This window comes from Haematobia irritans, chromosome 3 (genome assembly GCF_050003625.1).
Source record: "Haematobia irritans isolate KBUSLIRL chromosome 3, ASM5000362v1, whole genome shotgun sequence".
Taxonomy (NCBI): Eukaryota; Metazoa; Arthropoda; class Insecta; order Diptera; family Muscidae; genus Haematobia; species Haematobia irritans.
In genome coordinates, this window is record NC_134399.1 from 32,515,065 (window position 1) to 32,587,153 (window position 72,089).

Here is a 72,089-nt window from a genome sequence, read left to right on the forward strand (position 1 = left end):
ATATAAAAATTTCAATTTTTTTAGGTTTTGGGTGGATTTTTCAATTTTTTGAGGGTGGTCACGAATTATCGTCCTTTTCGCTCTAGGACGCATATTTAAGGAGATATGGCCAAAATAAGTTTTTCATATAAAAATTTCAATTTTTTTAGGTATTGGGTGGATTTTTCAATTTTTTGAGGGTGATCACGAATTATCGTCCTTTTCGCTCTAGGACGCATATTTAAGGAGATATGGCCAAAAGAAGTTCTTCATATAAAAATTTCAATTTTTTTAGGTTTTGGGTGGATTTTTCAATTTTTTGAGGGTGGTCACGAATTATCGTCCTTTTCGCTCTAGGACGCATATTTAAGGAGATATGGCCAAAACAAGTTTTTCATATAAAAATTTCAATTTTTTTTAGGTTTTGGGTGGATTTTTCAATTTTTTGAGGGTGGTCACGAATTATCGTCCGTTTCGCTCTAGGACGCTTAGTTCAGGAGATATGGCCAAAAGAAGTTTTTCATATAAACATTTCAATTTTTTTAGGTTTTGGGTGGAGTTTTCAATTTTTTGAGGGTGGTCACGAATTATCGTCCTTTTCGCTCTAGGACGCATATTTAAGGAGATATGGCCAAAAGAAGTTTTTCATATAAAAATTTCAATTTTTTTAGGTTTTGGGTGGATTTTTCAATTTTTTGAGGGTGGTCACGAATTATTGTCCTTTTCGCTCTAGGAAGCTTAGTTCAGAAGATATGGCCAAAAGAAGGTTTTCATATAAAAATTTCAATTTTTTTAGGTTTTGGGTGGATTTTTCAATTTTTTGATGGTGGTCACGAATTATCGTCCTTTTCGCTCTAGGACGCATATTTAAGGAGATATGGCCAAAAGAAGTTTTTCATATAAAAATTTCAATTTTTTTAGGTTTTGGGTGGATTTTTCAATTTTTTGAGGGTGGTCACGAATTATCGTCCTTTTCGCTCTAGGACGCATATTTAAGGAGATATGGCCAAAACAAGTTTTTCATATAAAAATTTCAATTTTTTTAGGTTTTGGGTGGATTTTTTAATTTTTTGAGGATGGTCACGAATTATCATCCTTTTCGCTCTAGGACGCATATTTAAGGAGATATGGCCAAAAGAAGTTTTTCATATAAAAATTTCAATTTTTTTAGGTTTTGGGTGGATTTTTCAATTTTTTGAGGGTGGACGAATTATCGTCCTTTTCGCTCTAGGACGCATATTTAAGGAAATATGGCCAAAACAAATTTTTCATATAAAAATTTAAATTTTTTTAGGTTTTGGGTGAATTTTTCAATTTTTTGACGGTGGTCACGAATTATCGTCCTTTTCGCTCTAGGACGCATATTTAAGGAGATATGGCCAAAAGAAGTTTTTCATATAAAAATTTCAATTTTTTTAGGTTTTGGGTGGATTTTTCAATTTTTTGAGGGTGGTCACGAATTATCGTCCTTTTCGCTCTAGGACGCATATTTAAGGAGATATGGCCAAAACAAGTTTTTCATATAAAAATTTCAAATTTTTTTAGGTTTTGGGTGGATTTTTAAATTTTTTGACGGTGGTCACGAATTATCGTCCTTTTCGCTCTAGGACGCATATTTAAGGAGATATGGCAAAAAGAAGTTTTTCATATAAAAATTTCAATTTTTTTAGGTTTTGGGTGGATTTTTCAATTTTTTGAGGGTGGTCACGAATTATCGTCCTTTTCGCTCTAGGACGCATATTTAAGGAGATATGGCCAAAACAAGTTTTTCATATAAAAATTTCAATTTTTTTAGGTTTTGGGTGGATTTTTCAATTTTTTGAGGGTGGTCACGAATTATCGTCCTTTTCGCTCTAGGACGCATATTTAAGGAGATATGGCCAAAAGAAGTTTTTCATATAAAAATTTCAATTTTTTTAGGTTTTGGGTGGATTTTTCAATTTTTTGATGGTGGTCACGAATTATCGTCCTTTTCGCTCTAGGACGCTTAGTTTAGGAGATATGGCCAAAAGAAGTTTTTCATATAAAAATTTCAATTTTTATTAGGTTTTGGGTGGATTTTTCAATTGTTTGAGGGTGGTCACGAATTATTGTCCTTTTCGCTCTAGGACGCTTAGTTCAGGAGATATGGCCAAAAGAAGTTTTTCATATAAAAATTTTAATTTTTTTAGGTTTTGGGTGGATTTTTCAATTTTTTGATGGTGGTCACGAATTATCGTCCTTTTCGCTCTAGGACGCATATTTAAGGAGATATGGCCAAAAGAAGTTTTTCATATAAAAATTTCAATTTTTTTAGGTTTTGGGTGGATTTTTCAATTTTTTGAGGGTGGTCACGAATTATCGTCCTTTTCGCTCTAGGACGCATATTTAAGGAGATATGGCCAAAACAAGTTTTTCATATAAAAATTTCAATTTTTTTAGGTTTTGGGTGGATTTTTCAATTTTTTGACGGTGGTCACGAATTATCGTCCTTTTCGCTCTAGGACGCATATTTAAGGAGATATGACCAAAACAAGTTTTTCATATAAAAATTTCAATTTTTTAGTTTTTGGGTGGATTTTTCAATTTTTTGAGGGTGGTCACGAATTATCGTCCTTTTCGCTCTTGGACGCATATTTAAGGAGATATGGCCAAAAGAAGTTTTTCATATAAAAATTTCAATTTTTTTAGGTTTTGGGTGGATTTTTCAATTTTTTGAGAGTGGTCACGAATTATCGTCCTTTTCGCTCTAGGACGCTTAGTTCAGGAGATATGGCCAAACGAAGTTTTTCATATAAAAATTTCAATTTTTTTAGGTTTTGGGTGGATTTTTCAATTTTTTGATGGTGGTCACGAATTATCGTCCTTTTCGCTCTAGGACGCATATTTAAGGAGATATGGCCAAAAGAAGTTTGTCATATAAAAATTTCAATTTTTTTAGGTTTTGGGTGGATTTTTCAATTTTTTGAGAGTGGTCACGAATTATCGTCCTTTTCGCTCTAGGACGCTTAGTTCAGGAGATATGGCCAAACGAAGTTTTTCATATAAAAATTTCAATTTTTTTAGGTTTTGGGTGGATTTTTCAATTTTTTGAGGGTGGACGAATTATCGTCCTTTTCGCTCTAGGACGCATATTTAAGGAAATATGGCCAAAACAAATTTTTCATATAAAAATTTAAATTTTTTTAGGTTTTGGGTGAATTTTTCAATTTTTTGACGGTGGTCACGAATTATCGTCCTTTTCGCTCTAGGACGCATATTTAAGGAGATATGGCCAAAAGAAGTTTTTCATATAAAAATTTCAATTTTTTTAGGTTTTGGGTGGATTTTTCAATTTTTTGAGGGTGGTCACGAATTATCGTCCTTTTCGCTCTAGGACGCATATTTAAGGAGATATGGCCAAAAGAAGTTTTTCATATAAAAATTTCAATTTTTTTAGGTTTTGGGTGGATTTTTCAATTTTTTGAGGGTGGTCACGAATTATCATCCTTTTCGCTCTAGGACGCATATTTAAGGAGATATGGCCAAAACAAGTTTTTCATATAAAAATTTCAATTTTTTTAGGTTTTGGGTGGATTTTTCAATTTTTTGACGGTGGTCACGAATTAACGTCCTTTTCGCTCTAGGACGCATATTTAAGGAGATATGGCCAAAACAAGTTTTTCATATAAAAATTTCAATTTTTTTAGGTTTTGGGTGGATTTTTCAATTTTTTGAGGGTGGTCACGAATTATCGTCCTTTTCGCTCTAGGACGCATATTTAAGGAGATATGGCCAAAAGAAGTTTTTCATATAAAAATTTCAATTTTTTTTAGGTTTTGGGTGGATTTTTCAATTTTTTGAGGGTGGTCACGAATTATCGTCCTTTTCGCTCTAGGACGCATATTTAAGGAGATATGGCCAAAACAAGTTTTTCATATAAAAATTTCAATTTTTTTAGGTTTTGGGTGGATTTTTCAATTTTTTGACGGTGGTCACGAATTATCGTCCTTTTCGCTCTAGGACGCATATTTAAGGAGATATGGCCAAAAGAAGTTTTTCATATAAAAATTTCAATTTTTTTAGGTGTTGGGTGGATTTTTCAATTTTTTGACGGTGATCACGAATTATCGTCCTTTTCGCTCTAGGACGCATATTTAAGGAGATATGGCCAAAAGAAGTTCTTCATATAAAAATTTCAATTTTTTAGGTTTTGGGTGGATTTTTCAATTTTTTGAGGGTGGTCACGAATTATCGTCCTTTTCGCTCTAGGACGCATATTTAAGGAGATATGGCCAAAAGAAGTTTTTCATATAAAAATTTCAATTTTTTTAGGTTTTGGGTGGATTTTTCAATTTTTTGAGGGTGGTCACGAATTATCGTCCTTTTCGCTGTAGGAGATATGGCCAAAACAAGTTTTAAGGAGATATGGCCACAACAAGTTTTTCATATAAAAATTTCAATTTTTTTAGGTTTTGGGTGGATTTTTCAATTTTTTGAGGGTGGTCACGAATTATCGTCCTTTTCGCTCTAGGACGCATATTTAAGGAGATATGGCCAAAATAAGTTTTTCATATAAAAATTTCAATTTTTTTAGGTATTGGGTGGATTTTTCAATTTTTTGAGGGTGATCACGAATTATCGTCCTTTTCGCTCTAGGACGCATATTTAAGGAGATATGGCCAAAAGAAGTTCTTCATATAAAAATTTCAATTTTTTTAGGTTTTGGGTGGATTTTTCAATTTTTTGAGGGTGGTCACGAATTATCGTCCTTTTCGCTCTAGGACGCATATTTAAGGAGATATGGCCAAAACAAGTTTTTCATATAAAAATTTCAATTTTTTTTAGGTTTTGGGTGGATTTTTCAATTTTTTGAGGGTGGTCACGAATTATCGTCCGTTTCGCTCTAGGACGCTTAGTTCAGGAGATATGGCCAAAAGAAGTTTTTCATATAAACATTTCAATTTTTTTAGGTTTTGGGTGGAGTTTTCAATTTTTTGAGGGTGGTCACGAATTATCGTCCTTTTCGCTCTAGGACGCATATTTAAGGAGATATGGCCAAAAGAAGTTTTTCATATAAAAATTTCAATTTTTTTAGGTTTTGGGTGGATTTTTCAATTTTTTGAGGGTGGTCACGAATTATTGTCCTTTTCGCTCTAGGAAGCTTAGTTCAGAAGATATGGCCAAAAGAAGGTTTTCATATAAAAATTTCAATTTTTTTAGGTTTTGGGTGGATTTTTCAATTTTTTGATGGTGGTCACGAATTATCGTCCTTTTCGCTCTAGGACGCATATTTAAGGAGATATGGCCAAAAGAAGTTTTTCATATAAAAATTTCAATTTTTTTAGGTTTTGGGTGGATTTTTCAATTTTTTGAGGGTGGTCACGAATTATCGTCCTTTTCGCTCTAGGACGCATATTTAAGGAGATATGGCCAAAACAAGTTTTTCATATAAAAATTTCAATTTTTTTAGGTTTTGGGTGGATTTTTTAATTTTTTGAGGATGGTCACGAATTATCATCCTTTTCGCTCTAGGACGCATATTTAAGGAGATATGGCCAAAAGAAGTTTTTCATATAAAAATTTCAATTTTTTTAGGTTTTGGGTGGATTTTTCAATTTTTTGAGGGTGGACGAATTATCGTCCTTTTCGCTCTAGGACGCATATTTAAGGAAATATGGCCAAAACAAATTTTTCATATAAAAATTTAAATTTTTTTAGGTTTTGGGTGAATTTTTCAATTTTTTGACGGTGGTCACGAATTATCGTCCTTTTCGCTCTAGGACGCATATTTAAGGAGATATGGCCAAAAGAAGTTTTTCATATAAAAATTTCAATTTTTTTAGGTTTTGGGTGGATTTTTCAATTTTTTGAGGGTGGTCACGAATTATCGTCCTTTTCGCTCTAGGACGCATATTTAAGGAGATATGGCCAAAACAAGTTTTTCATATAAAAATTTCAAATTTTTTTAGGTTTTGGGTGGATTTTTAAATTTTTTGACGGTGGTCACGAATTATCGTCCTTTTCGCTCTAGGACGCATATTTAAGGAGATATGGCAAAAAGAAGTTTTTCATATAAAAATTTCAATTTTTTTAGGTTTTGGGTGGATTTTTCAATTTTTTGAGGGTGGTCACGAATTATCGTCCTTTTCGCTCTAGGACGCATATTTAAGGAGATATGGCCAAAACAAGTTTTTCATATAAAAATTTCAATTTTTTTAGGTTTTGGGTGGATTTTTCAATTTTTTGAGGGTGGTCACGAATTATCGTCCTTTTCGCTCTAGGACGCATATTTAAGGAGATATGGCCAAAAGAAGTTTTTCATATAAAAATTTCAATTTTTTTAGGTTTTGGGTGGATTTTTCAATTTTTTGATGGTGGTCACGAATTATCGTCCTTTTCGCTCTAGGACGCTTAGTTTAGGAGATATGGCCAAAAGAAGTTTTTCATATAAAAATTTCAATTTTTATTAGGTTTTGGGTGGATTTTTCAATTGTTTGAGGGTGGTCACGAATTATTGTCCTTTTCGCTCTAGGACGCTTAGTTCAGGAGATATGGCCAAAAGAAGTTTTTCATATAAAAATTTTAATTTTTTTAGGTTTTGGGTGGATTTTTCAATTTTTTGATGGTGGTCACGAATTATCGTCCTTTTCGCTCTAGGACGCATATTTAAGGAGATATGGCCAAAAGAAGTTTTTCATATAAAAATTTCAATTTTTTTAGGTTTTGGGTGGATTTTTCAATTTTTTGAGGGTGGTCACGAATTATCGTCCTTTTCGCTCTAGGACGCATATTTAAGGAGATATGGCCAAAACAAGTTTTTCATATAAAAATTTCAATTTTTTTAGGTTTTGGGTGGATTTTTCAATTTTTTGACGGTGGTCACGAATTATCGTCCTTTTCGCTCTAGGACGCATATTTAAGGAGATATGACCAAAACAAGTTTTTCATATAAAAATTTCAATTTTTTAGTTTTTGGGTGGATTTTTCAATTTTTTGAGGGTGGTCACGAATTATCGTCCTTTTCGCTCTTGGACGCATATTTAAGGAGATATGGCCAAAAGAAGTTTTTCATATAAAAATTTCAATTTTTTTAGGTTTTGGGTGGATTTTTCAATTTTTTGAGAGTGGTCACGAATTATCGTCCTTTTCGCTCTAGGACGCTTAGTTCAGGAGATATGGCCAAACGAAGTTTTTCATATAAAAATTTCAATTTTTTTAGGTTTTGGGTGGATTTTTCAATTTTTTGATGGTGGTCACGAATTATCGTCCTTTTCGCTCTAGGACGCATATTTAAGGAGATATGGCCAAAAGAAGTTTGTCATATAAAAATTTCAATTTTTTTAGGTTTTGGGTGGATTTTTCAATTTTTTGAGAGTGGTCACGAATTATCGTCCTTTTCGCTCTAGGACGCTTAGTTCAGGAGATATGGCCAAACGAAGTTTTTCATATAAAAATTTCAATTTTTTTAGGTTTTGGGTGGATTTTTCAATTTTTTGATGGTGGTCACGAATTATCGTCCTTTTCGCTCTAGGACGCATATTTAAGGAGATATGGCCAAAACAAGTTTTTCATATAAAAATTTCAATTTTTTTAGGTTTTGGGTGGATTTTTCAATTTTTTGAGGATGGTCACGAATTATCGTCCTTTTCGCTCTAGGACGCATATTTAAGGAGATATGGCCAAAAGAAGTTTTTCATATAAAAATTTCAATTTTTTTAGGCTTTGGGTGGATTTTTCAATTTTTTGAGGGTGGTCACGAATTATTGTCCTTTTCGCTCTAGGACGCTTAGTTTAGGAGATATGGCCAAAAGAAGTTTTTCATATAAAAATTTCATTTTTTTTAGGTTTTGGGTTGATTTTTCAATTTTTTGATGGCGGTCACGAATTATCGTCCTTTTCGGTCTAGGACGCATATTTAAGGAGATATGGCCAAAAGAAGTTTTTCATATAAACATTTAAATTTTTTTAGGTTTTGGGTGGATTTTTCAATTGTTTGAGGGTGGTCACGAATTATTGTCCTTTTCGCTCTAGGACGCTTAGTTCAGGAGATATGGCCAAAAGAAGTTTTTCATATAAAAATTTCAATTTTTTTAGGTTTTGGGTGGATTTTTCAATTTTTTGAGGGTGGTCACGAATTATCGTCCTTTTCGCTCTAGGACGCATTTTTAAGGAGATATGGCCAAAACAAGTTTTTCATATAAAAATTTCAATTTTTTTAGGTTTTGGGTGGATTTTTCAATTTTTTGACGGTGGTCACGAATTATCGTCCTTTTCGCTCTAGGACGCATATTTAAGGAGATATGGCCAAAACAAGTTTTTCATATAAACATTTAAATTTTTTTAGGTTTTGGGTGGATTTTTCAATTTTTTGATGGTGGTCACGAATTATCGTCCTTTTCGCTCTAGGACGCATATTTAAGGAGATATGGCCAAAAGAAGTTTTTCATATAAAAATTTCAATTTTTTTAGGTTTTGGGTGGATTTTTCAATTTTTTGAGGGTGGTCACGAATTATCGTCCTTTTCGCTCTAGGACGCATTTTTAAGGAGATATGGCCAAAACAAGTTTTTCATATAAAAATTTCAATTTTTTTAGGTTTTGGGTGGATTTTTCAATTTTTTGACGGTGGTCACGAATTATCGTCCTTTTCGCTCTAGGACGCATATTTAAGGAGATATGGCCAAAAGAAGTTTTTCATATAAAAATTTCAATTTTTTTAGGTTTTGGGTGGATTTTTCAATTTTTTGAGGGTCCTTTTCGCTCTAGGACGCATATTTAAGGAGATATGGCCAAAAGAAGTTTTTCATATAAAAATTTCAATTTTTTTAGGTTTTGGGTGGATTTTTCAATTTTTTGAGGGTGGTCACGAATTATCGTCCTTTTCGCTCTAGGACGCATATTTAAGGAGATATGGCCAAAAGAAGTTTTTCATATAAAAATTTCAATTTTTTTAGGTTTTGGGTGGATTTTTCAATTTTTTGAGGGTGGTCACGAATTATCGTCCTTTTCGCTCTAGGACGCATATTTAAGGAGATATGGCCAAAAGAAATTTTTCATATAAAAATTTCAATTTTTTTAGGCTTTGGGTGGATTTTTCAATTTTTTGAGGGTGGTCACGAATTATTGTCCTTTTCGCTCTAGGACGCTTAGTTTAGGAGATATGGCCAAAAGAAGTTTTTCATATAAAAATTTCATTTTTTTTAGGTTTTGGGTTGATTTTTCAATTTTTTGATGGCGGTCACGAATTATCGTCCTTTTCGGTCTAGGACGCATATTTAAGGAGATATGGCCAAAAGAAGTTTTTCATATAAACATTTAAATTTTTTTAGGTTTTGGGTGGATTTTTCAATTGTTTGAGGGTGGTCACGAATTATTGTCCTTTTCGCTCTAGGACGCTTAGTTCAGGAGATATGGCCAAAAGAAGTTTTTCATATAAAAATTTCAATTTTTTTAGGTTTTGGGTGGATTTTTCAATTTTTTGATGGTGGTCACGAATTATCGTCCTTTTCGCTCTAGGACGCATATTTAAGGAGATATGGCCAAAAGAAGTTTTTCATATAAAAATTTCAATTTTTTTAGGTATTGGGTGGATTTTTCAATTTTTTGAGGGTGATCACGAATTATCGTCCTTTTCGCTCTAGGACGCATATTTAAGGAGATATGGCCAAAAGAAGTTCTTCATATAAAAATTTCAATTTTTTTAGGTTTTGGGTGGATTTTTCAATTTTTTGAGGGTGGTCACGAATTATCGTCCTTTTCGCTCTAGGACGCATATTTAAGGAGATATGGCCAAAACAAGTTTTTCATATAAAAATTTCAATTTTTTTAGGTTTTGGGTGGATTTTTCAATTTTTTGAGGGTGGTCACGAATTATCGTCCTTTTCGCTCTAGGACGCTTAGTTCAGGAGATATGGCCAAAAGAAGTTTTTCATATAAAAATTTCAATTTTTTTAGGTTTTGGGTGGATTTTTCAATTTTTTGATGGTGGTCACGAATTATCGTCCTTTTCGCTCTAGGACGCATATTTAAGGAGATATGGCCAAAAGAAGTTTTTCATATAAAAATTTCAATTTTTTTAGGTTTTGGGTGGATTTTTCAATTTTTTGAGGGTGGTCACGAATTATCGTCCTTTTCGCTCTAGAACGCATATTTAAGGAGATATGGCCAAAACAAGTTTTTCATATAAAAATTTCAATTTTTTTAGGTTTTGGGTGGATTTTTCAATTTTTTGACGGTGGCCACGAATTATCGTCCTTTTCGCTCTAGGACGCATATTTAAGGAGATATGGCCAAAACAAGTTTTTCATATAAAAATTTCAATTTTTTTAGGTTTTGGGTGGATTTTTCAATTTTTTGAGGGTCCTTTTCGCTCTAGGACGCATATTTAAGGAGATATGGCCAAAAGAAGTTTTTCATATAAAAATTTCAATTTTTTTAGGTTTTGGGTGGATTTTTCAATTTTTTGAGGGTGGTCACGAATTATCGTCCTTTTCGCTCTAGGACGCATATTTAAGGAGATATGGCCAAAAGAAGTTTTTCATATAAAAATTTCAATTTTTTTAGGTTTTGGGTGGATTTTTCAATTTTTTGAGGGTGGTCACGAATTATCGTCCTTTTCGCTCTAGGACGCATATTTAAGGAGATATGGCCAAAACAAGTTTTTCATATAAAAATTTCAATTTTTTTAGGTTTTGGGTGGATTTTTCAATTTTTTGAGGGTGGTCACGAATTATCGTCCTTTTCGCTCTAGGACGCATATTTAAGGAGATATGTCCAAAAGAAGTTTTTCATATAAAAATTTCAATTTTTTTAGGTATTGGGTGGATTTTTCAATTTTTTGATGGTGATCACGAATTATCGTCCTTTTCGCTCTAGGACGCATATTTAAGGAGATATGGCCAAAAAAAGTTCTTCATATAAAAATTTCAATTTTTTTAGGTTTTGGGTGGATTTTTCAATTTTTTGAGGGTGGTCACGAATTATCGTCCTTTTCGCTCTAGGACGCATATTTAAGAAGATATGGCCAAAACAAGTTTTTCATATAAAAATTTCAATTTTTTTAGGTTTTGGGTGGATTTTTCAATTTTTTGAGGGTGGTCACGAATTATCGTCCTTTTCGCTCTAGGACGCTTAGTTCAGGAGATATGGCCAAAAGAAGTTTTTCATATAAAAATGTCAATTTTTTTAGGTTTTGGGTGGATTTTTCAATTTTTTGATGGTGGTCACGAATTATCGTCCTTTTCGATCTAGGACGCATATTTAAGGAGATATGGCCAAAAGAAGTTTTTCATATAAACATTTCAATTTTTTTAGGTTTTGGGTGGATTTTTCAATTTTTTGAGGGTGGTCACGAATTATCGTCCTTTTCGCTCTAGGACGCATATTTAAGGAGATATGGCCAAAAGAAGTTTTTCATATAAAAATTTCAATTTTTTTAGGTTTTGGGTGGATTTTTCAATTTTTTGAGGGTGGTCACGAATTATCGTCCTTTTCGCTCTAGGACGCTTAGTTCAGGAGATATGGCCAAAAGAAGTTTTTCATATAAAAATTTCAATTTTTTTAGGTTTTGGGTGGATTTTTCAATTTTTTGATGGTGGTCACGAATTATCGTCCTTTTCGCTCTAGGACGCATATTTAAGGAGATATGGCCAAAAGAAGTTTTTCATATAAAAATTTCAATTTTTTTAGGTTTTGGGTGGATTTTTCAATTTTTTGAGGGTGGTCACGAATTATCGTCCTTTTCGCTCTAGAACGCATATTTAAGGAGATATGGCCAAAACAAGTTTTTCATATAAAAATTTCAATTTTTTTAGGTTTTGGGTGGATTTTTCAATTTTTTGACGGTGGCCACGAATTATCGTCCTTTTCGCTCTAGGACGCATATTTAAGGAGATATGGCCAAAAGAAGTTTTTCATATAAAAATTTCAATTTTTTTAGGTTTTGGGTGGATTTTTCAATTTTTTGAGGGTGGTCACGAATTATCGTCCTTTTCGCTCTAGGACGCTTAGTTCAGGAGATATGGCCAAAAGAAGTTTTTCATATAAAAATTTCAATTTTTTTAGGTTTTGGGTGGATTTTTCAATTTTTTGACGGTGGTCACGAATTATCGTCCTTTTCGATCTAGGACGCATATTTAAGGAGATATGGCCAAAAGAAGTTTTTCATATAAACATTTCAATTTTTTTAGGTTTTGGGTGGATTTTTCAATTTTTTGAGGGTGGTCACGAATTATCGTCCTTTTCGCTCTAGGACGCATATTTAAGGAGATATGGCCAAAAGAAGTTTTTCATATAAAAATTTCAATTTTTTTAGGTTTTGGGTGGATTTTTCAATTTTTTGAGGGTGATCACGAATTATTGTCCTTTTCGCTCTAGGACGCTTAGTTCAGAAGATATGGCCAAAAGAAGGTTTTCATATAAAAATTTCAATTTTTTTAGGTTTTGGGTGGATTTTTCAATTTTTTGATGGTGGTCACGAATTATCGTCCTTTTCGCTCTAGGACGCATATTTAAGGAGATATGGCCAAAAGAAGTTTTTCATATAAAAATTTAAATTTTTTTAGGTTTTGGGTGGATTTTTCAATTTTTTGAGGGTGGTCACGAATTATCGTCCTTTTCGCTCTAGGACGCATATTTAAGGAGATATGGCCAAAAGAAGTTTTTCATATAAAAATTTAAATTTTTTTAGGTTTTGGGTGGATTTTTCAATTTTTTGAGGATGGTCACGAATTATCGTCCTTTTCGCTCTAGGACGCATATTTAAGGAGATATGGCCAAAAGAAGTTTTTCATATAAAAATTTAAATTTTTTTAGGTTTTGGGTGGATTTTTCAATTTTTTGAGGGTGGTCACGAATTATTGTCCTTTTCGCTCTAGGATGCTTAGTTCAGGAGATATGGCCAAAAGAAGTTTTTCATATAAAAATTTCATTTTTTTAGGTTTTGGGTTGATTTTTCAATTTTTTGATGGCGGTCACGAATTATCGTCCTTTTCGGTCTAGGACGCATATTTAAGGAGATATGGCCAAAAGAAGTTTTTCATATAAAAATTTCAATTTTTTAGGTTTTGGGTGGATTTTTCAATTTTTTGAGGGTGGTCACGAATTATCGTCCTTTTCGCTCTAGGACGCATATTTAAGGAGATATGGCCAAAACAAGTTTTTCATATAAAAATTTCAATTTTTTTAGGTTTTGGGTGGATTTTTCAATTTTTTGAGGGTGGTCACGAATTATCGTCCTTTTCGCTCTAGGACGCATATTTAAGGAGATATGGCCAAAAGAAGTTTTTCATATAAAAATTTCAATTTTTTTAGGTTTTGGGTGGATTTTTCATTTTTTTGATGGTGGTCACGAATTATCGTCCTTTTCGCTCTATGACGCTTAGTTCAGGAGATATGGCCAAAAGAAGTTTTTCATATAAAAATTTCAATTTTTTTAGGTTTTGGGTGGATTTTTCAATTTTTTGAGGGTGGACGAATTATCGTCCTTTTCGCTCTAGGACGCATATTTAAGGAAATATGGCCAAAACAAATTTTTCATATAAAAATTTAAATTTTTTTAGGTTTTGGGTGAATTTTTCAATTTTTTGATGGTGGTCACGAATTATCGTCCTTTTCGCTCTAGGACGCATATTTAAGGAGATATGGCCAAAAGAAGTTTTTCATATAAAAATTTCAATTTTTTTAGGTTTTGGGTGGATTTTTCAATTTTTTGAGGGTGGTCACGAATTATCGTCCTTTTCGCTCTAGGACGCATATTTAAGGAGATATGGCCAAAACAAGTTTTTCATATAAAAATTTAAATTTTTTTAGGTTTTGGGTGGATTTTTCAATTTTTTGACGGTGGTCACGAATTATCGTCCATTTCGCTCTAGGACGCATATTTAAGGAGATATGGCCAAAAGAAGTTCTTCATATAAAAATTTCAATTTTTTAGGTTTTGGGTGGATTTTTCAATTTTTTGAGGGTGGTCACGAATTATCGTCCTTTTCGCTCTAGGACGCATATTTAAGAAGATATGGCCAAAACAAGTTTTTCATATAAAAATTTCAATTTTTTTAGGTTTTGGGCAGGGATCCGGAGCGGTCCATTTTTTTCGCTCCGCTCCGCTCCCGCTCCGGAGAAAAAAAAACCGCTCCGCTCCTCGCTCCGCTCCGAGAAAAAAAAAATCGCTCCGCTCCGCTCCACGCTCCGCTCCGCTCCTCTTCGAGAAAATTATAGTACAAACATTGTATTATTTGTTCAATTGAGTTTTATTTTATTTAGAAAAATCGGGCGGTACATATATGGGAGCTATAGCTAAATCTGAACCGATTTCGATGATTTTTTGCACATAGAGTTAGTGCTATAGAAGATTACATTTCGCCAACTTTGAGTAAGATCGGTTAATAAATAAGGGTTTTATGACCTAATTTGACAAAATCGGGCGATACATATATATGGGACCTATATCTAAATCTGAACCGATTTCGATGAAATTTTCAGACTTAAAGGGTGATACAGAAGATTATTTTGTGCTAAATTTGACGACGATCGGTTAGTAAAAAAAGTGCAACGTGACCCCATTCGTCGAAATCGGGCAATACATATATATGGGAGCTATATCTAAATTTGATCCGATTTCTTCCAAATTCAATAACGTTCGTCCTTGTGCCCAAAAAAACTCCCTGTACCAAATTTCATCAAAATCGGTTAATAATTGCGACCGAAATCCTGTGAACAACAAATACATGGACAGACGGACGGATGGACGGACGGACGCCAAGAGCTAGATCGACTCAGGAGGTGATTCTGAGTCGATCGGTATATATTTTATTGGGTCTAAAATCAATATTTCTTGTAGGCACATTTTTTGGCAGATCAAACTTATTATACCCTAACCACTATGTGGTTTAGGGTATAATGACTTTAAAACAATGTGCTGAAATATTTTATTAATTTTGAAGATTTTTTCAGAAATATTAAATCCATTTTGACTTCATTAAAACGAAATTTGCATTCATGTTAGGATACACATTTTTATGTCGAATCATTTAGCTATAAGGACAAACAGACTTCATTGAAAAGTTTAGAGACTTTTAGACAAGGAAAAACTTTTTTTCAGAGAAATACGTCTTCTATTCTAAGCAAAATTCATATTCGTGTTTTAAGCATGTGAAATGTTTGGCCTCCCGACAATATTCTTTGCGGTGCACCATCTACTATTTAATATGTGATAGAAACCCAATTTATGAAAATGGACCAAAATGGACCAAATTCTGTTTGGGCTGACCATCGGACCAAATTTAAAAATTAGAAATCTTTTGGACCAATTTTGGTCCGATCGGACCAAAACGGCAACGCTGATTGGAATTGAAAGTCTATACACAGAGTAGAAGTAACTACTCTCCGAAAGTTTTTTTTTTGTTTTGCAACAGACGTAGAGAAGAGGTTTTGTTATATTTGTAATGTGTGTGTGTATGTTTATGTTTGCAACAACCTCCATCGACATCAGTCCGTGGTATACCTACGAATCTTCTTACTCAGATCTAGTGTTACCTAATTTCGCTTTTTCCCCTTTATTGTATAATAAATGTATATGCGCACATTTTTCAACCAAAATTGAAACTATGCATAATTTTAATTAAATTTTCGAGAACTAATATCAGAGAATGCTAGGATATAGTACAATAGTAAAGCAAATGTGAATGAAAAAAAGCATGCCCGGTTCCAAAGATCTTGTCTTTACTTTAACAGTTTGGGTATTAATTCCGAGCCAAAGAAGCGGAGAATACAAGTAAGGATACTTTACAGACGTAATTCTCTTCTAAATTTGGGGGTTATGTACTTGCTTCTAGGAAGCAAATGTTAATTTTTCATTTTTTTAGATTTTTTTTCGTCAGTTGTTATGAAAATCCTTTAAAAACGAGTTAATGAGTTATTTTTTTTCCATATTAAGACTCGACTTCCAGTAGAAATTATGCTATGTTTCAAGTAAAAAGCGTCTTTAAAATAAAGTGTTGAAAAACATGTCTTATTTTTTAACGATTTTTTGCTTTGTAGGCAAGATGCAAAAAGGAAACAAATTTAAAGACAATTTTATTAATTTTAAAGAATTTTTCTTAATTATTAAAGTCACGTTGACCTTACCTCAAAAATTTTATCTTTCATGTTATGATACACATATTTAAGTAAAATCACTTAATTATAAGGACATTACAACTTCATTCAAAAGTTTATTGCCTTTTGGACAAGAAAAAAACTTTATTTTAGAGAAATGCGTCTTCCATGTTAAGCAAATTTGCATTCTTATTCTAAGGACATGGAATCTTTGACTTCACGACAATATTTTTTTCAGTGTAGAAAACTAAAAAATTAAATATAAATAAGATCGTTTAATTGCATTTATTTGACGTTCATTACAAACATCTTTGTAGTAATACGGGATGAAATTGATCGAAAGTACTGTTGTTGCTTTTACAACACATACTAGATATATATTTTGACATTTGCCGTTTTTGAAAACAATTACTAAACAAACACGTTGTGTTTTCCCCAATGTACGTACGTACAAAAATACATATCGTACATTTTAAACGTTTACTCACACTACGCTAAGTACTAGCTAAATTTGAAATTACCTACACAGTGTAATTTCAAAGTTACACATTTCATTCAAGTAATATTTTATTCAGAGCGGAGCGGTTTTTCATTTGGAAACCGCTCCGCTCCCGCTCCGCTCCGGATTTTAGAAATGCCGCTCCCGCTCCGCTCCCGCTCCGGCCAAAAAAGGGCTTGCTCCGCTCCGCTCCACGCTCCGCTCCGCTCCTCTCCGGATCCCTGGTTTTGGGTGGATTTTTCAATTTTTTGAGGGTGGTCACGAATTATCGTCTTTTTCGCTCTAGGACGCTTAGTTCAGGAGATATGGCCAAAAGAAGTTTTTCATATAAAAATTTCAATTTTTTTAGGTTTTGGGTGGATTTTTCAATTTTTTGATGGTGGTCACGAATTATCGTCCTTTTCGCTCTAGGACGCATATTTAAGGAGATATGGCCAAAAGAAGTTTTTCATATAAACATTTCAATTTTTTTAGGTTTTGGGTGGATTTTTCAATTTTTTGAGGGTGGTCACGAATTATCGTCCTTTTCGCTCTAGGACGCATATTTAAGGAGATATGGCCAAAAGAAGTTTTTCATATAAAAATTTCAATTTTTTTAGGTTTTGGGTGGATTTTTCAATTTTTTGAGGGTGATCACGAATTATTGTCCTTTTCGCTCTAGGACGCTTAGTTCAGAAGATATGGCCAAAAGAAGGTTTTCATATAAAAATTTCAATTTTTTTAGGTTTTGGGTGGATTTTTCAATTTTTTGATGGTGGTCACGAATTATCGTCCTTTTCGCTCTAGGACGCATATTTAAGGAGATATGGCCAAAAGAAGTTTTTCATATAAAAATTTAAATTTTTTTAGGTTTTGGGTGGATTTTTCAATTTTTTGAGGGTGGTCACGAATTATCGTCCTTTTCGCTCTAGGACGCATATTTAAGGAGATATGGCCAAAAGAAGTTTTTCATATAAAAATTTAAATTTTTTTAGGTTTTGGGTGGATTTTTCAATTTTTTGAGGATGGTCACGAATTATCGTCCTTTTCGCTCTAGGACGCATATTTAAGGAGATATGGCCAAAAGAAGTTTTTCATATAAAAATTTCAATTTTTTTAGGTTTTGGGTGGATTTTTCAATTTTTTGAGGGTGGTCACGAATTATCGTCCTTTTCGCTCTAGGACGCATATTTAAGGAGATATGGCCAAAACAAGTTTTTCATATAAAAATTTTTATTTTTTTAGGTTTTGGGTGGATTTTTCAATTTTTTGACGGTGGTCACGAATTATCGTCCTTTTCACTCTAGGACGCATATTTAAGGAGATATGGCCAAAAGAAGTTTTTCATATAAAAATTTCAATTTTTTAGGTTTTGGGTGGATTTTTCAATTTTTTGAGGGTGGTCACGAATTATCGTCCTTTTCGCTCTAGGACGCATATTTAAGGAGATATGGCCAAAACAAGTTTTTCATATAAAAATTTCAATTTTTTTAGGTTTTGGGTGGATTTTTCAATTTTTTGAGGGTGGTCACGAATTATCGTCCTTTTCGCTCTAGGACGCATATTTAAGGAGATATGGCCAAAAGAAGTTTTTCATATAAAAATTTCAATTTTTTTAGGTTTTGGGTGGATTTTTCATTTTTTTGATGGTGGTCACGAATTATCGTCCTTTTCGCTCTATGACGCTTAGTTCAGGAGATATGGCCAAAAGAAGTTTTTCATATAAAAATTTCAATTTTTTTAGGTTTTGGGTGGATTTTTCAATTTTTTGAGGGTGGACGAATTATCGTCCTTTTCGCTTTAGGACGCATATTTAAGGAAATATGGCCAAAACAAATTTTTCATATAAAAATTTAAATTTTTTTAGGTTTTGGGTGAATTTTTCAATTTTTTGATGGTGGTCACGAATTATCGTCCTTTTCGCTCTAGGACGCATTTTTAAGGAGATATGGCCAAAAGAAGTTTTTCATATAAAAATTTCAATTTTTTTAGGTTTTGGGTGGATTTTTCAATTTTTTGAGGGTGGTCACGAATTATCGTCCTTTTCGCTCTAGGACGCATATTTAAGGAGATATGGCCAAAACAAGTTTTTCATATAAAAATTTAAATTTTTTTAGGTTTTGGGTGGATTTTTCAATTTTTTGACGGTGGTCACGAATTATCGTCCTTTTCGCTCTAGGACGCATATTTAAGGAGATATGGCAAAAAGAAGTTTTTCATATAAAAATTTCAATTTTTTTAGGTTTTGGGTGGATTTTTCAATTTTTTGAGGGTGGTCACGAATTATCGTCCTTTTCGCTCTAGGACGCATATTTAAGGAGATATGGCCAAAACAAGTTTTTCATATAAAAATTTCAATTTTTTTAGGTTTTGGGTGGATTTTTCAATTTTTTGAGGGTGGTCACGAATTATCGTCCTTTTCGCTCTAGGACGCATATTTAAGGAGATATGGCCAAAAGAAGTTTTTCATATAAAAATTTCAATTTTTTTAGGTTTTGGGTGGATTTTTCAATTTTTTGAGGGTGGTCACGAATTATTGTCCTTTTCGCTCTAGGACGCTTAGTTCAGAAGATATGGCCAAAAGAAGGTTTTCATATAAAAATTTCAATTTTTTTAGGTTTTGGGTGGATTTTTCAATTTTTTGATGGTGGTCACGAATTATCGTCCTTTTCGCTCTAGGACGCATATTTAAGGAGATATGGCCAAAAGAAGTTTTTCATATAAAAATTTCAATTTTTTTAGGTTTTGGGTGGATTTTTCAATTTTTTGAGGGTGGTCACGAATTATTGTCCTTTTCACTCTAGGACGCTTAGTTCAGGAGATATGGCTAAAAGAAGTTTTTCATATAAAAATTTCATTTTTTTTAGGTTTTGGGTTGATTTTTCAATTTTTTGATGGCGGTCACGAATTATCGTCCTTTTCGCTCTAGGACGCATATTTAAGGAGATATGGCCAAAAGAAGTTTTTCATATAAAAATTTCAATTTTTTAGGTTTTGGGTGGATTTTTCAATTTTTTGATGGTGGTCACGAATTATCGTCCTTTTCGCTCTAGGACGCATATTTAAGGAGATATGGCCAAAACAAGTTTTTCATATAAAAATTTCAATTTTTTTAGGTTTTGGGTGGATTTTTCAATTTTTTGAGGGTGGTCACGAATTATCGTCCTTTTCGCTCTAGGACGCATATTTAAGGAGATATGGCCAAAATAAGTTTTTCATATAAAAATTTCAATTTTTTTAGGTTTTGGGTGGATTTTTCATTTTTTTGATGGTGGTCACGAATTATCGTCCTTTTCGCTCTATGACGCTTAGTTCAGGAGATATGGCCAAAAGAAGTTTTTCATATAAAAATTTCAATTTTTTTAGGTTTTGGGTGGATTTTTCAATTTTTTGAGGGTGGTCACGAATTATCGTCCTTTTCGCTCTAGGACGCATATTTAAGGAGATATGGCCAAAAGAAGTTTTTCATATAAAAATTTCAATTTTTTTAGGTTTTGGGTGGATTTTTCAATTTTTTGACGGTGGTCACGAATTATCGTCCTTTTCGCTCTAGGACGCATATTTAAGGAGATATGGCCAAAACAAGTTTTTCATATAAAAATTTCAATTTTTTTAGGTTTTGGGTGGATTTTTCAATTTTTTGAGGGTGGTCACGAATTATCGTCCTTTTCGCTCTAGGACGCATATTTAAGGAGATATGGCCAAAAGAAGTTTTTCATATAAAAATTTCAATTTTTTTAGGTATTGGGTGGATTTTTCAATTTTTTGAGGGTGGTCACGAATTATCGTCCTTTTCGCTCTAGGACGCATATTTAAGGAGATATGGCCAAAACAAGTTTTTCATATAAAAATTTTTATTTTTTTAGGTTTTGGGTGGATTTTTCAATTTTTTGACGGTGGTCACGAATTATCGTCCTTTTCACTCTAGGACGCATATTTAAGGAGATATGGCCAAAAGAAGTTTTTCATATAAAAATTTCAATTTTTTTAGGTATTGGGTGGATTTTTCAATTTTTTGAGGGTGATCACGAATTATCGTCCTTTTCGCTCTAGGACGCATATTTAAGGAGATATGGCCAAAAGAAGTTCTTCATATAAAAATTTCAATTTTTTTAGGTTTTGGGTGGATTTTTCAATTTTTTGAGGGTGGTCACGAATTATCGTCCTTTTCGCTCTAGGACGCATATTTAAGGAGATATGGCCAAAAGAAGTTTTTCATATAAAAATTTCAATTTTTTTAGGTTTTGGGTGGATTTTTCAATTTTTTGAGGGTGGTCACGAATTATCGTCCTTTTCGCTCTAGGACGCTTAGTTCAGGAGATATGGCCAAAAGAAGTTTTTCATATAAAAATTTCAATTTTTTTAGGTTTTGGGTGGATTTTTCAATTTTTTGATGGTGGTCACGAATTATCGTCCTTTTCGCTCTAGGACGCATATTTAAGGAGATATGACCAAAAGAAGTTTTTCATATAAACATTTCAATTTTTTTAGGTTTTGGGTGGATTTTTCAATTTTTTGAGGGTGGTCACGAATTATCGTCCTTTTCGCTCTAGGACGCATATTTAAGGAGATATGGCCAAAAGAAGTTTTTCATATAAAAATTTCAATTTTTTTAGGTTTTGGGTGGATTTTTCAATTTTTTGAGGGTGGTCACGAATTATTGTCCTTTTCGCTCTAGGACGCTTAGTTCAGAAGATATGGCCAAAAGAAGGTTTTCATATAAAAATTTCAATTTTTTTAGGTTTTGGGTGGATTTTTCAATTTTTTGATGGTGGTCACGAATTATCGTCCTTTTCGCTCTAGGACGCATATTTAAGGAGATATGGCCAAAACAAGTTTTTCATATAAAAATTTCAATTTTTTTAGGTTTTGGGTGGATTTTTCAATTTTTTGAGGGTGGTCACGAATTATCGTCCTTTTCGCTCTAGGACGCATATTTAAGGAGATATGGCCAAAACAAGTTTTTCATATAAAAATTTCAATTTTTTTAGGTTTTGGGTGGATTTTTCAATTTTTTGAGGATGGTCACGAATTATCGCCCTTTTCGCTCTAGGACGCATATTTAAGGAGATATGGCCAAAAGAAGTTTTTCATATAAAAATTTCAATTTTTTTAGGTTTTGGGTGGATTTTTCAATTTTTTGAGGGTGGTCACGAATTATCGTCCTTTTCGCTCTAGGACGCTTAGTTCAGGAGATATGGCTAAAAGAAGTTTTTCATATAAAAATTTCAATTTTTTTAGGTTTTGGGTGGATTTTTCAATTTTTTGATGGTGGTCACGAATTATCGTCCTTTTCGCTCTAGGACGCATATTTAAGGAGATATGGCCAAAACAAGTTTTTCATATAAAAATTTCAATTTTTTTAGGTTTTGGGTGGATTTTTCAATTTTTTGAGGGTGGTCACGAATTATCGTCCTTTTCGCTCTAGGACGCATATTTAAGGAGATATGGCCAAAACAAGTTTTTCATATAAAAATTTCAATTTTTTTAGGTTTTGGGTGGATTTTTCAATTTTTTGAGGATGGTCACGAATTATCGTCCTTTTCGCTCTAGGACGCATATTTAAGGAGATATGGCCAAAAGAAGTTTTTCATATAAAAATTTCAATTTTTTTAGGTTTTGGGTGGATTTTTCAATTTTTTGAGGGTGGTCACGAATTATCGTCCTTTTCGCTCTAGGACGCTTAGTTCAGGAGATATGGCTAAAAGAAGTTTTTCATATAAAAATTTCATTTTTTTTAGGTTTTGGGTTGATTTTTCAATTTTTTGATGGCGGTCACGAATTATCGTCCTTTTCGCTCTAGGACGCATATTTAAGGAGATATGGCCAAAAGAAGTTTTTCATATAAAAATTTCAATTTTTTAGGTTTTGGGTGGATTTTAAAATTTTTTGATGGTGGTCACGAATTATCGTCCTTTTCGCTCTAGGACGCATATTTAAGGAGATATGGCCAAAAGAAGTTTTTCATATAAAAATTTAAATTTTTTTAGGTTTTGGGTGGATTTTTCAATTTTTTGAGGGTGGTCACGAATTATCGTCCTTTTCGCTCTAGGACGCATATTTAAGGAGATATGGCCAAAACAAGTTTTTCATATAAAAATTTCAATTTTTTTAGGTTTTGGGTGGATTTTTCAATTTTTTGAGGGTGGTCACGAATTATCGTCCTTTTCGCTCTAGGACGCATATTTAAGGAGATATGGCAAAAAGAAGTTTTTCATATAAAAATTTCAATTTTTTTAGGTTTTGGGTGGATTTTTCAATTTTTTGAGGGTGGTCACGAATTATCGTCCTTTTCGCTCTAGGACGCATATTTAAGGAGATATGGCCAAAACAAGTTTTTCATATAAAAATTTCAATTTTTTTAGGTTTTGGTGGATTTTTCAATTTTTTGAGGGTGGTCACGAATTATCGTCCTTTTCGCTCTAGGACGCATATTTAAGGAGATATGGCCAAAAGAAGTTTTTCATATAAAAATTTCAATTTTTTTAGGTTTTGGGTGGATTTTTCAATTTTTTGAGGGTGGTCACGAATTATCGTCCTTTTCGCTCTAGGACGCATATTTAAGGAGATATGGCCAAAAGAAGTTTTTCATATAAAAATTTCAATTTTTTTAGGTTTTGGGTGGATTTTTCAATTTTTTGAGGGTGGTCACGAATTATTGTCCTTTTCGCTCTAGGACGCTTAGTTCAGAAGATATGGCCAAAAGAAGGTTTTCATATAAAAATTTCAATTTTTTTAGGTTTTAGGTGGATTTTTCAATTTTTTGATGGTGGTCACGAATTATCGTCCTTTTCGCTCTAGGACGCATATTTAAGGAGATATGGCCAAAAGAAGTTTTTCATATAAAAATTTCAATTTTTTTAGGTTTTGGGTGGATTTTTCAATTTTTTGAGGGTGGTCACGAATTATTGTCCTTTTCACTCTAGGACGCTTAGTTCAGGAGATATGGCTAAAAGAAGTTTTTCATATAAAAATTTCATTTTTTTTAGGTTTTGGGTTGATTTTTCAATTTTTTGATGGCGGTCACGAATTATCGTCCTTTTCGCTCTAGGACGCATATTTAAGGAGATATGGCCAAAAGAAGTTTTTCATATAAAAATTTCAATTTTTTAGGTTTTGGGTGGATTTTTCAATTTTTTGATGGTGGTCACGAATTATCGTCCTTTTCGCTCTAGGACGCATATTTAAGGAGACATGGCCAAAACAAGTTTTTCATATAAAAATTTCAATTTTTTTAGGTTTTGGGTGGATTTTTCAATTTTTTGAGGGTGGTCACGAATTATCGTCCTTTTCGCTCTAGGACGCATATTTAAGGAGATATGGCCAAAATAAGTTTTTCATATAAAAATTTCAATTTTTTTAGGTTTTGGGTGGATTTTTCAATTTTTTGAGGGTGGTCACGAATTATCGTCCTTTTCGCTCTAGGACGCATATTTAAGGAGATATGGCCAAAAGAAGTTTTTCATATAAAAATTTCATTTTTTTTAGGTTTTGGGTGGATTTTTCAATTTTTTGAGGGTGATCACGAATTATCGTCCTTTTCGCTCTAGGACGCATATTTAAGGAGATATGGCCAAAAAAAGTTCTTCATATAAAAATTTCAATTTTTTTAGGTTTTGGGTGGATTTTTCAATTTTTTGAGGGTGGTCACGAATTATCGTCCTTTTCGCTCTAGGACGCATATTTAAGAAGATATGGCCAAAACAAGTTTTTCATATAAAAATTTCAATTTTTTTTAGGTTTTGGGTGGATTTTTCAATTGTTTGAGGGTGGTCACGAATTATTGTCCTTTTCGCTCTAGGACGCTTAGTTCAGGAGATATGGCCAAAAGAAGTTTTTCATATAAAAATTTCAATTTTTTTAGGTTTTGGGTGGATTTTTCAATTTTTTGATGGTGGTCACGAATTATCGTCCTTTTCGCTCTAGGACGCATATTTAAGGAGATATGGCCAAAAGAAGTTTTTCATATAAAAATTTCAATTTTTTTAGGTTTTGGGTGGATTTTTCAATTTTTTGAGGGTGGTCACGAATTATCGTCCTTTTCGCTCTAGGACGCATATTTAAGGAGATATGGCCAAAACAAAGTTTTCATATAAAAATTTCAATTTTTTTAGGTTTTGGGTGGATTTTTCAATTTTTTGGCGGTGGTCACGAATTATCGTCCTTTTCGCTCTAGGACGCATATTTAAGGAGATATGGCCAAAACAAGTTTTTCATATAAAAATTTCAATTTTTTTAGGTTTTGGGTGGATTTTTCAATTTTTTGAGGGTGGTCACGAATTATCGTCCTTTTCGCTCTAGGACGCATATTTAAGGAGATATGGCCAAAAGAAGTTTTTCATATGAAAATTTCAATTTTTTTAGGTTTTGGGTGGATTTTTCAATTTTTTGAGGGTGGTCACGAATTATCGTCCTTTTCGCTCTAGGACGCATATTTAAGGAGATATGGCCAAAACAAGTTTTTCATATAAAAATTTCACTTTTTTAAGTTTTGGGTGGATTTTTCAATTTTTTGACGGTGGTCACGAATTATCGTCCTTTTCGCTCTAGGACGCATATTTAAGGAGATATGGCCAAAACAAGTTTTTCATATAAAAATTTCAATTTTTTTAGGTTTTGGGTGGATTTTTCAATTTTTTGAGGGTGGTCACGAATTATCGTCCTTTTCGCTCTAGGACGCTTAGTTCAGGAGATATGGCCAAAAGAAGTTTTTCATATAAAAATTTCAATTTTTTTAGGTTTTGGGTGGATTTTTCAATTTTTTGATGGTGGTCACGAATTATCGTCCTTTTCGCTCTAGGACGCATATTTAAGGAGATATGGCCAAAAGAAGTTTTTCATATAAACATTTCAATTTTTTTAGGTTTTGGGTGGATTTTTCAATTTTTTGAGGGTGGTCACGAATTATCGTCCTTTTCGCTCTAGGACGCATATTTAAGGAGATATGGCCAAAAGAAGTTTTTCATATAAAAATTTAAATTTTTTTAGGTTTTGGGTGGATTTTTCAATTTTTTGATGGTGGTCACGAATTATCGTCCTTTTCGCTCTAGGACGCTTAGTTTAGGAGATATGGCCAAAAGAAGTTTTTCATATAATAATTTCAATTTTTTTAGGTTTTGGGTGGATTTTTCAATTTTTTGATGGTGGTCACGAATTATCGTCCTTTTCGCTCTAGGACGCATATTTAAGGAGATATGGCCAAAAGAAGTTTTTCATATAAAAATTTCAATTTTTTTAGGTTTTGGGTGGATTTTTCAATTTTTTGAGGGTGGTCACGAATTATCGTCCTTTTCGCTCTAGGACGCATATTTAAGGAGATATGGCCAAAACAAGTTTTTCATATAAAAATTTCAATTTTTTTAGGTTTTGGGTGGATTTTTCAATTTTTTGAGGATGGTCACGAATTATCGTCCTTTTCGCTCTAGGACGCATATTTAAGGAGATATGGCCAAAAGAAGTTTTTCATATAAAAATTTAAATTTTTTTAGGTTTTGGGTGGATTTTTCAATTGTTTGAGGGTGGTCACGAATTATTGTCCTTTTCGCTCTAGGACGCTTAGTTCAGGAGATATGGCCAAAAGAAGTTTTTCATATAAAAATTTCATTTTTTTTAGGTTTTGGGTTGATTTTTCAATTTTTTGATGGTGGTCACGAATTATCGTCCTTTTCGCTCTATGACGCTTAGTTCAGGAGATATGGCCAAAAGAAGTTTTTCATATAAAAATTTCAATTTTTTTAGGTTTTGGGTGGACTTTTCAATTTTTTGAGGGTGGACGAATTATCGTCCTTTTCGCTCTAGGACGCATATTTAAGGAAATATGGCCAAAACAAATTTTTCATATAAAAATTTAAATTTTTTTAGGTTTTGGGTGAATTTTTCAATTTTTTTACGGTGGTCACGAATTATCGTCCTTTTCGCTCTAGGACGCATATTTAAGGAGATATGGCCAAAAGAAGTTTTTCATATAAAAATTTCAATTTTTTTAGGTTTTGGGTGGATTTTTCATTTTTTTGATGGTGGTCACGAATTATCGTCCTTTTCGCTCTATGACGCTTAGTTCAGGAGATATGGCCAAAACAAGTTTTTCATATAAAAATTTCAATTTTTTAAGGTTTTGGGTGGATTTTTCAATTTTTTGAGGGTGGACGAATTATCGTCCTTTTCGCTCTAGGACGCATATTTAAGGAAATATGGCCAAAACAAATTTTTCATATAAAAATTTAAATTTTTTTAGGTTTTGGGTGAATTTTTCAATTTTTTGACGGTGGTCACGAATTATCGTCCTTTTCGCTCTAGGACGCTTAGTTTAGGAGATATGGCCAAAAGAAGTTTTTCATATAAAAATTTCAATTTTTTTTAGGTTTTGGGTGGATTTTTCAATTGTTTGAGGGTGGTCACGAATTATTGTCCTTTTCGCTCTAGGACGCTTAGTTCAGGAGATATGGCCAAAAGAAGTTTTTCATATAAAAATTTCAATTTTTTTAGGTTTTGGGTGGATTTTTCAATTTTTTGATGGTGGTCACGAATTATCGTCCTTTTCGCTCTAGGACGCATATTTAAGGAGATATGGCCAAAAGAAGTTTTTCATATAAAAATTTCAATTTTTTTAGGTTTTGGGTGGATTTTTCAATTTTTTGAGGGTGGTCACGAATTATCGTCCTTTTCGCTCTAGGACGCATATTTAAGGAGATATGGCCAAAAGAAGTTTTTCATATAAAAATTTCAATTTTTTTAGGTTTTGGGTGGATTTTTCAATTTTTTGAGGGTGGTCACGAATTATTGTCCTTTTCGCTCTAGGACGCTTAGTTCAGAAGATATGGCCAAAAGAAGGTTTTCATATAAAAATTTCAATTTTTTTAGGTTTTGGGTGGATTTTTCAATTTTTTGATGGTGGTCACGAATTATCGTCCTTTTCGCTCTAGGACGCATATTTAAGGAGATATGGCCAAAAGAAGTTTTTCATATAAAAATTTCAATTTTTTTAGGTTTTGGGTGGATTTTTCAATTTTTTGAGGGTGGTCACGAATTATCGTCCTTTTCGCTCTAGGACGCATATTTAAGGAGATATGGCCAAAACAAGTTTTTCATATAAAAATTTCAATTTTTTTAGGTTTTGGGTGGATTTTTCAATTTTTTGAGGATGGTCACGAATTATCGTCCTTTTCGCTCTAGGACGCTTACTTCAGGAGATATGGTCAAAAGAAGTTTTTCATATAAAAATTCCAATTTTTTAGGTTTTGGGTGGATTTTTCAATTTTTTGAGGGTGGTCACGAATTATTGTCCTTTTCGCTCTAGGACGCTTAGTTCAGGAGATATGGCCAAACGAAGTTTTTCATATAAAAATTTAAATTTTTTTTAGGTTTTGGGTGGATTTTTCAATTTTTTGAGGGTGGTCACGAATTATTGTCCTTTTCGCTCTAGGACGCATATTTAAGGAGATATGGTCAAAAGAAGTTTTTCATATAAAAATCTAAATTTTTTTTTGGTTTTGGGTGGATTTTTCAATTTTTTGAGGGTGGTCACGTATTATTGTCCTTTTCGCTCTTGGACGCATATTTAAGGAGATATGGCCAAAAGAAGTTTTTCATATAAAAATTTCAATTTTTTTAGGTTTTGGGTGGATTTTTAAATTTTTTGAGGGTGGTCATGAATTATCGTCCTTTTCGCTCTAGGACGCATATTTAAGGAGATATGTTCAAAAGAAGTTGTTCATATAAAAATTCCAATTTTTTATGTTATCGGTGGATTTTTAAATTTTTTGATGGTGGTCACGAATTATCGTCCTTTTCGCTCTAGGACGCATATTTAAGGAGATATGGCCAAAAGAAGTTTTTAATATAATAATTTCAATTTTTTTAGGTTTTGGGTGAATTTTTCAATTTTTTGAAGGTGGTCACGAATTATCTTTCTTTTCTCTCTAGGACGCATATTTAAGGAGATATGGCCAAAAGTTTTTCATATAAAAATTTCAATTTTTTTTTTAGGTTTTGGGTGGATTTTTCAATTTTTTGAGGATGGTCACGAATTATCGTCCTTTTCGCTCTAGGACGCTTAGTTTACGAGATATGGCCAAAAGAAGTTTTTCATATAAAAATTTCAATTTTTTTAGTTTTTGGGTGGATTTTTCAATTTTTTGAGGGTGGTCACGAATTATCGTCCTTTTCGCTCTTGGACGCATATTTAAGGAGATATTGCCAAAAGAAGTTTTTCATATAAAAATTTCAATTTTTTTAGGTTTTGGGTGGATTTTTCATTTTTTTGACGGTGGTCACGAATTATCGTCCTTTTCGCTCTAGGACGCATATTTAAGGAGATATGGCCAAAAGAAGTTTTCATATAAAAATTTGAATTTTTTTAGGTTTTGGGTGGATTTTTCAATTTTTTGAGGGTGGTCACGAATTATCGTCCTTTTCGCTCTAGGACGCATATTTAAGGAGATATGGCCAAAAGAAGTTTTTCATATAAAAATTTCAATTTTTTTAGGTTTTGGGTGGATTTTTCAATTTTTTGAGGGTGGTCATGAATTATCGTCCTTTTCACTCTAGGACGCATATTTAAGGAGATATGGTCAAAACAGCGGTTAAAACTAGAAGTGCCCATATGTAATAGGTACTTTTAGTTAATGTGGTATCACAATGGACTGAATAGTCTAAGTGAGCCTGAATCTTAATCGGGCTGCCACTTTAACCTAACCCAAGGAGATATGGCCAAAAGAAGTTTTTCATATAAAAATTTCAATTTTTTTAGGTTTTGGGTGGATTTTTCAATTTTTTGAGGGTGGTCACGAATTATCGTCCTTTTCGCTCTAGGACGCATGTTTAAGGAGATATGGCCAAAAGAAGTTTTTCATATAAAAATTTCAATTTTTTTAGGTTTTGGGTGGATTTTTCAATTTTTTGACGGTGGTCACGAATTATCGTCCTTTTCGCTCTAGGACGCATATTTAAGGAGATATGGCCAAAACAAGTTTTTCATATAAAAATTTCAATTTTTTTAGGTATTGGGTGGATTTTTCAATTTTTTGAGGGTGATCACGAATTATCGTCCATTTCGCTCTAGGACGCATATTTAAGGAGATATGGCCAAAAGAAGTTCTTCATATAAAAATTTCAATTTTTTTAGGTTTTGGGTGGATTTTTCAATTTTTTGAGGGTGGTCACGAATTATCGTCCTTTTCGCTCTAGGACGCATATTTAAGGAGATATGGCCAAAACAAGTTTTTCATATAAAAATTTCAATTTTTTTAGGTTTTGGGTGGATTTTTCAATTTTTTGAGGGTGGTCACGAATTATCGTCCTTTTCGCTCTAGGACGCTTAGTTCAGGAGATATGGCCAAAAGAAGTTTTTCATATAAAAATTTCAATTTTTTTAGGTTTTGGGTGGATTTTTCAATTTTTTGATGGTGGTCACGAATTATTGTCCTTTTCGCTCTAGGACGCATATTTAAGGAGATATGGCCAAAAGAAGTTTTTCATATAAACATTTCAATTTTTTTAGGTTTTGGGTGGATTTTTCAATTTTTTGAGGGTGGTCACGAATTATCGTCCTTTTCGCTCTAGGACGCATATTTAAGGAGATATGGCCAAAAGAAGTTTTTCATATAAAAATTTCAATTTTTTTAGGTTTTGGGTGGATTTTTCAATTTTTTGAGGGTGGTCACGAATTATTGTCCTTTTCGCTCTAGGACGCTTAGTTCAGAAGATATGGCCAAAAGAAGGTTTTCATATAAAAATTTCAATTTTTTTAGGTTTTGGGTGGATTTTTCAATTTTTTGATGGTGGTCACGAATTATCGTCCTTTTCGCTCTAGGACGCATATTTAAGGAGATATGGCCAAAAGAAGTTTTTCATATAAAAATTTCAATTTTTTTAGGTTTTGGGTGGATTTTTCAATTTTTTGAGGGTGGTCACGAATTATCGTCCTTTTCGCTCTAGGACGCATATTTAAGGAGATATGGCCAAAACAAGTTTTTCATATAAAAATTTCAATTTTTTTAGGTTTTGGGTGGATTTTTCAATTTTTTGAGGATGGTCACGAATTATCGTCCTTTTCGCTCTAGGACGCTTACTTCAGGAGATATGGTCAAAAGAAGTTTTTCATATAAAAATTCCAATTTTTTAGGTTTTGGGTGGATTTTTCAATTTTTTGAGGGTGGTCACGAATTATTGTCCTTTTCGCTCTAGGACGCTTAGTTCAGGAGATATGGCCAAACGAAGTTTTTCATATAAAAATTTCAATTTTTTTAGGTTTTGGGTGGATTTTTCATTTTTTTGACGGTGGTCACGAATTATCGTCCTTTTCGCTCTAGGACGCATATTTAAGGAGATATGGCCAAAAGAAGTTTTCATATAAAAATTTGAATTTTTTTAGGTTTTGGGTGGATTTTTAAATTTTTTGAGGGTGGTCATGAATTATCGTCCTTTTCGCTCTAGGACGCATATTTAAGGAGATATGTTCAAAAGAAGTTGTTCATATAAAAATTCCAATTTTTTATGTTTTCGGTGGATTTTTAAATTTTTTGATGGTGGTCACGAATTATCGTCCTTTTCGCTCTAGGACGCATATTTAAGGAGATATGGCCAAAAGAAGTTTTTAATATAATAATTTCAATTTTTTTAGGTTTTGGGTGAATTTTTCAATTTTTTGAAGGTGGTCACGAATTATCTTTCTTTTCTCTCTAGGACGCATATTTAAGGAGATATGGCCAAAAGTTTTTCATATAAAAATTTCAATTTTTTTTTTAGGTTTTGGGTGGATTTTTCAATTTTTTGAGGATGGTCACGAATTATCGTCCTTTTCGCTCTAGGACGCTTAGTTTACGAGATATGGCCAAAAGAAGTTTTTCATATAAAAATTTCAATTTTTTTAGTTTTTGGGTGGATTTTTCAATTTTTTGAGGGTGGTCACGAATTATCGTCCTTTTCGCTCTAGGACGCATATTTAAGGAGATATGGCCAAAACAAGTTTTTCATATAAAAATTTCAATTTTTTTTAGGTTTTGGGTGGATTTTTCAATTTTTTGAGGATGGTCACGAATTATCGTCCTTTTCGCTCTAGGACGCTTACTTCAGGAGATATGGTCAAAAGAAGTTTTTCATATAAAAATTCCAATTTTTTAGGTTTTGGGTGGATTTTTCAATTTTTTGAGGGTGGTCACGAATTATTGTCCTTTTCGCTCTAGGACGCTTAGTTCAGGAGATATGGCCAAACGAAGTTTTTCATATAAAAATTTCAATTTTTTTAGGTTTTGGGTGGATTTTTCATTTTTTTGACGGTGGTCACGAATTATCGTCCTTTTCGCTCTAGGACGCATATTTAAGGAGATATGGCCAAAAGAAGTTTTCATATAAAAATTTGAATTTTTTTAGGTTTTGGGTGGATTTTTAAATTTTTTGAGGGTGGTCATGAATTATCGTCCTTTTCGCTCTAGGACGCATATTTAAGGAGATATGTTCAAAAGAAGTTGTTCATATAAAAATTCCAATTTTTTATGTTTTCGGTGGATTTTTAAATTTTTTGATGGTGGTCACGAATTATCGTCCTTTTCGCTCTAGGACGCATATTTAAGGAGATATGGCCAAAAGAAGTTTTTAATATAATAATTTCAATTTTTTTAGGTTTTGGGTGAATTTTTCAATTTTTTGAAGGTGGTCACGAATTATCTTTCTTTTCTCTCTAGGACGCATATTTAAGGAGATATGGCCAAAAGTTTTTCATATAAAAATTTCAATTTTTTTTTTAGGTTTTGGGTGGATTTTTCAATTTTTTGAGGATGGTCACGAATTATCGTCCTTTTCGCTCTAGGACGCTTAGTTTACGAGATATGGCCAAAAGAAGTTTTTCATATAAAAATTTCAATTTTTTTAGTTTTTGGGTGGATTTTTCAATTTTTTGAGGGTGGTCACGAATTATCGTCCTTTTCGCTCTTGGACGCATATTTAAGGAGATATTGCCAAAAGAAGTTTTTCATATAAAAATTTCAATTTTTTTAGGTTTTGGGTGGATTTTTCATTTTTTTGACGGTGGTCACGAATTATCGTCCTTTTCGCTCTAGGACGCATATTTAAGGAGATATGGCCAAAAGAAGTTTTCATATAAAAATTTGAATTTTTTTAGGTTTTGGGTGGATTTTTCAATTTTTTGAGGGTGGTCACGAATTATCGTCCTTTTCGCTCTAGGACGCATATTTAAGGAGATATGGCCAAAAGAAGTTTTTCATATAAAAATTTCAATTTTTTTAGGTTTTGGGTGGATTTTTCAATTTTTTGAGGGTGGTCATGAATTATCGTCCTTTTCACTCTAGGACGCATATTTAAGGAGATATGGTCAAAACAGCGGTTAAAACTAGAAGTGCCCATATGTAATAGGTACTTTTAGTTAATGTGGTATCACAATGGACTGAATAGTCTAAGTGAGCCTGAATCTTAATCGGGCTGCCACTTTAACCTAACCCAAGGAGATATGGCCAAAAGAAGTTTTTCATATAAAAATTTCAATTTTTTTAGGTTTTGGGTGGATTTTTCAATTTTTTGAGGGTGGTCACGAATTATCGTCCTTTTCGCTCTAGGACGCATGTTTAAGGAGATATGGCCAAAAGAAGTTTTTCATATAAAAATTTCAATTTTTTTAGGTTTTGGGTGGATTTTTCAATTTTTTGACGGTGGTCACGAATTATCGTCCTTTTCGCTCTAGGACGCATATTTAAGGAGATATGGCCAAAACAAGTTTTTCATATAAAAATTTCAATTTTTTTAGGTATTGGGTGGATTTTTCAATTTTTTGAGGGTGATCACGAATTATCGTCCATTTCGCTCTAGGACGCATATTTAAGGAGATATGGCCAAAAGAAGTTCTTCATATAAAAATTTCAATTTTTTTAGGTTTTGGGTGGATTTTTCAATTTTTTGAGGGTGGTCACGAATTATCGTCCTTTTCGCTCTAGGACGCATATTTAAGGAGATATGGCCAAAACAAGTTTTTCATATAAAAATTTCAATTTTTTTAGGTTTTGGGTGGATTTTTCAATTTTTTGAGGGTGGTCACGAATTATCGTCCTTTTCGCTCTAGGACGCTTAGTTCAGGAGATATGGCCAAAAGAAGTTTTTCATATAAAAATTTCAATTTTTTTAGGTTTTGGGTGGATTTTTCAATTTTTTGATGGTGGTCACGAATTATTGTCCTTTTCGCTCTAGGACGCATATTTAAGGAGATATGGCCAAAAGAAGTTTTTCATATAAACATTTCAATTTTTTTAGGTTTTGGGTGGATTTTTCAATTTTTTTTCAATTTTTTGAGGGTGGTCACGAATTATTGTCCTTTTCGCTCTAGGACGCTTAGTTCAGGAGATATGGCCAAACGAAGTTTTTCATATAAAAATTTCAATTTTTTTAGGTTTTGGGTGGATTTTTCATTTTTTTGACGGTGGTCACGAATTATCGTCCTTTTCGCTCTAGGACGCATATTTAAGGAGATATGGCCAAAAGAAGTTTTCATATAAAAATTTGAATTTTTTTAGGTTTTGGGTGGATTTTTAAATTTTTTGAGGGTGGTCATGAATTATCGTCCTTTTCGCTCTAGGACGCATATTTAAGGAGATATGTTCAAAAGAAGTTGTTCATATAAAAATTCCAATTTTTTATGTTTTCGGTGGATTTTTAAATTTTTTGATGGTGGTCACGAATTATCGTCCTTTTCGCTCTAGGACGCATATTTAAGGAGATATGGCCAAAAGAAGTTTTTAATATAATAATTTCAATTTTTTTAGGTTTTGGGTGAATTTTTCAATTTTTTGAAGGTGGTCACGAATTATCTTTCTTTTCTCTCTAGGACGCATATTTAAGGAGATATGGCCAAAAGTTTTTCATATAAAAATTTCAATTTTTTTTTTTAGGTTTTGGGTGGATTTTTCAATTTTTTGAGGATGGTCACGAATTATCGTCCTTTTCGCTCTAGGACGCTTAGTTTACGAGATATGGCCAAAAGAAGTTTTTCATATAAAAATTTCAATTTTTTTAGTTTTTGGGTGGATTTTTCAATTTTTTGAGGGTGGTCACGAATTATCGTCCTTTTCGCTCTAGGACGCATATTTAAGGAGATATGGCCAAAACAAGTTTTTCATATAAAAATTTCAATTTTTTTTAGGTTTTGGGTGGATTTTTCAATTTTTTGAGGATGGTCACGAATTATCGTCCTTTTCGCTCTAGGACGCTTACTTCAGGAGATATGGTCAAAAGAAGTTTTTCATATAAAAATTCCAATTTTTTAGGTTTTGGGTGGATTTTTCAATTTTTTGAGGGTGGTCACGAATTATTGTCCTTTTCGCTCTAGGACGCTTAGTTCAGGAGATATGGCCAAACGAAGTTTTTCATATAAAAATTTCAATTTTTTTAGGTTTTGGGTGGATTTTTCATTTTTTTGACGGTGGTCACGAATTATCGTCCTTTTCGCTCTAGGACGCATATTTAAGGAGATATGGCCAAAAGAAGTTTTCATATAAAAATTTGAATTTTTTTTGGTTTTGGGTGGATTTTTAAATTTTTTGAGGGTGGTCATGAATTATCGTCCTTTTCGCTCTAGGACGCATATTTAAGGAGATATGTTCAAAAGAAGTTGTTCATATAAAAATTCCAATTTTTTATGTTTTCGGTGGATTTTTAAATTTTTTGATGGTGGTCACGAATTATCGTCCTTTTCGCTCTAGGACGCATATTTAAGGAGATATGGCCAAAAGAAGTTTTTAATATAATAATTTCAATTTTTTTAGGTTTTGGGTGAATTTTTCAATTTTTTGAAGGTGGTCACGAATTATCTTTCTTTTCTCTCTAGGACGCATATTTAAGGAGATATGGCCAAAAGTTTTTCATATAAAAATTTCAATTTTTTTTTTAGGTTTTGGGTGGATTTTTCAATTTTTTGAGGATGGTCACGAATTATCGTCCTTTTCGCTCTAGGACGCTTAGTTTACGAGATATGGCCAAAAGAAGTTTTTCATATAAAAATTTCAATTTTTTTAGTTTTTGGGTGGATTTTTCAATTTTTTGAGGGTGGTCACGAATTATCGTCCTTTTCGCTCTTGGACGCATATTTAAGGAGATATTGCCAAAAGAAGTTTTTCATATAAAAATTTCAATTTTTTTAGGTTTTGGGTGGATTTTTCATTTTTTTGACGGTGGTCACGAATTATCGTCCTTTTCGCTCTAGGACGCATATTTAAGGAGATATGGCCAAAAGAAGTTTTCATATAAAAATTTGAATTTTTTTAGGTTTTGGGTGGATTTTTCAATTTTTTGAGGGTGGTCACGAATTATTGTCCTTTTCGCTCTAGGACGCATATTTAAGGCCAAAAGAAGTTTTTCATATAAAAATTTCAATTTTTTTAGGTTTTGGGTGGATTTTTCAATTTTTTGAGGGTGGTCATGAATTATCGTCCTTTTCACTCTAGGACGCATATTTAAGGAGATATGGTCAAAACAAGTTTTTCATATAAAAATTCCAATTTTTTTATGTTTTCGGTGGATTTTTCAATTTTTTGATGGTGGTCACGAATTATCGTCCTTTTCGCTCTAGGACGCATATTTAAGGAGATATGGCCAAAAGAAGTTTTTCATATAAAAATTTCAATTTTTTTAGGTTTTGGGTGGATTTTTCAATTTTTTGAGGGTGGTCACGAATTATCGTCCTTTTCGCTCTAGGACGCATATTTAAGGAGATATGGCCAAAACAAGTTTTTCATATAAAAATTTCAATTTTTTTAGGTTTTGGGTGGATTTTTCAATTTTTTTAAAGTGGTCACGAATTATCGTCCTTTTCGCTCTAGGACGCATATTTAAGGAGATATGGCCAAAAGAAGTTTTTCATATAAAAATTTCAATTTTTTTAGGTTTTGGGTGGATTTTTCAATTTTTTGAGGGTGGTCACGAATTATCGTTCTTTTCGCTCTAGGACGCATATTTAAGGAGATATGGCCAAAAGAAGTTTTTGATATAAAAATTTCAATTTTGTTAGGTTTTGGGTGGATTTTGCAATTTTTTGAGGGTGGTCACGAATTATCGTCCTTTTCGCTCTAGGACGCATATTTAAGGAGATATGGCCAAAAGAAGTTTTTCATATAAAAATTTCAATTTTTTTAGGCTTTGGGTGGATTTTTATATTTTTTGAGTGTGGTCACGAACTATCGTCCTTTTCGCTCTAGGACGCATATTTAAGAAGATATGGCCAAAAGAAGTTTTTCATATAAAAATTTCAATTTTTTTAGTTTTTGGGTGGATTTTTCAATTTTTTGATGGTGGTCACGAATTATCGTCCTTTTCGCTCTAGGACGCATATTTAAGGAGATATGGCCAAAAGAAGTTTTTCATTTAAAAATTTAAATTTTTTAGGTTTTGGGTGGATTTTTCAATTTTTTGAGGGTGGTCACGAATTATCGTCCTTTTCGCTCTAGGACGCATATTTAAGGAGATATGGCCAAAAGAAGTTTTTCATATAAAAATTTCAATTTTGTTAGGTTTTGGGTGGATTTTTCAATTTTTTGAGTGTGGTCACGAATTATCGTTATTTTCGCTCTAGGACGCATATTTAAGGAGATATGGCCAAAAGAAGTTTTTCATATAAAAATTTAAATTTTTTTAGGTTTTGGGTGGATTTTTAAATTTTTTGATGGTGGTCACGAATTATCGTCCTTTTCGCTCTAGGACGCATATTTAAGGAGATATGGCCAAAAGAAGTTTTTCATTTAAAAATTTAAATTTTTTAGGTTTTGGGTGGATTTTTCAATTTTTTGAGGGTGGTCACGAATTATCGTCCTTTTCGCTCTAGGATGCATATTTAAGGAGATATGGCCAAAAGAAGTTTTTCATATAAAAATTTCAATTTTTTTAGGTTTTGGGTGGATTTTTCAATTTTTTGAAAGTGGTCACGAATTATCGTTATTTTCGCTCTAGGACGCATATTTAAGGAGATATGGCCAAAAGAAGTTTTTCATATAAAAATTTCAATTTTTTTAGGTTTGGGGTGGATTTTTAAATTTTTTTGAGGGTGCTCACGAATTATCGTCCTTTTCTCTCTAGGACGCATATTTAAGGAGATATGGCCAAAAGAAGTTTTTAATATAATAATTTCAATTTTTTTAGGTTTTGGGTGAATTTTTCAATTTTTTTGAGGGTGGTCACGAATTATCGTCCTTTTCGCCCTAGGACGCATATTTAAGGAGATATGGCCAAAAGAAGTTTTTCATATAAAAATTTAATTTTTTTTAGGTTTTGGGTGGATTTTTCAATTTTTTGAGGGTGGTCACGAATTATCGTCCTTTTCGCTCTAGGACGCTTAGTTTAGGAGATATGGCCAAAAGAAGTTTTTCATATAAAAATTTGAATTTTTTTTGTTTTGGGTTGATTTCTAAATTTGGCCAAAAGAAGTTTTTCATATAAAAATTTAAATGTTTTTAGTATTTGGGTGGATTTTTCAATTTTTTGAGGGTGGTCATGAATTATCGTCCTTTTCGCTCTAGGACGCATATTTAAGGAGATATCGCCAAAAGAAGTTTTTCATATAAAAATTTCAATATTTGTAGGATTTGGGTGGATTTTTCAATTTTTTGAAGTGAACCCTATATGGTACTAAAGCCAATTTAATTAAATTTTAGTTCTTGACTTCAATATTTTTTTTGTGTACATTAGTTAAATGAACTAAAAAAGAGTGAAATTATAAATGACGCATGAAGATTTTCTAAATTCGTCTCTCCCACAAAATAGTTTAGAATTTCATACAATTTGTAATTCTTGCCAATAATGCGCCCGTCCCCAACTTCATTTCGTGCTAAAGTAATTTTTGCAATTTTGAACTGTAATTTTTTCCTTCAATATATTTTGCAGATGTGGTTGTGTAAAATTTGAGTAAGATCGCCCAGCAAAAAAATTTGGAAGTTCTTCCAAAGGCACAACTTTAAAAGCACTTCCAGAAGAAGCACTCCCAATGATGTTCTTTATTTTAACTACCCAGGAAGTTCATTTAATACAATTTTTATAAATTGGTTTTTTCATACTTTTAATGGGTAATTTTAACTTTTTATACCCTCCATCATAGGATGGGGGTATATTAACTTTGTCATTCCGTTTGTAACACATCGAAATATTGCTCTAAGACCCCATAAAGTATATATATTCTGGGTCGTAGTGAAATTCGATCTGAGCATGTCCGTCCGTCCGTCCGTCCGTCCGTCCGTCCGTCCGTCTGTTGAAATCACGCTAACTTCCGAACGAAACAAGCTATCGACTTGAAACTTGGCACAAGTAGTTGTTATCGATGTAGGTCGGATGGTATTGAAAATGGGCCATATCGGTCCACTTTTACGTATAGCCCCCATATAAAGGGACCCTCAGATTTGGCTTGTGGAGCCTCTAACAGAAGCATATTTCATCCGATCTGGCTGAAATTTGGTATATGGTGTTGGTATATGATCTCTAACAACCATGCAAAAGTTGGTCCACATCGGTCTTTAATTATATATAGCCCCCATATAAACCGATCCCCAGATTTGGCTTGTGGAGCCCCTAAGAGAAGCATATTTCATCCGATCCGGCTGAAATTTGGTACATGGTGTTGGTATATGGTCTCTAACAATCATGCAAAAATTGGTCCATATCGGTCCATAATTATATATAGCCCCCATATAAACCGATCCCCAGATTTGGCTTGTGGAGCCTCTAAGAGAAGCATATTTCATCCGATCCGGCTGAAATTTGGTACATGGTGTTGGTATATGGTCTCTAACAACCATGCAAAAATTGGTCCACATCGGTCCATAATTATATATAGCCCCCATATAAACCGATCTTCAGATTTGGCTTGCGGAGCCTCAAAGAGAAGCAAATTTCATCCGATCCGGCTGAAATTTGGTACATGATTTTGGTATATGGTCTCTAACAACCATGCAAAAATTGGTCCACATGGCTTTATACAGCTGTAATAAGACCAGTACCTGTGTACGGATGTCAATCTTGTGACCCATCACAAACTACAACAATCATATACTGAGATTGGACAGAATAAACAGAACGGCCCTTATCTATATAACCGGGACGATGAGGACAACGGCCACCGCCGCCCTGGAGGTGTAGATGGGGATATGCCCCCTGGACCTACATATTACGAGGACCGCGGACGTAATACTGGACAGACAGACGGACGGATGGAGGGATGGAGGGACAACAAGTGCTAGATCAATTCACGTGGTGATTCTGGCTCGATCGGTATATATTTTACGGGGTCTAATATTTCTGTTAGGCAAATTTTTTGCAGATCATAATTATTATATCCTGACCACAATGTGGTTTAGGGTATAACAAGTATATACGGCCGTAAGTTCGGCCAGGCCGAAGCTTATGTACCCACCATCATGGAATGCGTAGAAACTTCATCTAAACACTGCCATCCACAATCGAATTACTTAAGTTGCGGTAACGCTTTCCGATGGCAAGGTATCTTAAAACCTCCTAACACCATCTTCTAAATTGTATGTAAGTCCATACGTGGTATATATTAAATCAAAAAAGATCGATCCAATACGTATATAATTCAGTTTGACAAAGTATAAATAAAAGTATAATAAAATTTTAACAAAATTTTCTATAGAAATAAAATTTTCACAAAATTTTCTATAGAAATAAAAATTTTAACAAAAATTTCTACAGAAACAAAATTTTAACAAAATTTTCTATAGAAATAAACTTTTGACAAAATTTTCTATAAAAATAAAATAAAATTAGATTATTTTTGGTACGATCTTGGCCATTATTATGAACCGAATAAAATTTGAACAAAATTTTGTATAGAAATAAAATTTTGAAAAAAAATTCTATAGAAATAAAATTTTGACAATTATGAAAATTTTATTATGAACCGAATAAAATTTTAACAAAATTTTCTCTAGAAATAAAATTTTGGTAGATTATTTTGGGCTCTAGTGACAACCATGATTATGAACCGATATGGACCAATTTTTGTGTGATTGGACCAATTTTGGTATGGTTGTTAGCGACCATATACTAACACCACGTTCCTAATTTGAACCGGATCGGATGGAGATGGATGGAGAATGTTTTATATGTACCAAATTTCAGGGGGATCGGATGAAAATTTGCTTCTCTTTGAGGCTCGGCAACCCAAATCTGGGGATCGGTTTATATGGGCGCTATATATATTTATGGACCGATGTGGACCAATTTTTGCACGGTTGTTAGAGACCATATACCAATACCATGTACCAAATTTCAGCCGGATCGGATGCAATTTGCTCCTCTTTGAGGCTTCGCAAGCCAAATCTGGAGACCGGTTTATATGGGGTCTATATATAATTATGGACCGATGTGGACCAATTTTTGCATGGTTGTTAGAGACCATATACCAACATCATGTACCAAATTTCAGCCAATTTTTGCATGATTGTTAGAGACCATATACCAACACCATGTACCCAATTTCAGCCGGATTGGATGAAATATGCTTCTGTTAGAGGCTCCACAAGCCAAATCTGAGGATCGATTTATATGGGGGCTATATATAATTAAGGACCGATATGGACCAATTTTTGAATGGTTGTTAGAGACCATATACCAACACCATGTACCAAATTTCAGCCGGATGGGATGACATTTGCTTCTCTTTTAGGCTCCGCAAGCCAAATCTGGGGATCGGTTTATATGGGGGCTATATATAATTATGGACCGATGTGGACCAATTTTTGCGTGGTTGTTAGAGACCATATACCAACACCATATACCAAATTTCAGCCGGATCGGATGAAATATGATTCTGTTAGAGGCTCCACAAGCCAAATCTGAGGGTCCCTTTATATGGGGGCTATACGTAAAAGTGGACCGATATGGCCCATTTTCAATACCATCCGACCTACATCGATAACAACTACTTGTGCCAAGTTTCAAGTCGACAGCTTGTTTCGTTCGGAAGTTAGCGTGATTTCAACAGACGGACGGACGGACGGACATGCTTAGATCGACTCAGAATTTCACCACGACCCAGAATATATATACTTTATGGGGTCTTAGAGCAATATTTCGATGTGTTACAAAAGGAATGACAAAGTTAATATACCCCCATCCTATGATGGAGGGTATAAAAATAATAATGTGTAATTTTTATACCCACCACCATAGAATGGTGACGGGGGTATAATAAGTTTGTCATTCCGTTTGTAACACATCGAAATATCGATTTCCGACTATATAAAGTATATATATTCTTGATCAGGGAGAAATTCTAAGACGACATAACGATGTCCGTCTGTCCGTCTGTCTGTCTGTCTGTTGTAATCACGCTACAGTCTTCAATAATGAAGCAATCGTGCTGAAATTTTGCACAAGCTCGTCTTTTGTCTGCAGGCAGGTCAAGTTCGAAGATGGGCTATATCGGTCCAGGTTTTGATATAGTCCCCATATAAACCGACCTCCCGATTTGGGGTCTTGGGCTTATAGAAATCGTAGTTTTTATCCAATTTACCTGAAATTTGAAATCTGGAGGTATTTTATGACCATAAAGAGGTGTGCCAAAAATGGTGAGTATCGGTCCACGTTTTGGTATAGCCCCCATATAGACCGATCTCCCGATTTTACTTCTTGGGCTTATAGAAACCGCAGTTTTTATTCAATTTACCTGAAATTGGAAATCTAGAGGTATTGTAGGACCACAAATACGTGTGCCAAAAATTGTGAGTATCGGTCCATATTTTGGTATAGCCCCCATATAGACCGATCTCCCGATTTTACTTCTTGGGCTTATAGAAACCGCAGTTTTTATTCAATTTATCTGAAATTGGAAATCTAGAGGTATTGTAGGACCACAAATATGTGTGCCAAAAATTGTGAGTATCGGTCCATATTTTGGTATAGCCCCCATATAGACCGATCTCCCGATTTTACTTCTTGGGCTTATAGAAACCGCAGTTTTTATTCAATTTACCTGAAATTGGAAATCTAGAGGTATTGTAGGACCACAAATACGTGTGCCAAAAATTGTGAGTATCGGTCCATATTTTGGTATAGCCACCATATAGACCGATCTCCCGATTTTACTTCTTGGGCTTATAGAAACCGCAGTTTTTATTCAATTTATCTGAAATTGGAAATCTAGAGGTATTGTAGGACCACACATACGTGTACCAAAAATTGTGAGTATCGGTCCATATTTTGGTACAGCCTCCATATAGACCGATCTCCCGATTTGGGGTCTTGGGCTTATAGAAACCGTAGTTTTTATCCAATTTGTCTGAAATTGGAAATCTAGAGGTATTTTAGGACCATAAAGAGGTGTGCCGAAAATGGTGAGTATCGGTCCATATTTTGGTATAGCCCCCATATAGATCGATTTCCCAATTTTACTTCTTGGGCTTCTAGAATCCGAAGTTTTTATCCTATTTGCCTGAAATTGGAAATCTAGAGGTATTTTCGGGTCACAAAGAGGTGTGCCGAAATTGGTGAGTATCGGTCCATATTTTAGTATAGCCCCCATAAGAACGATCTCCCGATTTAACTCCTTGGGTTTCTAGAAACCGTAGTTTTTATCTGATATGCCTGAAATTGTAAATATTCTGGTATTTTAGGCTCACAAAAACGTGTATCGGATTAAGTTTTTATCGGTCCATTTGGTAATGCCTCCATATAGACCGACTTCACTTCTTGAGGGTGTAGAAGGCGCACTGATCATGAAAATTGCTTGAAAATAAATGTAAAATTTCCAGATTTTACTTCTACAGATTTAAGATTTCAAATCAAGACGTTATTTTATAATTTTCTTGCACACTTACAAGAGATGTTAATGATTCCTCTAAAACTCAAACAAAAATGGTTCTTATAAATCCAGAATCTGATATAGTCCTCATAGGTGAAATCTTTAAATTTATCTTCGGGAAGTGTCCTCAAGTCCTCAAGCCCTCATGAAATTTCAAAGGAAACCCTAATATTTGGTTCATGGTGGTGGGTATTTAAGATTCGGCCCGGCCGAACTTACTGCTGTATATACTTGTTTTTTTTTTTTTTTTAATTTGTCGAAAAATATTTACTTATTTTTGAGAAATCGACGTGACATCTGCGTTTGTAATACAGTTTAGTTCAAATTTTCTAAAATTAACCAAAATATTCCTTCCCGGTGGGTTCAATGTTTTTTTAGAGCACGTCAACAAGCAGACGTATGGCTTGGAAACCCCAAGAACTTTTATTTTATTTATATGTAAAAATCTGTAATTGCACGAACTGATATGTTCACCAAATGTATAAAAACTCAAAAAATTTTTTTTTTATTTTTTTTTAATTTTTGAAACAAAAGAATCAAAAGCCCACATTTGGAAAAAAAATCAAACGGCCAAAATTATATCGAATAGGGGTTTGTTTTAGAATAGAAGGGGAAGACTGTTAATTATTTAAAATTTATACATATCTTGAAACTCTCATTGTTTCAAAAACTGTCGAAGATTTATCGTAGTGATTTCATTTTTAAAATTGGATTAAATCTTCATGCAAATATAATTTAAGTTTAGTGGCAAAAATTTTGATATATGACTGGCACACTTGATGTCGTATTTCACCATACACCTAATGATGATTTCCTAAGGAACTATGGTAAATTTGAAAAAATAACACACTTGTTTGCCACTACCACCAAATAAGGTGAAGATTTGAAATAAGAAACACACATGTAAGAAAGGGTATTTGGCTATGGCAATAAATCCTAAGAAACATTTTAAACTCTCACCCATTGACATCGCGATATAGCTCCAGAAGTGTAAATGAATATTATTTACGAGAGTTGCTTTAAGTGAGAAAAAATACTCACATGCTGGCAAATACATCACTCCCACCAAACACACACACACACCCCCCATACACAATCCCGCTTTATAAGAATTTAAATCCAGAGCAGAAAGGTGAGAGCTAAAGTGGTAAACATTTGTATCTTAGATTCTTGAGTATTATTTTCACATACATACTCGAGACTATGTGTACCCGTGTGTATGTGTGCACGAAATGTACGTATCCAAAATGAAATGTAAGTATATCTAGACTTCAAGCCATATATAAATCGTGATAAATGTAAAAACATTATTCACTATGCTACTTTTTATTCAGATTTGAGTTTCTTTCTACAAAAGTTGTAGAAATTTTTGGCAACATGTTGCACGATTCCAGTTATACTTCATCTGTTAATCTGAAGAAAAAAGAGAACAGACACAGCGAAACTAATGGCAGTTTCTGTAAAAAAAAAATAAAAACAAATATTCCATAAAACAAATATATTGGAATTGGTACACTTCGTTTTTTTTTTCGATTAAAAGAAAAATTACCAAGCACACGTTGTAAAGATGTTTGAATGGGACATTTTTTTGCATAAGGGGTGACTTCATGTAAAATCCGTTGTAATCCATAATAAAGAGTTTTTATTTAACGTTTTCATAGTTACATTAGTTTTCATAGTTACATTAGTTTCAAGTTTCCTGCATATGGCTGATATACAATGCAACAAAGTAAAGGGCTATATTTTTATACCCTCCACCATAGGATGGAAGATATATTAACTTTATCATTTCGTTTGTAACATATCGAAATATTAGTCTAAGACCCCATAAAACTATCGACTTGAAACTTGGCACAAGTAGTTGTTATTGATGTAGGTCGGATGGTATTGCAAATGGGCCATATCGGACCACTTTTACGTATAGCCCCCATATAAACCCCCAGATTTGGCTTGCAATGCCTTTGGGAGCAGCAAATTTCATCCGATCCTGTGGAAATTTGGTACGTGGTGTTAGTATATAGTCTCTAACAAAAATGCATAAATTGGTCCATATCCGTCCATAATTACATATATAGCCGATCCCCAAATTTTTACCTCTGGAGCCTCTTGGAGGACCAAAATTCATCCGATCCGGTTGAAATTTAGTAATTGTGCTAGTATTTGGTCGCTAACAACCATGCCAAAATTGGTCAATATCGGTCTATAGTTATATAGCCCCCACATAAACCTATCCCCAATCACGCAAATAGTGGTCCATATCGGTTCATAATTGTATATAGCCCTCATATAAATTCAATTTTAGCTCTCTAATTACCGCACAAAACTTCATATACGTTCGTAATTATTTGACTTTCGTATATACTATATACCGGTCAAGAACTGAATTATATATTAGAAGGGGATGTTAAGAAGTTTTAAGATACGTTACCATCGATAACTGTTGCCACAATCCAAGTAATTCGATTGTGGGTGACAGTCCTTGGTAACCCTTTCAACGCAATCCATGGTGGAGGATACTTGTTAAAATTTAGGTTTGGCCGGAGTCAGAGTCGAGCAAAACTCCACAAAACCTTCAGACTCTTTTTGTCAAAATTTTATTTTTTAATATAGCAAATTTTCTCAAGTTTTATTTCTAGAGAAAATTTCTCAATATTTTATTTCTATAGAAAATTTTCTCAAAATTTTATTTCTACAGAAAATTTTGTCAAAAAAAAATTTTTTCTATAGAAAATTTTGTCAAAATTTTATTTCTATAGAAAATATTTTCAAAATTTTGTATCTATAGAAAATTTTCTCAAAATTTTAGTTCTATAGAAAATTTTCTCAAAATTATTTTTATATAGAAAATTTTATTTCTATAGAAAAATTTGTCAAAATGTTATTTTTATAAAAAATTTCGTCAAAAATTTATTTCTATTGATAATTTTGTCAAAATTTTATTACTATAGACAATTTTGTCAAAATTTTATTGCTATAGAAAATTTTGATTACATTTTATTTCTATGGAAAATTTGGTCAAAATTTTACTTATATTAAAAAGTTGGCCTCTTAGTAGAGGTCGTGACGTTACGCGTGAGTCACGCTTATGGCAACGGCGTGAGTGTGCGTGAGCGTGACTGGTTAGGTTAGGTGGCAGCCCGATGTATCAGGCTCACTTAGACTATTCAGTTCATTGTAATATCACATTGGTGAACTTCTCTCTAATCACTGAGTGCTGCCCGATTCCATGTTAAGCTCAATGACAAGGGACCTCCTTTTTATAGCCGAGTCCGAACGGCGTTCCACATTGCAGTGAAACCACTTAGAGAAGCTTTGAAACCCTCAGAAATGTCACCAGCATTACTGAGGTGGGATAATCCACCGCTGAAAAACTTTTTGGTGTTCGGTCGAAGCAGGAATCGAACCCACGATCTTGTGTATGCAAGGCGGGCATGCTAACCATTGCACCACGGTGAGCGTGATTAACAAAGCAAATGTTTTGCATGGGCGTGAGTCACAAAAATAATTTCTTCGTGAGGGTGCGTGAGTAATGAATTTTGTAAAAATACGTTCACGAAAAAATCCCGCCCACGGACATAAAACGCTTAAGAGTTCAATTCATTTACAATATTAGTGATACCTGGGATGTTAAGAGTTTAATAACACTCTCAATTTCAACCATGCTCATGTTTTCAGACACATCCCTAAGGTAAATTACTCATAAAATTATTCGTGAGTCACGACATTTTACGTGAGTCACGATATTTTTCCTGAGTCACGGTATTTTCGGTTAGCCACGACATGTTCGTGCTTGAGTGTGCGTGAGTAAAAGTGTTCTTTTCGTGAGTGAGTATGCGTGAGCGTGAGTCCTACAAAACAATATCGTGCATGAGTACGATTTTTCCGTCATGAGTGTGCGTGAGCGTGAGTAACATATTACTCACGTGCACACCTGTACCTCTTAGTTGGAGAGGAATGTTTTGCAAACTCTATCAAAACAAAGAATTCTACCAAATCTACAATATTTGCAAAATGTCTACCAACTGTGGCATATGAATCTATATCGGGCAAAATATATATAAATAGCTATAACTATATCTGAACCGATTTTGACCAAATTTGGCATCAGCGTTGCCAATTTAGATATTTTCCCGCTAGATTTCGCTATTTTTTGAAGTTGTTTAGCGGGAAAAAATTGCATTTAGCTTTTAGCTTTTTTCTGGCGTTTTTTCATGACTCTTTTACCGATTTTTAGCTTTTTTATTTTCGACTTGGTTACTATAAGATAGGGACAAAAAGGCGTTTTTATCTAACCCTTGCTGCCAGAATAAGGGTTTCCACATATTTCAAAGCTCAATTCAAACATTAACAATGATTTCCGCCATTATGTGGCGTATTTTTGAAACAAATATACCTTGCTGTAATGATTGCTATTATAATACTCTCAAGTTATTATGTTATTACTAAGTTAAAAAATTAGATACGTTGAAGATGTTTTTCAATACTTGATAAACAGAAAAATTTTCTTCTTGAAAACGTTAGCACAAGAAATAAAGTTTTGAATTTGGTATTATTTTTCAACATCAAAAAATATCGTATTGATAGGATCAAAACATTATTATAAGTGCGATAAAAAAAGAGTGCAGAATGTAAATGGAATGGAATTACATTTACAAAAATTATACAACAATAGGATTGTTTGCGTAATTTTCCAATAAAAGTTATTCAGTATAAACTTGCAAGACAGTAAAAATGGGTTTTACTCTCTTGGGTAAAATTAGAAAAAATGTACACGTTCACGAATTTATCATTAATTCATCGGTTTTAAACCAATTAAAAAGAAACATATTGAAATTTTCTAATACGTTTCAATGACATTGTGCAATATACATTGGATTTGTTGATGATTAAAACCATCTGATAATTGTGTGCTACCTCCTGCAAGTTTTTACTGGGAAAAAATATTCTTTTTAATGTGCCATAAACGAACGACTTCCAGTAAACATTTATTTACTTCGTCTAGTGAAAATATTCCTTAATATTTGTGATAGCAATCAAAATTTATCCAGTACGCAAACGAAGGTAATATGTCTTAAATATTGTTATAATCTCACAAAAGTACTATTAAAATTAATACAATTAAGTTACCATGAATTTTTAGTGAAATAAAGTTTCTTAAATTTCTATAAAAAATGTGACTTTTGATATAAATTTTTTGCTATTTTTTTAGCTTTTGTAAGCTATTTTGTTTTTTTTTTTTTTGCAAATCTAGCGGTTTTTGGTGAAACAATTCTGACAACGCTGTTTGGCATAAATAGCTGTAATAGTAACTTTGTTCTCTACATGTCGAAATTGTGGTATCGCTTGATAAAAAAAGTGACTTGACACTTGTCACTAAATTTGCACAACTTCAGTTCGAATTACCTTGCCAACCATTACCGAAATTCACGGGTTTAGCATTTGCTGAGAATATCTCGGATTTATACATCGTGTGGTGAAAATATTGATTATGCTTATAGATTATTTCATCTAAAATTCCTCTTACCCTTGCATGCAACTAATGCATGGTCTAATTAAATATCCTGCAGGCATAAAAATATATCTTCCATAAAACCCAATCTTGTAATAACCATGCTCTATTTATTCCCTTTCTATACTTGAATGTACAATTCTTAATTAATTTGTACTGACTGTATTAGCAATATAACATCTGCTAGCATAGTCATGGTAAAAAATTATTACAACTTATAATCATCATTACTGGACAGGTAATAAAGCTCTAGGTATCATAAACCCTAAAGACAAGCTACTTCTTTGGGGAAAGAAATCCCTCCTCCCATAACAGGGACCATACTGCTCTTCTTATTATCACACTTGATGACGATGTCCTCAGTACTTCAATGCTGATGATCTACTTCGAATGGCCTGGTTCTTCTTTAGTCCTTCTTCTGTTTATGGAGTTGCCAATGTAAGTAGAGAAGTAAATCCTGAGTTACTGGTTACTGGTCAACGTTAAATATGAACAACACTAACCCAAAGGACAAATGATGACTCCAATGTTGCTTGATGCTAAAGCACCACTTTGGTGCAGTAGTTAGTTGTCTTGTAGTGGAAATGCCTCATAAACTAAATGCTCTAACATTTATCCTAAGAGCTTTGGTTACATGCGCTTTTACCTGGCCCCACGACAGAGCATAAAACATAGGGAAGCCAGCACCAGCTTAAGGTGAAATTGTAATGGAAAATTGTGACCTTCGTTTGGAGAAGGTGGCATTTTGTGCATATATAATCCCAAGATACAGATGCCAACAATTTGTTGAGACATATTAACTTTCTTCGTTTGCCTTGTCTAAGCGTATTAGCAATATGATGAAGCGTCATTAGTGGCCTGGCCTTCAATGTAGAAGAACATCTTCTTGTTTTTCTTCTTGTAGCTCTTGTCTTTTTCAGCTTAGAAAGGATTTATATGCCAGGGGTTGTGTTACATTTATAATCTTGGAGGCAACCTTTCAAGTTGCACTAAAGTAATATCGTCAACCTATTCAATCATCAATGGGTGATGGGGAAAACTCATACGAGCTCTTGAGACTGCCTAGAAGTGTTTGAGGAAATTTAATTTTATTTTAGTATATCCTAATTGTTTGCATAATCCTTGTATTCATCTTCAAAGAATATATTCTAAGTTAATTAGAAGCTTTATCATGGCAAAAAGATTTTGCAAAATGATATACAACTATAGAATATATGGACGAAAGTTCACACCCCAATTAAAAAAATGGTGTTTATGCGGTAACCAGATGCTCAAGAAAACAAATTGGGGGTCAGTTTATAATGGGCCTATACTCACGGTTGCCATGATGGTTTGGTAAATTTTCCAATATATACCTCTCCAACTAAGAGGTACTTACAAAATTTTCTATAAAAATAAAATCATGAAAAAAGTTTCTATAGAAAGAAAATTTTGAAAAAATTTTCTATAGAAATAAAATTTTGACAAAATTTTCTATAGGAATAAAATTTTGACAAAAATTTCTATAGGAACAAAATTTTTGATAAAATCTTCTATAGAAATAAAATTTTTATAATACTTTCTAAAGAAATAAAATTTTGACAAAATTTTTATAGAAATAAAATGCTGACAAAATTTTCTATAGGAATAAAACTTTGACAAAATTTTCTATAGAAATAAAATTTTTGACAAATTTTTCTATAGAAATAAATTTTTCACAAAATTTACTATATAAATAAAATTTTTGACAAAAATTTCTGTAGAAGTAAAATTTTCACAAAATTTTCTATAGAAATATAATTTTGAAAATATTTTCTATAGAATAAAAAATTTAAAAAAAAAAAAAAATTTGTTCGAATTTATTTCGGCATATGGCGTCTATCACGTAAAACCTTTTTTCGGAAGGTTCAAGTGTGGTTTACTTTTGGGTTTAGTGAACTGCATGAATTTATTCTGATAATTGGTTGATAGTTTTGCTGCAAGTAGAGGATGCTGATGAGGAATGTGCTAATTCCGAAACGTGCGTCCATCCAACCATCTTGCAGTCTATAGGGCCTTGCCCAAATAAATTTGACAAACATTATTTTCCTCTGTTGGTTAAGCTACACTTGTAGTTTAGTCAATGCATGGTTTTAAGCTGAAATCAAAAAAACAACAAAATTTTTTATAGAAATAAAATTTTTCAAAATATCTTTCATGGATGTAAAATAGTCAAACGGCACAGGTTCAAATCCGAGCGGGGATGATAATTTTTTTTCTTTTATTATTTTTTAAATTTTTTATTGATTTTCTATTTTTTTACGAAATTTAATTTAATTGTCCAAAAGTTTAATTTTTACTTTAAACGACCTAATTCCGTACTTTCTAAGTCCAAAACTTGTCCAAATGGACTGCATCGGAAGTGAAAAAAAATAGATAGGGGTATTCCGGGATGCGCTTCAAATGAAATGTTTGTGGAACAACTTCCAATTCAAACTACGAAATTTTCTTTAAAAAGTGAAAAAAATAATTATGGGGAATGCATTTTTTTCAATTTTTTGAAAATTTTTGTTAAATCGGCGTGAAATCTGTGCTGTACAGTTTAGTAAAATGTTTCCAAAATTATCCACAATATTCGGAAATTAGCCTAAATTTTGTGATCGATCCAAATTTAAGTTGCTATAATTTCTTAAACGGTCGACGGACACTTGACGAATTTATTCCAGTGACAGTTTGTTTGGTTTTTCACATGCATACAAAAGCAGTTTGATCTATTGCATTCAATAAAAGCTATTCGTGATTGAATTCATATAAACCCACGTTGACTTCTTTAAAACCTTGTGGAAGTACAAATTTCATCCGATCCTGTTGAAATTTGGCCCTCCAATCACTGTGCGAAAATTGCTTCATATCGGTTCGTAATTACTGAGAAAGAGTCAATACACCTCTGAAAAACATTTTGGTGTTTGGTCGAAACTTCACGTTGCTATCATTTTTAAAGCGCTCAAATGAAATTTGCTCCTCCAAAAGACTCCGGAAGTCAAATATGGGAATCGGTTTATATGGGGACTATACCTGAACGTCCGATATAACCCATTTGTAATATTATTTGACCAACGTCAACAATAGCTACATGTACCACGTTACAAGTCGCTAGCTTCTTTCGTTTGGAAGGTAGCGCGATTTCATCAAACGGACAGCAGGACGGTTAGGTTAAGTGGCAGCCCGATGTATCAGGCTCACTTAGACTATTCAGTCCATTGTGATACCACATTGGTGAACTTCTCTCTTATCACTGAGTGCTTCCATGTTAAGCTCAATGACAAGGGACCTCCTTTTTATAGCCGAGTCCGAACGACGTTCCACATTGCAGTGAAACCACTTAGAGAAGCTTTGAAATCCTCAGAAATGTCACCAGCATTACTGAGGTGGGTAATCCACCGCTGAAAAACTTTTTGGTGTTCGGTTGAAGCAGGAATCGAACCCACGACCTTGTGTATGCAAGGCGGGCATGCTAACCATTGCACCACGGTGGCTCCCAAGCAGGACGGTGAGAAGCCATTACAAATTGCGCAGTTTGTGAACCAGCAAAATGATCAAGTTTACTTGCTAAAGAGATCTACTGAAAATGCTGATGGTAATGGTGTAGGCCACCATAACAGCCGAGTGTTGTTTTCCACTCGTATTCATCGATCGTGGGGTTAAAGTAGATGTCGAATATTATCTGGAAAATGACCTAAAGCCTGTAGTGAACCTATGGACAGACAAGCATTTCAGTCGCAGACCATGGACATTTTAACAGAACTCAGCATCATCTCAGCCAGCTGGAGGCAATCAAGAATGACCTAAAAAGGAGGTTCTTCGCTTAAAATCTACCACACAATGGCCACCAAATCTCAGGATCTCAATCCGTTGGACTTTTGAGCTTGGAGCATTTTGGAAAGTGAGGACAGCATTAAAATCTCCGGATCTTAATCCATTGGACTTTTGCGCTTGGGGTGTTTTGGAAAGTAAGCTCAGCACTAAAAAATACCAAAATATTGATCATCCCAAACGTAGACTGGAAAGAGCGTAAGAGTTGTTTCGCCTGCACGAAAATGGTCAGTTAACGAATTTGCTTTTCTCCCACGAGAAGCCATTCCAAATTGAGTAGTTTGTAAACCAGCAAAATGATCGAGATTACTTTCCAAAGAGGTCAGCCCCTGGGATTAGCCACCAGAACTCAAGCGACGCCGAGCCCATAGTCAATGACGTACTCATCGACTATGGGCTCAAATGGCGAATATTACCCGTAAATGTCTTAAAGTCAGCAATGGAGTCCTGGATAGACAAACATTTCGGCTGTACACCAGGGACTTTTCAAGGAGCCACCGTGGTGCCATGATTAGCATGCCCAACTTTGCATACAAAGGGTCATGTGTTCAATCCCTTCTTCGACCAGACACTATAAAGTATGTTATTTCAGCGGTGGACATTTCTGTTCGAAGTTCTGCAGCTTTTGCAATAGCGAATATCTCCGCCTGAAAGATGCTGCATTTGTCGTCTTAAAGACTCTCCAATTTCCAACTCTTTGCAATAAATACCACCTGTGACTGTGCCCTCAGCCATGTTAGATCCATCAATAAGATGTTTAGATCTGCGAAATTTTTCTTGTTCTCGTCCCGGTCCTCTTGACGATCCGCTGTATTTTCTGGTCAATTCAGTCTGGAATGTAAGACAAGTACCGTGCCCATTTTGAGAGGTTAATTTTGTCCCAATCTAAGTAAGAAAATTAATTTCCATTGCGGAATTGTTTACAGTTCTGGTGTGCCACATTCTTCATGTAGACACGTGTTTGAAAAACAACTGAGGTCGCTAAAAACAAGCAAGTTTTTCTCTGTCCGTAAATATTTGCAACCAACATAAGCGACTGAAGAAAGATAAATGACATATTTATTGATTGTTCAAGACATTCGCTGAGCGCCAATAATTTCACAATTATTTCTTGGTTTTGTTTTACCTTGCCTTACCACAGCAGCAATTGTTGTAAAATCTTCAATTTATTTGACTTGTGCTACCATTCAATTAGGTTGTCTCACAACGAGCAGATTGTAAATGGGCGTTTACAAGGCCTTACATCCTTTGGTGTGTGTGTTTTTTTCTTTGGCAACACAGGAGCAACACTTGTAAATTATAGCTGAACAATATTCGAAAAAGAGTCCTCTAGCCCACATATGTTTGCAGAAAGAGAACAAACACACACACACACGGTTGAGGCCATACTTGTACTCATTCATCCATTTACACGTTTGTCTTCACCAAGCGACCCTCCCTCCCTTGACAGCAATATATTTAGCCACAAATACTCCCTCAGAAATAGGCAAGCTTTTGTTGTTGAATCGGCCAGGCTATATTCAATTGTAGCAAAACGTAGCATACTTTTTGGCAGTTTTAAAATTGTAAGTGAACTCATAAATTTTTTACCATTTTTTCTCTGTATATAGAAAACAAACAGTGCTTCCATGATACTCAAACGTTGCCAAGTGGTATAAGGTGTGGTGGCGGGAGGGGAGTTTTTCTGAGACAGTGACTTTGAAAAGTGCACAATAGGGATGTCGAGGGATTTTTTTGTGTCCCTATGATGAATGGTGTACTTTTGAGAATTTTTATCTGAAAGTATTATACAGCAAAGAGATCTTATTGTTTACGTAAAGGACTCCGTTAGTGGCAAAGCAAAGATGCTTACTCAATGCTCCATATTTTCATAATCTAAAAGACGCAATTTTCGAGAAATTTCTTTAAAATTTGGACATTGAAACGAATTCGATGGGCTTTCAGAAACGGCATAACCATTTTACTTGAAATATCCAGAGTACGTAGACGCTGATAATATAGTGAAAATCCTCATCAGTTCCCTTTATTTAACGATCTAGTCATTTCAATTATTAGACTATATAGCTAAAGCGTTTTTCTAATGCCAGCTTTAAAAATTTTGTCAAAATTTTACTTCTACAGAAAATTTTGTCAACATCTTATTTCCAAAGAAATTTTTGTCAAAATTATATTTTTATAGAAAATTTTTTTAAATTTTATTTCTATAGAAAATTTTGTCAAAATTATATTTCTATAGAAAATTTTGTTAAAATTTTATTTCTATACAAAATTTTGTCAAATTATATTTCTATAGAAAATTTTCTCAAAATTTTATTTCTATAGAAAATTTTGTCAAAATTTGATTTCTATAGAAAAATTTGTCATCACTTTATTTCCAAAGAAAATTTTGTCAACGTTTTATTTCCATAAAAGTGTTTTCAAAATGTTATTTCCAAAGAAAATTATATAAAAATTAAAGGGTAATACGGTCAAAATTTGGTCAAGGGAAAACGCGTGTAAATCGGTGAAATCGTTTATTTAAAAAATCAAATTAAATTTCTTTTTCAAGTTCAATTAGTATAAAATTCAGGAAAAATATTCAGTTAGGCTTTCGCTTTTCCAAATCCGAATTGCCGGGCCTCAAGCTTGACACCCGCCATCAGATTTTGTACAGCCACCTTGTCCACCTTCTTCGCCGCAGAAAGCCATTTTGCCTTGAACTGCTGCTCGTCCTTAGCAGTTTTTTTGGTCAATAGCCCAGTATTTCTCAATTGGGCGGAGCTCTGGCGTGTTGGGAGGGTTCTTGTCCTTGGGAACCACCAGCACGTTGTTGGCGGCGTACCACTCCATGGCCTTTTTACCGTAATGGCAAGATGCCAAATCCGGCCAAAACAGTACGGAACAACCGTGTTTCTTCAGGAAAGGCAGCAGACGTTTATTCAAACACTCTTTCACGTAAATTTCTTAGTTGACAGTCCCGGAAGCTATGAAAATGCTGCTTTCAAGCCACAGGTACAGATGGCTTGCCAAACCAGATATTTCTTTGCGAACTTTGACAGTTTTATGTGCTTGAAAATATCTGCTACCTTTCCCCTTCCTTTTGCCGTATAAAACTCCTGTCCCGGAAGCTGCTTGTAGTCGGCTTTGACGTAGGTTTCGTCGTCCATTACCACGCAGTCAAACTTCGTCAGCATCGTCGTGTTCAGCCTCCGGGATCGCGCTTTGGCCGTCGTATTTTGTTTATCATCGCGATTTGGAGTCACTACCTTCTTGTAAATCGATAGTCCTGCTCGTTTTTTGGCTCGATGCACGGTTGTAGACGATACACCCCGCTTATTTGCGGCATCTCGGAGAGAGAGGTTAGGGTTTCGCTTGAAACTACCGGCAACTCTCTTTGTCGTCTCAGCGGCTTACGGTTTTCGATTTCCCCCCGATCCAGACTTCCTGGCTGTCGACAAACGTTCCCCAAATACTTTAATTACATTTGTAAGTGTTGATTTGGCATCTTTTAGCGATTTTGCCAGCTTTGCGTGCGAGTAGCTCGGATTTTCGCGATGCGCGAGCAAAATTTTGATACGCTGCTCTTCTTGCTTGGACGGCATTTTGACAACTGAAGAGTGAATTCCAAAATCAAAATAGGAGCAACATTCTACACACACACACCTTCAAAATGAGGGGTGTTCAGGTTTTTTAAATGCAAAATTGAAAGAAATACGTCAAGTTTATATTGACCAAATGTTGACCGTATCACCCTTTAATCCACGGTTCGATTCTCAGCCTGGATGAAAATAGAATTTGAAAACTTATAAAATCTTATAATTTCCTCTAGATTTTTTGTATTACAGAATAAAGTGCTGCAAAGTAAATAAACCAAATGGAAGTGAGAAATATATGAGAAAAGATTCAATTAGTAAAGAAATTAAAAAAAATATATATATTTTTTTATTTAACCTATATTAAATTGTTGTCACATCCTGTAGAAGAATCAACGCTAATCACAAAATGTTTATACGTTTCCTACAAATAAAACGCATATGGTAAACGATATTTGTTTGTCTAAAATTAAGAAAGTAGGTTTTCTTCATCGAATTAGGCCAATAATTCGCCATGATACAGGTCTATGATCCTTTTGCGCTTCTCTTTGTAAACGATGTGTATCACAACATCTGAATCCCAGAAAATTTTACCATAATCTTTACGACTAATGCGACAGTTTTCAGCAGTTTTTGAAGCATGTTCGCCACAAGCAATTCACAATCGTTTCAGTTGTTTGCTCTTAACCATCTAATGCCCCAATTTTTTGCCAGCTGATTAAACTTTCAATGTTAAGGACACGAAAGCAAGAAAACTAAACAAGAAAATTTTATACGGTAAAACTCAGTATATGCTACAAAGCCTCTTGAACAGTATTAACTAAGTTTTCTTTTTATTTTACCCATTTTTGTTGTCTTAAGGTGTGTTTTACTAAAAGCTTCCTTATTAAATGAAGACCGCCTAAAGGCGGGCTTGGGCATTAGAGGGTTAACAAAATACAGTGAAAGCTCCCAAACACTCTGAAAATCGGGACATCTCTAAAATTGGAAATTCTCTTGAGACGTTTGTTATATGAAGCCTCTCATAACTGGACACCTCCCATATGTGGAAAAAATTAGGCAATGCTTCTGTCTACTTTTGAGAGGTTTCACTGTACTTCATTACAATTTAAAATTTCGTTTGTCTAAATTTTCGTTCCTGAGGAAAGTATTTTTGTGCCTATTTTCCACCTTAATATTTCGCAGACTAAGAATCGCCCGGTTTTCAAAGCTATGACCATTTTACTCTAAATTTCTGAAAAATAGTTTTGAGACTTCAATAGAAAAATATTCATTAAGTATTATTCAATTTGTTCTTGCACTGATACAGCAGATTTTTCTGAGCAACGAAATGTTGGACAAGCGAAGTTTTCTTTTGACGATAAATTGTTTTTTCTTTAAAAACAAAAAAAGATTAGAGACAATCGTCGAACCGATTTTCATATATTCGGGATTATTTGCTCTTAAAGAAACTACTTTATAAGCAATTATTTATTCTCTGTCTTCGGGGGAAATTATATTTTCTTAGATGTACTTGAGTTTTAATTTTCACAATCCTTTAGAGAGCACTGCTTATGACCATGGACTGTGCAAACTCAAAGAATCCAAAACACAGAACACCTTTGGGATGCCCTTAAGACCATAAATACATGCTCATAAACGCCTGCTTTCGTAGATGGTTGCAGAAAGATCGATGGTTCACTGAGATACGCTCTGAAAAGAAAGAAATTTAAAATACACTCATGGAGTTCATAAACACATAGCCATTTCGATATCACATCAATAAATCGCATTTTATTTATTACTTTCTTTTGGGTCATATACAAAAATCGTGATTGCAAATGTGAATAAGTGTATGTGTGTGACAAATTGTTAAATATATTCCCTCCCTTTGTTTACATACGTAGAGAGTGAGAAAACGAGAGAGAGAGAGAGAGCGAGAGAGCAGAAGTGTGTATTTTATAGTGGCCACATTTCAAGCTTGTCTGTTGTTCCTTTGAAGTTTAAGGAAACACACCCACACATACACCCACATCATCATACTTCAATACATTCAGTTTCAGTTTATTTCGAACTCAATTTTATGGCTTTGTGATAAGACAAATTTCATGTGAAAAATTACTTTCTTTATAGCCGTGCAAAAACAAAAAATATCTGATTTGATATGAACATAAAACATTTGCCAAATTTTGAGTGAAATTCACTTATCACTCGAAACAACTCAATTATGTGCCGAAAATATCGAAAAAAAACATTGTAATAAAATCGATAAGGTAAATGTATGGTTTATTGCTTTTCAAGGATTCGTAATGGAAAATCCATAGTAGATATTTGTAAACAAAATAGGTAAACATTGAGAAAATATACTTGAAATAAGTACACTTAAAATATATTTCACAAAAATGAAGTTAACGGAATTTTTTGTTGATGTTCAATCATTTTCATTAAGACACAAATTATATTTTCATTAATATTTGAAAATCTTTAATAATCTATATATATAAAATTCAATTTATGTTTTTTTATTTGTTTGTTTGTATGTACCGAGTTGGCTCCGAAACGGCTGAACCGATTTACTTGAAACTTTCAGAGATCGTAGGGCGTTCATGTGGTGAAAGTAGGGTACCTCATTTTTTGACACCTGGTCACGGAGGCGTACCTCCCCTTTGTCGGACTTTTTGAAAATTGGACCAAAGTTGACCGATTTGGTTGAAATTTTCGTTGAAGATTGGGGTTGGCATCTAGACAAAGATCCGCTACTTTTTATTTCGATATTTGGTGGCGGAGGGGGGCCTCTCCTTTGTTCGACTTTTTTTTAAAGTACAATGAAAAAACTAAAATTCTCTAAATTATCTGAGATTTACAGAGAACATGTGGTGAGGTTATGAATTTAATATGGGGTACCCGATGATTTCATATGTGGATGGGGGGGGGCCTCCCCCTTGCCCTACATTTTGAAACTTGAAACAAAATTATGCGATTTGTTTGAAATTTTCATTGAATGTTGGGGTTGGCATGTAGACAAAAATCCGCTACATTATTTTCCGATATTTGGTCGGGGAGGGGGACCACCCCTTTGCCCAATTTTTTTTTTTTTTTTAAGTTCAAACAAAACTAAACTCCCCCGACTGAAATTTTACAGAAAAAATGGGTTACGAAATTTATATCAGGTTCCTGATTTTTTAATAAAAATAAAAGGGCATAGGGAGACATCCGCTTCTCTTAAGTACATACAGAGAAACAATTAAACTTTACCGAGTTACTTGAAATTTACAGAGGACTGGGGAGAGATCGTAACCTCCGTCAACCGTAATAGTTGATACCTGATTTTGTGATATTTGGACGGAAGAGAGGCCGCCCCTTTAGGCTTATAATTTGCTTGACATTTTCTGGGACGTTTACAAAAGATACGCTTTTCGACATTTGGTCGGGGAGGAGGTCCTCCTCTAAAACTACAAAACAAATTTAAGTTTTCTTGAAATTTACAAAAGCAGTGGGGGAAGGTTATGAACGACGAGGCAACCTTCCTTGTCCCACACTTGAAGGAAAGTTTCAAGAATTTTCAGGGAAGGTTAGGGGTGTCGATATTGTATCGGGGAAAGTGATGTCCCTTTAAAACAATGGAGCAAAATTTAAACATCTCCGATCTACTTGAAATTTACAGGGACGTGGCAGGATTAAATTTATACATAATTTTTAAATTAGTATATGATTTTTCGATATCTGGTTGGGGAAGGGGAAAATTGAAATAAACGTTATCGATTTACTTCGATAGAATTTATAGGGGCCATTGAGTAGTTGCGAAATTAATATAGGGTACGTGATAGTTCGATATCAGGTCGGAATGGAGCGAAGGTGGGGAGAGGGTTCCCTTTTGTCCGTTTTTTTTTTTTCTTAAGTTGAAAGTAGAGGGTTGTCCGTAAATGGGAACTCGGTACATAATTTTATGATTTTTGTACAGGCTTCTGCCAGACTTCTTTTTAGTAAAGAACTTAAATTTACATGAAATTGGCAGCCAACGTAGAGGGTGCATCATTTTCCAACATTTTAGCAAATGTTAATGTGGTAAATTTTTTTACTACTTTTGCTTTTTCCGATTTATTGGATGGGAAACAGTAATTTTTTGTATGTTATTATAATATAGTGCTTAATTTTCAGATATGTTGAGGAGAAGGATACCTTTCCTTGACAAACCCCACTTAAAATTCACAAGAAATATAGAAGATTGTCCAACTACTTGAATACAGAACATTATTAAAAAAATTTGGAGGAAAGGGTACACCCTCTCCCGCCGTATTTGTACCTATAAACGAAAAATCAAGTAGTCCGATTTGTTTAAAAGAATTGAAATCTTTTCGAATTTGTTTTCAGCACGAAGGATATAGTTGACTAAGTTAATGCAAAATGTTCCTCCAAATACGCTTCGGAAGGCGCAGCGAAGCGGGCCGGGTTACGCTAGTACAAAATAAATTTGAAAAAACCAAACAGAACATTACGAGTATACATACACAAAAAAAATGATTTTTTGTTTCAATCACGAAATTAGTTGATCCAATTAAAATGTCTTCATGTGTATCCCGCATCGTGTATTTCGGAATCTACTAGTCTTCTCCACGTGTTCGCTGGTCTACCTCGTGTTCGGCTTCCCTGTGGATTCCAGTCAAGCGCTGTTCTTGTTATGTCATCGTGCGGCTTCCTTAAGGTATGCCCGATCCACATACATTTTCTTCTTCGAATTTCCAATAATGCAGATTGCTGCTTGGTGGTATGCCATAGTTCTTCGTTTGTGATAGTATTTGGCCAAAATATTCGTACTATTTTCCTTAGGCAGCGATTAATAAATACTTGAATAGCCTGTAGATCTTTGATTGCGGAATTCCATGTGTCACAGCCATACAGTATTACTGATTTTATGATTGCGTAATTTTCGTGGTCCTCGATATGTATGTTGAACGCTATACTTTCTCTAGGGATGCGAAAGCGGCTCGGCCCTTATTGAGGCGATTTTTTTATATCTTCAGATGTACCACCTTCGGATGTTATAATGCTTCCCAGGTAGCAGAATATGTTTACATTTTCAATTGGCTTCCGATCTACTGCAATTGTATCATTGTTGCTCGCATTGATTCGCATGACTTTTGTTTTTTGGATATTTATGGACATTCCAGCAGTCACCGCATACTTCAGTATACCTTGGATTTCTGTGTCCTTATGCGCAATAAGGCAAATATCGTCGGCGTAGTCGAGATCGCAGAGGTTTCCTTGTAGTCCCCAGGTTATTCCTCTGTGACTCTGAGATACTCGTGACATAATTACATCGAGAAGTATGTTGAAGAGGAGTGGTGAGCGGACACATCCTTGGCTTACGCCTATCTCGACTTTTATTTGGTCGCTAAGCTGCTGTTCGTGTCGTATTCGGCAAGTTGCACCGTCGTAAAGGCTAGCTATTAAAGGGTAATACGGTCAAAATTTGGTCAAGGGAAAACGCGAGTAAATCGGTGAAATCGTTTATTTAAAAAATCAAATTAAATTTCTTTTTCAAGTTCAATTAGTATAAAATTCAGGAAAAATATTCAGTTAGGCTTTCGCTTTTCCAAATCCGAATTGCCGGGCCTCACGCTTGACACCTGCCATCAGATTTTGTACACACGCAAAAAAATAATTCTTTCCTCCCAAACGAAATTTTAGACAAACAAAGTTCGTTTCTCATTTGCTTTTCGCTGTAAGGAAGTGTATTTGGGAGAAAAGTATATACTTTTTGTGATAAACGTTTATTCTTTTCCAGGATGTAAAAACAATTTCATAAGGACAAAAAAAAAATTGCATTTCCCTCTAATTGCATTTTCCCTCACATCTTTCTCACATCCGCGATGTTTTTTAGTTCTTAACACCTTTTCCTGTAATACCAACAATGTAGAAGAAATTATACGATTTTATAAATCTTAAAATTTGTTTTTACCTTTCGCCTGGACGGAGAATCGAACCGCGGACCATGCACTTTGTAAGCCAACACACTAACCACTGAGCTATGTATCTGTTATGGTCATCAATAGATAAATATCCATATAAGTTATATTTATATAGCATAGCTTGCGGCGCCCACGAACCGAATAAACAAAGTTTATTTAACAGAAACAAACATTTAGTTTGGCACCGTGGTGCAGTGGTTGCTACGTCCGACTTGCATGCCAAGGGTCGTGGGTTCGATCCCTGCTACGACCAGAGTTTTTTTGTTTTTTTTTTACATATATTCCAGATATGTTTGGAAGATTCCGAAAAAATGTTCAACATTACATTGTAATATATTAAATTTTGAACTGTAAAATGTGTCTTATTAAAACCCTAAAGTCAGAAAAGAACAGTGTTTGATATAAACGAAATGGACTGTGTTGTTGTTTCAAAAATAACTTTTTTTTATTGAAAAAATAAAAATTTTGTAACAAACGAAATTTTTTGGTGATAAAAGTTTAAAATTTTCGAAGCAATTCAAAAAACTCTAACAAAAGAAAAACGTTTTCGGTACACGTTTTCCAAACGTTTTTTTTCTTTGCGTGCAGCCACCTTGTCCACCTTCTTCGCCGCAGAAAGCCAGTTTGCCTTGAACTGCTGCTCGTCCTTAGCAGTTTTTTTGGTCTTCTTTAGGTTCCGCTTGACAATAGCCCAGTATTTCTCAATTGGGCGGAGCTCTGGCGTGTTGGGAGGGTTCTTGTCCTCGGGAACCACCTGCACGTTGTTGGCGGCGCACCACTCCATGGCCTTTTTACCGTAATGGCAAGATGCCAAATCTGGCCAAAACAGTACGGAACAACCGTGTTTCTTCAGGAAAGGCAGCAGACGTTTATTCAAACACTCTTTCACGTAAATTTCTTGGTTGACAGTCCCGGAAGCTATGAAAATGCTGATTTTCAAGCCGCAGGTACAGATGGCTTGCCAAACCAGATATTTCTTTGCGAACTGTGACAGTTTTATGTGCTTGAAAATATCTGCTACCTTTCCCCTTCCTTTTGCCGTATAAAACTCCTGTCCCGGAAGCTGCTTGTAGTCGGCTTTGACGTAGGTTTCGTCGTCCATTACCACGCAGTCAAACTTCGTCAGCATCGTCGTGTACAGCCTCCGGGATCGCGCTTTGGCCGTCGTATTTTGTTTAGCATCGCGATTTGGAGTCACTACCTTATTGTACGTCGATAGTCCGGCTCGTTTTTTGGCTCGATGCACGGTTGTAGACGATACACCCAGCTTATTTGCGGCATCTCGGAGAGAGAGGTTAGGGTTTCGCTTGAAACTACCGGCAACTCTCTTTGTCGTCTCAGCGGCTTACGGTTTTCGATTTCCCCCCGATCCAGACTTCCTGGCTGTCGACAAACGTTCCCCAAACACTTTAATTACATTTGTAACGGTTGATTTGGCAACTTTTAGCGATTTTAGTAGCTCGGATTTTCGCGATGCGCGAGCAAAATTTTGATACGCTGCTCTTCTTGCTTGGACGGCATTTTGACAACTGAAGAGTGAATTCCGAAATCAAAATAGGAGCAACATTCTACACTCAGGCACCTTCAAAATGAGGGGTGTTCAGGTCTTTTAAATGCAAAGTTGAAAGAAATACGCCAAGTTTATATTGACCAAATTTTGACCGTATCACCCTTTAGTCGGATTATTTTTTTTTGAACTTTCTTACATTCCACGTATCACCCTTTCGTCGGATTATTTTTTTGGAACTTTCTTACATTACATGCTTCGTGCCGTATGGTATCAAAAGCTTTTGTAAAGTCAATGAAGCACAGATAAAGTGGTGAGCGCCACTCAACGGATTGTTCGACTATTATTCGTATAGTGTTGACATGGTCGACACAAGACCGCCGCGTTCTAAAGCCAGCTTGTTCGTTTCTCAAGCTTGGATTTACAAAGTCTGATAGCCGCTTGTTCAGGATATGTGCTATTACTTTGTTGACCATGTTTAATAATGTGATTCCCCTCCAGTTCTTGCATAGAGATAGGTCGCCTTTCTTTGGGAGCAAAGTAATAATTCCTTCCTTGACTTCCGTCGGTAAGACTTCTGTTGACCAAAAATTTGATACAAGTGGTTGTAAAAGTTCGGCACTCAGCGAGCTATCGGCTTTCAATAACTATTTCCGGTATGTTGGGACAGGAAGTGTCAAAATGTAGTGCTTCTTCATGCCGAGGGCAATTGCATATGTTTTCCAGGGGGTGTGTGGGTGCCATGAGCAGCTCTTTATAGTATTTTTCCCATATTTTGATTTGCTCCTCTTTTATTGACGTTAACTCGCCGTTACTGCTTCTTAATGGCTTGGATGTTGCTGTCGATGACCTCGTCAGCTGTCGAACTGATTTATATAAGTCTCGGCTGCGATGTGTGTCTGCTGTTGCTTGTGCTGTTAGGGCGATCTGGTTGCTCCACTCCCTTTTGTCCGATCTAGCGCTTTTTTTCACCATTTTGTCCAGTCTCGCGTGCTCTCTTTGTGCTAGTGTTTTCGCGTTTCTTGTTTTAGCAGAATTGGTAGCAGTTTTTGCTTCCGACCGCATGCGAATAATATTCCATGTTTTATCAGATATTCATGGTTTCTTCGTCATTGTTTTATAGCTGATATGTTCCTCTGCGGCTTTAATCAATATGTTCTTCGTGTGTGTCCAGTCCATAATCATATATAGTCCCCATATAAACCAATCCCGAGATTTGGTTTTGGAGCCTCTTGGAGGAGCAAAATTCATCCGATCCGGTTGAAACTTAGTACGTGGTGTTAGTATATGGTCTTTAACAACCATGGCAGAATTGATCCATATCGGTCCATAATTATATATAGCCCCTATATAAACCGATCCCCATATTTGACCTCCGGAGCCTCTTGAAGGTGCAAAATTCATCCGATCCGGTTGAAATTTGGTACATTTCGCTAGTGTATGGCCAATAACAACCATGCCAAAACTGGTCCGTATTGATCTATATTGTATATAGCCCCCAAATAAACCGATCCCCAATCACAGAAATATCACGATTGCCACTCGAACCAAAATTTTTTGTCAACATTTTATGTCTTTACGAAATTTTGTCAAAATTTTATTTCTATAGAAAATGTTGTCAAAATGTTATTTCTATAGAAAATTTATGAAGCATTTCATAGTTGGAGAGGAATGTTTTGCAAAATCTCTCAAAATATCAAGAATTCTACCAATCTACCAATTAGTAAAAAATTTGCCATTTTTGGTAGACTCGTGTTCATAATTGTATATAGCCCCCATATAAAGTGACCCCATATTTTAATTTTTGCTCTATAATTACCACACAAAAGTTCATATGGGTTCGCAATTACCCAGCAAAAAAAATTGGAAGTTCTTCTAAAGGCACAACTTTAAAAGTACTTCCAAAAATGTCCTCCCAAAGATGTTCTTTATTTTAAGTGCAAAAGAAGTTCATTTGAGTCAATTTTTTATAACTCGCTTTTTTCATATTTTTAATGGGAAATTTAAAATTTTATTGTTTCAATTAGGTTAAAAGCACATTAAGAATTAATAAAATAGTGCAAATTATTTAAATTTTGCCGAAAAAAATGTTAAATCCATTCTAGGAATTTTTTGAATATATTTGATGTCAAACGTTCCAGACACTCGTTATAATGCACTAAAAATCTTAAAAAAATTTAAAAATTATTTATTCGTCAAAATATCACAAAATTTCCTAATTCACATCCAAAACACTGGATTCGCATCACACCTTATGAAGTGATGCAAATTCAGTGCAATGGCTGTAGAAATGGTGGACAACAGTCCTATGATAAGCCCGTGTTAAATTCATCGCTTCTGCGTCAATTTTGCACCACTTCCGGATCCAAAAAGGAAATTTTCACCACTTTTTTGGCGACGCTTTTTTTTCTGGGTATTTCTTCCCTATACATACCGGCCAAGAACTAAACATATACGTATTTAATCGACTTTTCTTTTGTCTACTATATATTACGCATGGACTAACTTACAATTTAGAAGATGATGTTAAGAAGTTTTAAGAAGCCTTGCCATCGGCCGCAACCCAAGTAATTTAATTGTGGATGACCGTCGTTAGTAGAAGTTTTTACGCAATCCATGGTGGATGGTACATAAGATTCGGCCTGGCCAAATTTACGGCCGTATATATATTTGTTTTAATTTAATTTTTTTTTACTTTGTCTTTACTTTAAAGAAAAATTTCCGACTTTAACAGACGGGCGGAAATTTTCAAGATTCGTGTCCTAAATTTAATGACAAACAAAGATTGAAATTTCATTATTTTAAAGAAAATTGTCCTTAATATTGTGTAAATCGCGTGTCCTAAAATGTAGGTTGCATAATCTTTCATATTAGTTCAATATTTTTTTCAGTGTGATCATGGTGTAGGCCGCTGATCGCTCAAAATAAATGTCAAATATTATCGAGAAAATATCCTAAAGACAATATTGAATCCCTGGACAGACAAAGATTTCGATGGACACTCCAACAGGATGGCTTAAAAATGAGTCTTCATTTCTTACCTACATTGGCCACCAAAATCTTCGGATTCCAATTCGTTGGACTTGTGCATCTGGGGCATTTTGGAGATTATCTCTCGAAGACGCTTCGCCGGAAATGTGCCAAAATATTACAGATGCATATTCTTGCAGCTTGTGATGATCATAGCTCTTGCCAAAGATAGCCAATTTGAACAAATCTAAAGTGATTCTAAAATTTGACAATATTTCCGAAATGTTTTGCTTTTAAAGAAAAAAAAATAAATTAAAAAAAACTGTAAAAATACAATGATTTACTTTGATGCATTACACATCAGCCACCCCCCGTTGAACAATTTTTTTTCATTGTATCATGCACAATTTAATTTTCTTTATTCTCTAACTTCTAGCCAATTTCTTCTTCCATCTGAGGGTGTTATTTATCTTTACCTTCAAGATTTATCAACAGCCACTTTGTGTGTTTGGCTTTGGGAGTCCTTGGTCACTGTTAAGTTATCCTCTTGGCTCGGCTTTTGAGAATGTTGGATTTTTTGTTAACAATATCAACGCCTACAATCCTTACAGAGGTTTCGAAAACAATTTGAAAAAAAGGAAAGAGCGGTTTTGTGTGCCATGGACATTTTTTCGTTTGTTGAAACAAAAAAATTTGGCCGACTGTAGTACGTAGCTGTCAAAGGATATTCTGCTCTGACATTAGTTTCGCAATTGTTCATTTAGCTGGCTTGTTCGTTCGTCTTTTTTTTTGTGAGGTATCATCTTACTTAAGTTGTCAACAGCAACAATTCTCAGCTGGAAAATCTTCTTCATGAGGGAAATCAGTTTAACTTGGATTTATACAAGAGTCCTTGTAATTGATACAAAATGTTTGCTTCTGTTTTTTAGGATGAGTCTGGTTTCTTGATGTTGTTTTTTTTCGTTGATTTTAATTATTCTTGGCTATACAATGCCAAGTTAATCCATTTTATTCTACTTTATTTTTTTTTTCATGAACTTGGATATAGACGAAATTGATTTTACTAGGAATTTATTTCTTGTTAATAAATTTTGTAGACGTTTTTTTTTTTTAATTGGATTGAATATCGTTAATGAGTATTTAATTTAATTAACTAATTCGATTTTTTTCTTCTAGCCCTGGCGGAAAACCATCGTGATGTGTAAAAACTACGAACGGACATGCAAATAAAATGTCTTCCTTCCAAACTTAACCCTTAAATGCACACCATTTCCTCCGAAATTAATATATAATATGCAAAATAAAAAAAAGAACATTTGCATAGCACATTTTTTCTAATTTATTGTTTTTTTTTTTTTGCAAAAATAGTGGTTGTATATTAAAAGATACAGTGCGCTTTAAAGTTTTTGTTTACAAACAAACAATATGATTTGATTTTAGAGAATAGAAAATAAATATATTTATACACTACACGGATTTTTTCCCAACATTACTTTTATCTCTGGTAAATATTATTTATCTCCCAATTTATAGGTTTTTGAATTTTCGGGCAAAATTTTAATTTTAAATTTTGGTTTCAGATAACACAGAAGTACTATCGATTTTGCGGAAAAACATATTTATAAAAATTCGCTATGAAGTTTTAAAATCAACCAAATTGATTTCGTAGAATTCAATCAAAATTTTACGAAGTACGAATTTTTTTTGTGGTTGTATCTTGAAAGATATAGGGCGCATTTAAGGGTTAATTATAGACCAAAGAACATATTTTGAAATTGTTATTTTTGCGCCAAAAAAACCTTGTTTGGAAGGGAAGTACAGTGAAACCAAGGTTAGCCAATACGTACAACTCTAAACAGATTCTCAAATTTGATGATATTTTTGCTTTTGAACAATAAAATTAGAAACAATTATATAGGGCTTGCTTCGACCGAACACCACAAAAAGTTTTTCAGCGGTGGATTATCCCACCTCAATAATGCTGGTGACATTTCTGAGGGTTTCAAAGCTTTTCTAAGTGGTTTCACTGCAATGTGGAACGCCGTTCGGACTCGGCTATAAAAAGGAGGTCCCTTGTCATTGAGCTTAACATGAAATCGGGCAGCACTCAGTGATAAGAGAGAAGTTTACCAATGTGGTATCACAATGGACTGAATAGTCTAAGTGAGCCTGATACAACAACCTAACCTAGGGCCAGGCCGAATTTTATGTAGCCTCTACCAAGGATTACATAGAAAATTCTACTCACGACTATAAATCGAATTATCTGGGTTGTGGTTACAATTGCCGATGACAAGGCATGTTAAAACTTCTCAAATATTTAATTTTTTGACAAAATTTTCTATAGAAGTCTCGACAAAATTTTCTATAGAAATAAAATTGTAACAAAATTTTCTATATAGAAATATAATTTTGACAAAATTTTCCATAGATATATAATTATGACAAATTTTCTTTATTGAAATAAAATTTTGTGAAAATCTTTAATAGAAATAAAATTGTGACAAAAATATATATAGAAATAAAATTGTGACAAATATATATATAGAAATAAAATTTTGACAAAATTTTCTATAAAAAAAATTGACAAAATTTCTATAGAAATAAAATTTTCATAAAATTTTTTATAGAAACATAATATTCTATAGAAATAAAATTTTGGCAAAATTTTCTCTAGAATCAAAATTTTGACAAAATTTTCTATAGAAATAAAATTTTGGCTAAATTTTCTATAGAAATAAAATTTTGACATAATTTACTATAGAAATAAAATGTTGACAAAATTTTCTATAGAAGCAAAATTTTATAGATTACAAAATTTGAACAAAATTTTCTATAGAAATAAAATTTTGACAAAATTTTGTATAGAAATAAATTTTGACAAAATTTTCTATAGAAATAAAATTTTGACAAAATTTTCTGTAGAAATAAAATTTGGACACAATTTTCTATAGCAATAAAATTTTCCATAGAAATAAAATTTTGAAAAGTTTTCTATAGAAATAAAATTTTGACAAAATTTTCTATAGAAATAAAATTTTGGCAAAATTTTCTGTAGAAATAAATTTTTGACAAAACTTTCTATAGAAATAAAATTTTGATAAAATTTCAGCCGGATCGGATGAAATTTGTTTCTCTTAGAGGCTCTGCAAGCCAAATCGGGGTATCAGTTTATATGGGGGCTATATATAATTGTGGACCGATATGGACCAATTTTTGCATGGTCATTAGAGACCATATACTAAGATCATGTATCAAATTTCAGCCGGATCGGATGAAATTTGCTTCTCTTAGAGGATCCGCAAGCCAAATCGGGGGATCGGTTTATATGGGGGCTATATATAATTATGGACCGATGTGAACAAATTTTTGCATGATTGTTAGAAACCATATACTTACACCATGTACCAAATTTCAGCCGGATCGGATGAAATTTGCCTCTCTTAGAGGAATCGCAAGCCAAATTTGGGGGTCCGTTTATATGGGGGCTATACGTAAAAGTGAACCGATATGGCCCATTTGCAATACCATCCGACCTACATTAATAACAACTACTTGTGCCAAGTTTCAAGTCGATAGCTTGTTTCGTTCGGAAGTTAGCGTGATTTCAACAGACGTGATTTCAACAAATTTGGCCAAGTTTCAAGTCGATAGCTTGTTTCGTTCGGAAGTTAGCGTGATTTCAACAGACGGACGGACGGACGGACATGCTCAAATCGACTCAGAATTTCACCATGACCCAGAATATATATACTTTATGGGGTCTTAGAGCAATATTTCGATGTGTTACAAACGGAATAACAAAGTTAATATACCCCCATCCTATGGTGGAGGGTATAATAACAATCTTTTGAAGAAACATTTATTTTTTATACCCTCCACCATAGGATTATTAACTTTGTCATTCCGTTTGTAACACATCGCAATATTGCTCTAAGACCCCATAAAGTATATATATTCTGGGTCGTGGTGAAATTCTGAGTCGATCTGAGCATGTCCGTCCGTCCGTCTGTTGAAATCACGTAAACTTCCGAACGAAACAGGCTATCGACTTGAAACTTGGCACAAGTAGTTGTTATTGATGTAGGTCGGATGGTATTGCAAATGGGCCATATCGGTCCACTTTTACGTATAGCCCCCATATAAACGGACCCCCAAATTTGGCTTGCGATTGTTCTAAGAGAAGCAAATTTCATCCGATCCGGCTGAAATTTGGTACATGGTGTTAGCATATGGCCTCTAACAACCATGCAAAAATTGGTCCATATCGGTCCACTTTTACCTATAGCCCCCCATATAAACGTACCCCCAAATTTGGCTTGCGATTGCTCTAAAAGAAGCAAATTTCATCCGATCAGGCTGAAATTTGGTACATGGTGTTAGTATATGGTCTCTAACAACCATGCAAAAATTGGTCCATATCGGTCCACTTTAACGTATAGCCCCTATATAAACGGACCCCCAAATTTGGCTTGCGATTGCTCTAAGAGAAGCAAATTGCATCCGATCCGGCTGAAATTTGGTACATGGTGTTAGTATGTGGTCTCTAACAACCATGCAGAAATTGGTCCACATCGGTCCATAATTATATATAGCCCCCATATAAACCGATCCCCCGATTTGGCTTGCGGAGCCTCTAAGAGAAGCAGATTTCATCCGATCCGGCTGAAATTTGGTACATGGTGTTGGTATATATTCTCTAATGACCATGCAAAAATTGGTCCACATCGACCCATAACTATATATAGCCCCCATATAAGCCGATCCCCAGATTTGGCCTGCGGAGCCTCTTAGAGGAGCAAAATTCATCCGATCCGGTTGAAATTTGGTACGTGGTGTTAGTATATGGTCTCTAACAACCATGCAAGAATTGGTCGATATCGGTCCATAATTATATATAGCCCCCATATAAACCGTTCCCCAGATTTGATCTCCGGAGCCTCTTGGAGGAGCAAAATTCATCCGATCCGGTTGAAATTTGCAACGTGGTGTTAGTATAAGGCCGCTAATAACCATGCCAAAATTGGTCCATATCGGTCTATAGTTATATATAGCCGATCCCCAATCACACAAAAATTGGTCCATATCGGTTCATAATCATGGTTGCCACTCAGTCAAAAATAATCTACCAAAATTTTATTTTTATAGAAAACATTGTCAAAATGTTATTTCTATAGAAAATTTTGTAAAAATTTTATTTCTATAGAAAATTTTGTCAAAATTTTATTTCTATAGAAAATTTTGTCAAAATTTTATTTCTATAGAAAATTTTGTCAAAATTTTATTTCTATAGAAAATTGTTTCCAAATTTTATTTCTATAGAAAATTTTTTCCAAATTTTATTTCTATAGAGAATTTTGTCAAAATTTTACTTCTATAGAAAATGTTGTCAAAATTTTATTTGTATAGAAAATTTTGTCAAAATTTTATTTCTATAGAA